This window comes from Musa acuminata, chromosome BXJ1-8, assembly GCF_036884655.1.
Source record: "Musa acuminata AAA Group cultivar baxijiao chromosome BXJ1-8, Cavendish_Baxijiao_AAA, whole genome shotgun sequence".
In the NCBI taxonomy this organism is placed as follows: Eukaryota; Viridiplantae; Streptophyta; class Magnoliopsida; order Zingiberales; family Musaceae; genus Musa; species Musa acuminata.
In genome coordinates this window covers 21658536-21730624 of record NC_088334.1, presented here as the reverse complement: position 1 = coordinate 21730624, position 72089 = coordinate 21658536, and the positions used below count along the sequence as shown (strand labels likewise).

At 39.6% G+C, this 72089-nt stretch overlaps 1 protein-coding gene across 1 annotated transcript; it reads right to left on the bottom strand.

The window, feature by feature from the left end:
* Positions 1-35930: 35930 nt before the first annotated feature.
* On the bottom strand, positions 35931-38357 carry LOC103974643 (cysteine-rich receptor-like protein kinase 44). Its single transcript, XM_009389511.3, has 7 exons — positions 37892-38357; positions 37625-37741; positions 37387-37532; positions 37052-37262; positions 36723-36960; positions 36491-36641; positions 35931-36398 (listed from the first exon to the last, which is right to left on the bottom strand). The coding sequence occupies exons 1-7, from the start codon at positions 37965-37967 to the stop codon at positions 36081-36083; spliced, it is 1257 nt and encodes a 418-aa protein (XP_009387786.2). The 5' UTR covers positions 37968-38357; the 3' UTR covers positions 35931-36080.
* Between the last annotated feature and the right edge of the window lie 33732 nt (positions 38358-72089).

Here is a 72089-nt window from a genome sequence, read left to right as displayed (position 1 = left end):
GAATAATATTTCATTGATTGATTCCCTCATTAAAGAAAGGGTTACATCGCTATTTATAGAGTTCCACCCAGAGTCCATTAGGACTTGAACTCTAATAATAAATAAATATTAAATAAACCTCTACTTGACTCTAACTGAACCAAACCGACTCAATAAATAAGTAAACTAAATAGACTCAATAAACATTATTCAAAAGCTTAGAAAAGGGTCCTAACAATTCCTCCCTCTTCAAATCAGCCTTGTCCTCAAGGTTGAGCAACATCAATCTCGGGAAGCTTCTCTTTCAGCACTTCAGTCATAGGCTATCTACAACGCATCACAACCCATTGATCAAGTAAGTATGGTCTCCACTTTTTAAAAGTGTAAGCAATAGGCCAGTCTTTCAGTGTAGTAATCATTGTAAGAAACTCTTGGCCTTTGCTATCACAAGTTAAAATCCGTCCGTCAATGATATTTGCTTCGAATATGTCACAGCCTTCAATGTGGTGGGCTAGTTGGGCTGTAACTTTCCTATTCATAAAATTATTAGTACTACCTATATCAATCAAAATAGTGATAGGCTGATGCTTCAAAGTTCCTCCAATTTTCATAATTTGTGAGTTAGTGTAGCCAACCAATCTATGCATTGTATGTGTGATGGATTCAATATCTTCATAAGTTTTCACACCTTCATGATCGGAGTCCAACTCTTTTGCTTCTGGTTCCTCTCCAATTGGCTCAATCATCAGAAGTTGCCCTTGTTTACATCGGTACTCCATACTTCACTTTTCATCATAGTACAAACCCTTTGTTGAATTTTTCTTGAGTTCTTCTTGGGTTAGTCCTCGGGTGTCAAGGCTTTGGTTGGGAATAGATGGGGTGGGTGACTTATTGATCATCTGGTTGTTGTCACCTTCATGTGTGATTTCAAGAGTGTGCCATATGTCAAAAGTCGTTTTGCACAAAGAAACCCGATCGAACTCATTTTTGTCTAAAACGCAAAATAAGACATTCATAGCCTTTTCGTTTAAAGAAAAATACTTCTTCTCCAAATCTGACCATTCGTTTATCAGTTTAGAGGGAAGTTGAAAATCGTTTTCAACAATATTCTATAAAGCCAAATTCATAGAAATCAAGAAAACTCTCATTCGGGTTTTCCAATAAGTGTAGTCCAATCCGTTAAACAACGATGGACGAACAACCGAAAAACCCTCTTTAAAGCCATGAAGAGCCATTTCTTTCAGGTGTAAATCCGAAATGAGAAATACTGAGCTCTAATACCAATTGTTAGGATCAAGAGCACTAAGAGGGGTGGGGGGGGATTTTGAATTAGTGCAGCGGAAAACTTTCGACGATTAAAATTGCGTTCGTACGTTGAAATCTGATTCCGACGTAAAAGTCATTTCGTGCAGATAATAACTTTGACAGCTTATGGAAATATATTTGAAGTAAAGTAAGGAAGGCAGCTGGCAATTAAGATAGAAATCAGAATGTAAGCGCAAACTGAAATATGATGTTCGTACGATAAAACCGATTTTCGTCTTAACGCTGATTCGGAAAATACTTAACTAAGAAACACATTTGTAAATGAGCAGAAGGCAATATGCTACTGAGGAGGTTTGCAGTAAAGATAAGATGCTCAAATTAAATGCAAACTAGTGAAGATGAGAGTTTATAGTGGTTCGGTCAATCGTGACCTACATCCACTCCTCCGATTCCTCTTCCGTCGAGGCAACCGGCATTCACTAACGATCTTCCTTTACTAAGCGAAGATCAATCTCCTTCTTACACCCCTCTTCTCCTTTTACCAGGTTTAGGAGACAACCCTTATAAGCACTCACTCTCCTCTCTTAAACAGAATTCTAACACTTCAGCTAGAGGAGGGAAATTCTAGAGATTGTAGCAGCGTTTTCTCTCTTTTAATCTCTCTGTGCTTGTGTATTTTACCCAGGGATGGGAGGGGTATTTATAGGCTCCAAACCAGTTTGAATTCCGAGTTCAAAACTGTCATCTCCCGGAATTCCGGGGTCTGGCGGTTGCACCGCTTGATTGGGGCAGTTGCACCGCCTGGCAGAGCTCGGAGACTAAGCCTCTAGGCGGTGCCACCGCTTGTCAGGGGCGGTTGCACTGCCCAGTCTCGCTCGGAGACTGAGCCCTGGCTGTGCCACCGCTTGTCAAGGGCGGTTGCACCGCCTAGTCTCGCTCGGAGACTGAGCCTAGGGCGGTTGCACCGCCTGCCTAGGGCGGTTGCACCGCCCAGCTTTCCAGGGAGACCCTCTCCTAGGCGGTGCCACCGCCGACCCAAGCGGTTGCACTGCCTAGTAGGAATTCTGGTCCGAATGGGTTGATCCATTCGGCCCAATTTGGGTCTGTCAAGGGCCCAATTACCCCCAGATTAAGTTAATGGGATCACCTCCCATTCCTAACTTAATCTACATGCTAACTATGATAATTCTTAAGACATTTACTACAGCTTGCTCTGGTGCGTCAATCGCTTCTTCCAGCAAACATCCAACGAACCTCCGGCGATGCTTTGACGGACTTCCGGTAAACTCCTAGACTTGCGACGATCCATTTGGCGAGTTCCGACGAGCTTCTTTTGGCAAGCTCCTGGACTTCTCGGATTTGTTCCCGCAGAACCTCCGACGACCGTCCGGACTTCCGTCGAGCTCTCGAACTCCCAACGTGATCATAGTCTTGACTTCGGCGCAACTCCTGCTGCATGTCTTTCGTTCATCGTAGTTAATCCTATACACTTAAAAAAAAATTTTGATTGAGACAATTAATGCTAAGCAATTAACTAATTTTTTCGGCATGTCATTGGTCCCTCGACGCTTCGTCCGATTCTCCGGCGCATCGTCCTCTCCTACGGCCTATTGCCCAATCGGCCAGTTGACTCCGCAACTCCGATATCCTTATCGTAATACTCGCTCTTCTTGGCCCGATGCCCAAGTCCACGGCCCGAAGCCTTCTATTGATATGTCAACCGATCCATCTGCTCGACGTCCAATCTTCTGACATGTTCCTCCGGCACAACATAATTTTTCTTGCTTTAATTATCTCTTCCTGATCGAAGCATCCTATGTCACTCAAAACGTAGATTAAAACATAAACACATATCAAGTGGTTTCATCATCAAAATAAGAGATTCAACAGCTAGTTGAGGGCTGGGAGGCTGCATGCAGGTTGAAGGCTAGGTGGCTACGGTAGTGTTTGACAAGGTCGAGAGGCAGCGGAGGGTCCGACGGCTGCAGCAGCAGAGGATGCTCTGTTGTTGATGCCGGTGGAGTAGAGGAATTGGCGCCTACAACTGCGACCCAAGGGGAGGCAGCTAGGGTTGCGGTTGGGGGGCGGGCGGCAATGATCGAGCGGCGGCAAGGCGGTTGGGAAAAGTGGTGGTGACACGGCTAGGAACAAGGGCAAACCATAAGTTGCCCTATTTCGGTCGCCACGAGGAGGGTGACAGCTGGCGGCTACGGCTACGACCCAAGGGGAAGCGGGCGGTGGTGGAGAGGCAACGGTGGTGGCGCGGCTAGGAGTAGCGTCACCAACTATCGCGAGGAGGAGAGGTTGAGCTGCTGCGCTGCGACGCAAGCGGAGGCAGGCGACGGTGAAGAAGGAGGCAGCGGTGGTGGCTCATGTGGGAGGCGACGGGCGGCGTTGGCCTTTGGCCAGGAAGTGGGGCGATGGTGGTCGCTAGCCGGATAGCAACATCGGTGGGTGGGCTGGTCGAAAGCAGGGGAAGGCTACGGCTTGGGAAGCAGGGGAGTGGCTACGGGCGTTCCCTTTTTTTTTTTTTTTTAAGATAGCTACGGCAATACTACAGTGAGAATGCCAAGGATCATCGCTCTAATACCAAATGATAAGGCCCTAAAGTCTTATCGTTGCTCTGATACCAAATGATAAGACCCTAAAGGTCTTATCGTCGCTCTGATACTAAATGATAAGACCCTAAAGTCTTATCGTGGAAGAAAGGGGAGAAATAGGAATGATAATGATCACTTCGAGGGGATCGGCCTCCTTGATCGCTTCAAGGGGATCGACCCTCCTTGATCACTTCGAGGGGATTGGCCCTCCTTGATCACTTCAAGGGGATTGGCCTCCTAGGGTTTGTCCACAGAGTGGAATAACATTTCATTAATTGATTCCTCCATTAAAGAAAGGGTTACATCACTATTTATAGAGTTCCACCCAGTGTCCATCAGGACTTAAACTTTAATAATAAATAAATATTAAATAAACCTCTACTTGACTCTAATTGAACCAAACCGACTAAATAAACAACTGAACTAAACAGACTCGATAAACATTATTCAACAGACTCGATAAACATTATTGTTAGGACCTTTTTCTAAGCTTTTGAATAATATTTATCGAGTCTATTTAGTTCAGTTGTTTATTGAGTTGGTTTGGTTCAGTTAGAGTCAAATAGAGGTTTATTTAATATTTATTTATTATTAGAGTTCAAGTCCTGATGGACTCTGGGTGGAACTCTATAAATAGTGATATAACCCTTTCTTTAATGAGGGAATCAATCAATGAAATGTTATTCCACCCTGTGGATAAACCCTAGAGGTTGATCCCCTCGAAGTGATCAAGGAGGGTCGATCCCCTCGAAGTGATCAAGGAGGATCGATCCCCTCGAAGCGATCAAGGAGGTCGATCCCCTCGAAGCGATCATTATCATTCCCATTTCTCCCCTTTCTTCTACGAAAAGACTCTAGGGTCTTATCATTTGGTATCAGAGCGACGATAAGACCTTTAGGGTCTTATCATTTGGTATCAGAGTGATGATAAGACTTTAGGGTCTTATCAATTAGTATCAGAGCGACGATAAGACTTTATGGTCTTATCAGGCTTTTCGTGTTTTTAACAAAAAAACCTTTGTTATAGAAGTGTCTATTCATGTAGTTTTTAATAAAATTTTTGAGTTAAAGAAAAATAATTTTGATGATGATCTTGGTTTTGATAATTTGAATTTAAATGAACCCCCTCCTCAAAATAACAACTTGGATGCATCTTCTTCCGAAATTTCCTTACCCAAGGAATGGAAGTATGTAGATGCTCATCTAAAGGATCTAATTATAGGAGATACATCAAAAGGGGTTCAAACTTGTTCTTCCTTCAAGAATTTTTGTGCTAACGCCGCCTTCCTTTCTCAAATTGAACCTAAATACATTGACAAAGCCTTGAAAGATGATTCATGGGTTATTGCAATGCAAGAGGAATTAAACCAATTTGAGAGAAATGAAGTATGGAAGCTTATTCTTAGACCTAATGACCATTTAGTCATTGGTACTAAATGGATCTTTAGAAACAAGCAAAATAAATGTGGAATTATGGTTAGAAACAAGGCTAGACTAATGGCCAAAGGTTTCAACCAAGAAGAATGTATCGACTACGAAGAGATCTTCGCTCCTATGGCAAGATTAGAAGCCATTAGGATGCTCCTTGCCTATATTAATAGTAATGATTTTAAACTATTTCAAATGGATGTCAAAAGTACTTTCTTGAATGGTTTTATTTCCGAAGAAGTGTTTGTTGAAAAACCTCCTAGATTTAAAAATTCTCTTCTTCCTAATCTTGTATTTAAATTGACTAAGGCTCTCTATGGCTTAAAACAAGCTCCTAGAGCTTGGTATGAAAGGCTTAGCTCCTTTGTTATTTTAAATAATTTTACAAAAGGCAAGGTTGATACTATATTGTTTATCAAATATTTTGAAAATAATTTTCTTATTGTTCAAATTTATGTTGACGATATTATTTTTGGTTCTTCGGATGAATCACCATATGAATCATTTGCCAAGTGTATGAGTCATGAATTTGAAATGAGCCTAATGGGAGAATTAACTTTCTTTTTAGGATTGCAAATTAAATAACTTAGTAATGGTATATTTCTTAATTAATCTAAATATATATTAGAATTGTTAAAATGATTTAGCATGGATGTTTCAAAAGTTATAAACACTCCTATGAGTACTTCCACTAAGTTAGACATGGATGAAAGTGGTGAAAGCTCTGATCAAAAAACATATAGGGGAATGATTGGTAGTTTATTTTACCTCACCGCAACTAGACCGGATATCAAGTTTAGTGTAGGACTTTGTGCTAGGTTTCTAGCTAATCCTAAATTATCTCATCTTAAAAGTATTAAAAGAATCCGTAGATATCTTAAAGGAACTCCTAGTTTAGGATTATGGTATCCAAAATCCGATAATTTTGATTTAATAGCTTATGCAGATGCCGATTTTGGCGGATGTAGGATAGATAGAAAAAGCACATCCGGAACATGTCAATTTTTAGGACATGCACTTGTTTCTTGGACTTCCAAGAAACAAAATTCGGTTGCACTATCTACGGCGGAAGCCATTCCATCGTATATATAGCTGCAAGTGCATGCTGTGCACAAGTTGTTTGGATGAAAAATACATTGGAAGACTATGAAATCTACTTAAAGAACATTCCCATAAAATGTGATAATACAAGTGCTATTTGTCTAACCAAAAATCCAATTCAACACTCTAGAACTAAGCATATTGACATTAGGCATCACTTTATATGAGATTATGTCAATAATAACAATGTCATTCTAGAATTTATTGATACAAAGCATCAATTAGCAGATATTTTCACAAAAGCCTTAAATGAAGATCAATTTGACTTTATTAGAAAGGAATTAGGCATGTCGAATTATCCTTGTGAATGAGCTTGATTGTATATATTTTTTGAAAATTTTTCATCCTCTTTTCGATTTTCGTGGATTTGACTTCTTTCTTTTTTATTTGGAATGACATCTTAAAGAGTGATCCAAGACACTATCCTATCTTAAATCAAACACATCAAAACTTCTAAAAATAAAAATAAAAAAAAAAAATCATTTTTTAGCTTGCGAGCGGTGGCACCGCTCGGTTAGCGGTGGCACACCCCGAGAACCCCCTTATAAAGAGGGGGGGGTTAGGGTCGGTGGTGGAACCACCCCCAACCCGAGAGTAGCCTCCCTAGCACAATCACAAAGCCCTCTAAACCTCTCTCAACCTCATTCTAAGCCTCTAGAAGCCTAAGAGAGGGGTTTTTCTTGGATCAAGCTCTCTACCTCCCAAGGAAACTTATATAAGGTAAGATCTGAAATTTTTTTTTCTTCTTCCTCTCATTATTTAGCCTATTCTTTAAAGTTCTCTCTTAATCTATCATCATGATTAGATATGGCTCCTAAGAGATCATCAAGAACCAAAGGAAAAATGGTGGAAGGAGATTCCTATGACCAAATCCTCTTTAGATCCAATGAAATAGCCCTTAGATATCCTAATTTCGAAACAAGAACAATACATAAGGGCAAACATGTTGATCTAGATGAACTTGGAAACCTAGACCCCATTTGATGGTTTACAAATTTAGATGTCTTATCTATCCTACAAATCAATGAACTGATTTATCCTAGGTTGGTTAGGTTATTTTACACAAACTTAAGTGTGAATAATGATAGCTTAACTACCTACCTCTTAGGAACACAAATTCGAATCTTTAATAGCACTATATGTGAGTTAATTGGAATTGCTTAAAAGGATAGGGGTTGTTATTTTAGAAGTAAATGGGATATCAATGCAATCGGAGCAACTTACTCTAAAGCCTTAGAAACTGTTTTTGCAAATCCGAACCTAGGCATAATTCCCAAAAGTTGCTAGCACTTGTTGCCCTTTAACTCTAAATTTCTTCATCACATCATGATAAGCATCCTACTTCCTAAACAATTTCATCATGATGAGATTAGTTAAATAGAGTTAAGTACTATGTATTGGATTATGACCGGCCAAAATAATTATTTTGGATACTTAATCCGACAACATATGTAGGACATAATAGCTAAAGACTCAATGTTACCATATGGGGGGTTAGTTACTCGATTAATGCTTGCCTATAATATTTATGTCGCACCCGATGAAGAAATAATCCAAGTCGATCGATTTAACACTATCAACAGAAACCTACTCAAGAGACTTAGGCGCACTTTTGGCAATGGTATATAGATTAGGCAACCTAGAAGGACTGATCCAGTTCCACACTCATTTTTAGGGGAAATGAATCTCCTCCTCCTAGTCCCTTTGGTGCAGCACCTTTAGAACCAGCTCCTGCTTCATCTTCTAAAGATCCCATCATGGCAGAAATAAATCAAATCAAATCACAACAAGAGCAACTCAAATCATAGTAAGAGGAAGTCTAATTACAGCAAGTTGAAATTTTGAGGAAACTACGACAGATGAACCAGAAGATAGATATCATGTATAGGAACTCTAGAATTCCTCCTAAGGAATAATCGTTGTGTTAAACCTTTCTTATTATTGTCAACCTCTATACTACCTTGACATGTGTTTGACATTATCCTAGTATATGATGTTGGATGTTTCTTTTCAAAATTTTGTCAACATTTTGATGGCACCTTCATGTTATTTTGGATGATTTGATGTCTGTTAGGACTCTAGTTAGGAGAGTCCTAATTGAGAGGGATATTCATGTAAAACCTACCTAAGCCGATCCCTATTAAAGAGGTGAAGAGGCCGGCTAGGGTTAGGAGGTTGTTTCTTAGAGAAGAATTAGGAGTTATAAAGGAATATGAGTCTTGAGTAGAAGTCCTATTAGGAGTTGGTTAGAAGTAGGAGTCTTGAGTAGGAGTCCTATTAGGAGTTAGGGTTTAGAAGCCCTATAAATAGCCATATATTCCTCCTCTTTTTATAAGCAATAAATGAATCTTTTCTGCAGCCTTTGAGCAGCAACTTGGAGGGAGGAACCCTTATAGAGTTCCAAGGAGGCCGATCCCCTAACGAGATCAATCCCAAGTTTAGAATCTGCAAGGGTTTTCTAACACCTAGTATTAGAGCAGCATTCTTGGCGTCTTGCTGCCCTTCCACAGCCATCCATCAACCCTCCACAGCCACCCAAAGCAATTCCCACAATTGCTTAAAAGATCGTCGTCAAATTCCGTCGTCATCTCCACCACCACAGATCATCCTTTGATCTCCCCGTGAATTGCAATAGATTTGGCGGCATATACTATGGCATCTGAGGAGGTAATCAATGCTAAATTTAAATCCTTCGAGGCGCGAATGGAGGATAAGATTTGGACGCTCTTTACTGAACTCATATTGGGTCGACCACTAAGCCCGAAGAAATCACATCAAGGAGAGAGCTTTGCCCAATCGCACCAAGCCCGAAGATATGACTTCCAAGAGAGGGGAAGCTCTATAACTGACCCCAACTATTCATGCATAAGGGTAAATTTCCCTAGATGGGAAGGAGACCCGATTGGTTGGATCTCGTGCACGGAGCAATATTTTCGGTACCACAAAACCGCGGATGCATCTATAGTTAAAATTACAGCTATACATCTTGAAGGGGATGTCATACAGTGGTTTGACTGGTTTGAACACACTTATAGAGTCCTTTCGTGGCAACAATTCAAAGAAGGACTGCTGATCCGCTTCAGATCAATTGATTACGAGAATATTGACGGACAACTAGCAAAGATCCGACAAACCTCCACCATTCAGGAGTACCAAACTAGGTTTGAAAGGTTATCTAATAAAACTCATGATTGGTCTCAAAAACAGCTATTGAGGACTTTCATTGAGAGCTTGAAGTTGGAGATCCGAGGAGAAGTTAAAGCGCGACAACCGTACATGCTTATGGTAGCCATCTCTTTCGCACGACATCAAGAGGAGCAATTGAACCATGAAGCTCGGAGGACTAAGGTCGCTCCTCAACCAGCAATATTGAAGCCCTCAGCCCCCCTACTGTCAACCGAGTCCCTAGACCAAAGAGGTTAACAAGAGAAGAGCTTTGGGAGCGATATGCGAAGGGGTTATGTTGGCATTGCGACGAGCCGTGGAGCCGTGAGCATTGCTATAGTAAAGAGAGACTTCTTATGATTGAACCAATAGAAGAAGAGGTCATTGAACATCCAAAAGAGAGCCTTGAATATGAAGAAAAAGATACAGAAGAAGAGCCACAACCGACTAAAGTTACGGTACATGCACTAGTCGGCTACTCAAACTCGCAAACGATGAAAGTTGGAGGCCTTCTCAAACAACTATCGATCACTGTTCTCATCGACATGGGTAGTACTAATAACTTTCTAAATAGTAAGGTTGCTGTCCAAATGGCCTTACCTATCAAGAATTGCAGCAGGTTTGATGTTAAGATCATCGATGGATGGATTTTGAAGTATGATCGTAGGCGCCCGCAAGTGAAACTATTGGTGATCATGAGGCCTTACCAAGAGATAATTGCATATTTCTTCCTTCTCCCTCTTGATGATCTTGAGGCCATGCTCAGAATTAAATGGTTGACGATATTAGGTGATATTTCTTAGAATTTTATGCAACTAATTATGAAATTTTACAATAAGGGGAAACAGGTGATACTGAATGGGAAACGTGGGGGCGACATAACAACGATTTGTACACAACAAATGGAGAAGGTTTTGCATAAAGCATGCAGTGGCTTTTTAGTACAACTTGAGCAGCAAACTAAGGGAGAGCCAATAGAATTTGAAGATACAAACCTACTTCCTTTGTTTGCTGAATTTTCAGATATATTTGATGAACCGCATAACCTACCTCTTACCCGTCGGTATGATCATTATATAACGATTCTTTCAGGCAAACCTCCAACAAATATTCAGTCATATCAGTATCTACATCTCTAGAAGGATGAAATAGAAAGAATTATAAAAGAGATGCTCGAAATAGGAGTTATTCAGCCATGTTACAGTCTCTACTCTTTACCGGTGCTACTTGTACATAAGAAGGATGAAACATGGCGAATATACATGGATTACCGAGGTCTCAATGGCATAACCATCAAGGATAAATACCCTATTCCAGTAGTAGATTAATTGCTAGATGAAAGGGAGCACAAATCTTCAGAAAGCTGGACCTTCGATCCGGGTATCATCAAATACGAGTGTATGAAAAAGGCATACCGAAAACCGCCTTTCGAACACACAACGACCACAATGAATTTTTGCTTTCTACAACAAAAAATGGAATATCATGGCCATATCATATCAGAGGAAGGTGTGATGGTGGACCCCTCCAAAGTAGAAGCAATGCAGAACTGGCCGACCTCAAGGAACATAAAATTGCTACATGGATTTCTGGGTTTAATAGGCTACTACCGTAAGTTTGTGAAAAACTATGGAAAGATCAGTTCACCACTTACTTCTTTACTGAAAAAAGATGTCTTCCAATGGTGGGACAAAGCCTTCGCTGCCTTCGACAAACTTAAGGCAGCCATGATGACGACGCTGGTGCTAGCACTACCAGATTTCAGCCGACCCTTCATTATTGAGGCAAACGTATCTGGAGTCGGAATTGGAGCCATTCTCATACAAGATGGTCGACCACTCGCATACACTAGCAAGGCATTGTCTCCCTCCCATCAAAATATGTCAACATATGATAAGGAGATGCTCGCCATTATGCACATAGCAATGAGGTGGAGACCCTACTTGATCGGTCGGCGATTTCAAATTAAAACCGACCATAGAAGCCTCAAGTACTTTTTGGAGCAAATGATATCATCCACTGAGCAACAAAAACAGGTAACAAAACTTCTTGGATTTGATTATGAAATAACTTACAAAAAGGGGAAAGAGAACGTTGTTGCATATGCGCTTTCACGGCTACCTGAGCAAGCTGAAATTTCGACCGTTTCACTTTCGACCAGTGACTTCCTTGAGGATATTAAGATGGAATGGTAGGAAGATTCAGAGACTAATAAGATCATAAAAAAATTGGAGGAAGCACCAAGCCCCTTGGCTCATTAAAATTAGGACTCAAAAGAATTACACTATAAGGGACGCATTGTGCTTATGATAAATTCTACTTGCATCTTCACGAGCAGATTTTAGACAAAGTTATTCCATATGCAGGGTACTAAATTGAAAAGGAGTACGGCATATTACCCACAAACCGACAGCCAGACGGAAGTTGTAAATAGGTGCTTGGAGACAGCCCAAAGCCACCCACCAAATATGACTACCCAAGGAGAACTTCAGACCCAACCAAGTGCCATTATTGATTGACGAATCGTGACTCGATGATAACGATCCACTACTAAATTGCTAATACAATGGGCGAACCTACTAATATAAGATGCCACTTGGAAGAACTATGATGACTTGAAGATCAAATTCCCAAAATTCATGAATCGTCAGCCTCGAGGACAAGGCTGATTTGAAGAGGGCGGGTCTGTTAGGACTCTAGCTAAGAGAGTCCTAATTGAGAGGGACATTCATGTAAAACCTACCTAAGCCGATCCCTATTAAAGAGGTGAAGAGGGCAGCTAGGGTTAGGAGGTTGTTTCTTAGAGAAGAATTAGGAGTTATAAAGGAATAGGAGTCTTGAGTAGAAGTCCTATTAGGAGTTGGTTAGAAGTCGGAGCCTTGAGTAGGAGTCCTATTAGGAGTTAGGGTTTAGAAGCCCTATAAATAGCCATATATTTCTCCTCTTTTCATAAGTAATAAATGAATCTTTTCTGCAGCCTTTGAGAAGCAACTTGGAGGGAGGAACCCCTATAGAGTTCCAAGGAGGCCGATCCCCTAAAGAGATCAATCCCAAGTTTATAATCTGCAAGGGTTCTAACAATGTCTTCCTTGAATGATCGATCTTAATGCCAAGTTGAAGCTTTGTCAATTTTGACATCTCCTTTTCAAGATTTTTTTTATATGTGTTATATTCCTTAAAAGCATCACAAAACTTTTTGAGCATATCGCATATGAAAGTTTTTAGATTGGTTATCGTATCATGTTTATCATTTTTTTTATATATGATAAGCAATCATCTCATGATATATGAAATCATGCCTTGCATTTATATCATGAGATCCATGTTGAAATTTTAAATTATTATTATTTGTTGTCGAAATGATAATTGTCTTTTATCATTCGGCTTGAAAATTATTTTCATACCTTGAAATTATGAAAAATACGAAGTTTCATATTTGCTCATGCTTATTAAGAATAACAATAAGTTCAACGGATAGAACTTGTCGGTTTAGGCTTGAATTCAAAGAGATTGAATTCAAGTGTTTTTATCTTCTCATAATATAGCATATAGATAGGGGGAGTTATGATTAACTCCGTCATCAATTGATTGTCATCATCAAAAGAGGGAGATTATTGAATCTCGGATGTTGATAATTAAGTCAATTGACAGGTTAATTAATCTAATCTATATTATTGAGTTAAGTTTGTAGGATTAACTACGATGGCTTGAAGACATAAAGCAAGTTTACTGGAGTCAAGTTCGATAGGTGTTTGAGAGTTTGCCGAAAGTCCGAAGAATCGTCGGAAGTGCTGTTAGAACCAACCGAGAAAGAATCGGGAGTTTTTAGAAGTCTGCCGAAAAGATCGTCGGAGGTTCACAGAGATCACCGAGAGGGTTCGGATACTTGCCAAAGGCTCGTTGAACTCGCCACAAGACCGAGAGCCTACTGGGAGTCCATCGGAAGAAATCCAAGGGTGCATCGGAAGTCCGCCAAAAGTTCGTCGGAAAGCTCACCGGAAGGAAACTCGACATTGTCGGTTAAAAATTTACTTAAGGCTATGTCTTAATTTCATAGTTTGCATATAATTTGGGTTAGGATTAAGGGTTAATCCTATAACCCGGTTAGGATTAAGGGTTAATCCTATAACCCGGTTAGGGGCCAGTTGGGCCCGAGTTTGGATTGGTTTGGGTCAAGTTTGGAGCCCAACCAACGAGCTGGAATAGTCCAAGCGGTGGCACCGCCGGACTGGGCAATGGCATTGCCCAGAACCCGAGAGGTCCGGTGGTGGCACCGCCAGTACATTGTCAGTGTCAGACATTGACAAGTGGTGGCATTGCCAGCACTGGGAAACCCAAAAGGAATTCAAATTTGGAGCCCAAATTTGAATCCTCTTGGGGCTTATAAATACTCCTCAATTCTCAGTAGAGAATACACCTTTTTGAGAAATTAGAAAGTGAGAAAACACTCTAACAAAGTCTTATTTTCAATAGCTTAAGTGTTCACCTCCCTCTTTCTCTTTGGAAAAATCTGTAAGAGTGTGAACCACTTGTAAGAAGGTTGTAAGAGGGGTATTTGGTCCTTCCCCTTCAAAGTTATTTGCTAGTGGAAGTTGGAAGCCTCATCGAAGAAGGCTTCGAAAGTGGATGTAGGTCATTTGACCGAACCACTATACATCATGGTGTTCCTTGAATGTGTGAGTATTTAATTTTCTGAACCATTTCTCTACTTAGCTGCAAATCGTTCGGTTTTTATCTCCCTACTCTTGACTACCTTTACTCGAGCTATTTTAGCTAAGTCATCCTTCATCAAATCAAAATCTCTACGCATTTATGAAATCGATTTCAAACTTAAGTTTTAATCCGGTGCACTAATTCACCCCCCCCTCTTAGTACCGCTCTGATCCTAACAAACATAGCCCAAACATGGGCCCAATTGGCCCCTAATTGAGTTGGCCTAATTATATTCTAAACCGACTCAATTAGACTCTAAACTAACTTGATCTAGACATAATCGATTATAAGTGAATCCTATGTTGTCCAACATGTCATTGGTTCTTCGGTGCTTCGTCCGATCTTTCAGCGCATCGTCCTCTCCTTCGGCATATTGCTCAATCGATATGTTGTCTTCTCACAACATCCGATCTCCTTGGCGCAATGTCCGATCTTCTTGGCCTAATGCCTAAATTCACGGACCGAAGCCTTATATTGACATGTCGACCGATCCTTTGGCCCGACGTCTAATCTTCTAACATGTTTGTTCCGACCCAATGTTTGATTCCTCTTGCTTTAATCAATTTGCCTTTTCTGATCGAAGCTAATCCTACGTCACTTAAATGCACATTAGATGACAAACTCATCAATTGATTTCATTATCAAAATCCAAGATTCAACAGCTATTACCTTCTTGGTGTTATATGTGGATGACATCCTGATCACTAGGAATGATGTAGGAATGTTATCCATAGTAAATGTTTGGTTATCTAGATACTTCTCCATGAAGGACTTAGGGGAAGCATCATATATATTGGAGATTCAGATCTATAGAGATAGATTCAAGATGATACTTGGCTTGTCCTAGTCCAGGTATTTAGACACCATTGTTAAATTATTTGGCATGACAAATTCCAAGAGAGGTCTCATATCGATGAGACTAGGGATATCACTTTCTAGGAGTATGTCCCCAAAGACTCCTAAAGAAATAGTGAACATGGATATGATACCCTATGCCTCAACGATAGGGTCTATCATATATATCATGATATGTACCAAGCTTGATATATGCATGCTTTGAGTGTCACAAGTATTTATCAGGTAGATCTAGGCTTGGAGTACTAGAAAGCAGTAAGATGTATCCTTAAGTACTTGCGAAGGACTAAGGATCTTTTACTAATATATGGAGGTAGTAACCTGATAAGACCCTAAAGTCGTATCGTAAAAAAGAAGAAGAGAAATGGGAGAAATGAGGATGATAATGATCGCTTCAAGGGGATCGGCCTCCTAGGGTTATCCAAAGACATAATAGTATTTTTCAGCGATGGTGATGTGGTTGGGGGAAGTGCCGGCAAGGACTCATCGCTGCGGTGGCTGCGATGGAGGAAGAGTTGCTGCCTTGTGTTTTTGTCACTGTGTGAGATGAGAGCACCGAGGCTGAAAGGCGACGATTGTGACCGCTGTGACCCAAGGAAGCAATCGCCAAGCAACCGGGTTGAGGCTGCGGTGATGCCAGCCAACAACTACAGCAGCGAAGGCAGAACAAGAGGGAGGTGGCGTCGAAGCGACCGGGGTTGAGGCTGTAGTGGTGGCAATCGGCGGCTGCGGCAAAGATGTAGAGCAAGGGGGCTGCAGCAACTGCACTGATCGAGGGGGTTGAGGTGAAGGCTGCGGTGGCTAGCAGCAACAGTCATGGCAGGTTGAGCGGCGAGCGGCGTCGTCGCTGGCTGGGCAGCAGTGGCGACGGTGGAGAAGGAGGAGTCGGCGGTGTCGCGTTTGGGAACAAGGGCAACCGATGAGTTGCCCTATTTCTGTCACTATGGATGCAGAGCAAGGAGGATCGGCGGCTAGGATGCGTGCGGCGGTCGTCGCACGGTGGCTGGCAGCGGTGGTGGCTCAGCAACGAAGGAAAGGGGTGGAGTTGAAGTGGCCGAGAAGCAGCGGTAGTGGTAGAGGCAACCGGCGCCTGCGGCAGTAGAGGGACCGGCGGCTGCTCTGTTTTTATCGCACCACAGAAACAGCGATGCCGACAGATCGCTCGGCCGAAGCTGCAACCGAGGTAAGGCAGCGATGGCGGTGCGGCTAGGGCAGCATCGCCGATGGTAGAAGCGGCGATGGGTGGTCCGCTGGCTGGGAAATGGCAGCCGCGACCCTTCTCGCTCGAGTGAGATGCAGGCAGTGAGGTCGCTGGCCGGGGGGGGGGGGGGGGGGGGGGAAGGGCAGTGGCGACGGTGGTGGCTGTCGGCTGGGCAGCAGCGACGGTGGGTGGGCTGGCCGGAAACAGGGGTCCGGTAGGGGAAGCAGGGGTGGCAGCGGCTTCTTCTTCTTTCTCTTGCTTTTTTTTTTTTCCAAAGATGAAGATAACTGTAGCAAAGGGCAGCGGCAACACAGAGGTTCCTTCTGGTTGAGAAGGATCAGTGTTCGGGACTATCGGCTTCACCCTTTCTCACACAATTTTTTTTTTTTTTATTGCCACGGCAACACTGCAGCGAGAACGCCAAGGATCACCGCTCTGATACCAAATGATAAGACCCTAAAGGTCTTATCGTCGCTCTTATACCAAATGATAGGACCCTAAAATCTTATCGTGGAAGAAAGGGGAGAAATGGGGATGCTCTGATACCAAATGATAAGACCCTAAAGTCGTATCGTAAAAAAGAAGAGAAAGGGGAGAAATGAGGATGATAATGATCGCTTCGAGGGGATCGACCTCCTAGATCCTTGATCGCTTCAAGGGATCGGCCTCCTAGGGTTGTCAAAAGACATAATAGTACTTTTCATATATTACCGAAAAGAAACAGTTACATCCCTATTTATAGAGTTCCACCCAGAGTCAATCAGGACTTGAACTCTAATAATAAATAAATATTAAATAAACCTCTACTTGACTCTAACTGAACCAAACCGACTCAATAAACAACTCGACTAAACAAACTCAATAAATATTATTCAAAAGCTCAGAAAAAGGGTCCTAACATAACCTTAAGATTGAAGGCTACACAGACTCGAGTTTCCTACCCGATATCGATAATAGCAAGTCGAATTTGGGATATATGTACACCCTGAATGGAGGAGCAGTGTACTGGAAGATTTCTAAGTAAGATATTATTGCTGACACAACCACAAAGGCGGAGTATATTACTACAGAAAAGACAGCGAAGAGGGGAGTCTAGATGAAGAAGTTCATCATAGATATGAGAGTCGTGTCGGGCAGCGTGGAGCCGATTCCCTTATATTACGACAACAATAGGGCGATTGCTCAAATGAGGGAACTTAGGTCTCATCAGAAGTGTTATGAGGAGGTTCCACCTGATCAGAGAGATCATGACTCGAGAAGATATAGTAGTGGAAAGAGTTTCATCCGAAGATAATATCGTAGATCCACTAACAAAGCCGTTGTCTCAGATTGTCTTTGAGCAACATAGGGGTCTGATGGGGAACAGACATATAGGTGATTGACTTTAGGTCAAGTGGGAGATTGCTAGTTATAAGTGCCTTGCAAGCCAATCACGTGAATGATGACACATGTGACTTGACACACAGTCTTTTTGCTTATTATTATTATTTGACTATCACTTTATATTGCCTATTGTTTAAATATATTATGATGTCCATGGATTTGTGTAATGGGAATCAGATCGTGATGAGATCACGATAATGAGACTGATTCACTTATAAATATAGAACTTAAATAATCTTGGTCATAGGTTACTTGAGAGGGACATCGAGATAATTGGACAAACTAGCGTGTTATATACCTATCCATATGATGGATGCAGTTGGTCTTATAGTTGCTCGTGTGGGGACACTAGGGATACAGTACAAGTGCTCATTGGAGAATGAGTTCACTGATTAATCCGCTTATGGAATGCTGGATGGTTGATGATGCCTTATTGTCACACAGTGATTTTGTAGTCCTAGTGGTGTATTTGGTCCTTAGACTTAAGACACCAAGGATGTCCTATATAAGTACTTCATTCTTTGATACTAGATTTATAGGTTTGGAGGTTCCAGATATAGCATAGTCGGTCATCGGGAAAGGTAGCTAACTTTATGAGGACTATTGAGTGTCGATAGAGGATCATCCACTCTCAAGTGTCATGAGAGGAATATCTCATGCGTTCTTGCTCAAACAAATCCCTAGTTAGGGTCATTCGGATTGAGAGAGAAAGAGTTATTTGGGAGAATCCGATTAGAACGAGACTCGAGTAGAAACTGTACGGGTCTTATAGCGTCAAGCCTAGTATATGATCTTCGAGATATTAGATGGATGAAGAACTATAGGTACACAATAACTGAGGATAGACAAGTCCAATAGATTGGATTCACCTATATCATCTAGGGACTGCGACGTAGTAGCTTATTGCATTCGCAGTCGATGAGTCGAGTGAATTTTTATGGAGATAATAATTCACTGAGCTAGAAGGAGTTGTGATAGGGATGACTCATGGTCAGCTCGATATTGGGTCTAGAGGGTCACACATATATAGTAGGCATTGTGATGAGTAGAGGTTCAAATATGAGATATCCGTCGGAGCCCCTATCTTATTGGATATCCAATAAGCTCCCAAATTATTGGATCCAATGGATGAGATCCAATAAGAGTCAATAAGAGATTATTGGATAGAGATCCACTAATCTAAGAGACTTGGGTAGTTGGATGGAGATTCAATACCCAATAGGGTAGTATCCATTAGGGTTAAGTTGATAGAGGACCTCTATAAATTGGAGGGAACTAATGGTTCAAAGGCTAGAGCCTCTTTGGGTTACCATCTCCTATTCTTCTCCCCCTCTCCTCCTTAGATAGCAAGCCTGAAGACTTGAGGAGCATCATCGCAGCCCTATTGTGTGGATCATTGCTAGAGAGGAGGACACTTGATCTCCTTCACCCTCTCCTAGAGATCTGCAAGAATTTAGGAATATACGATCTCCTTAGGTAATACAATATTTAATATACACAGATTTTAAATTTTCACATGACGACTAACACACAGATGGAAAATTTAGGGATTTTGTTTTCTGTTCTTTCGCTACAGATATGATGTCGCCCCTAGATTTCCCTACAGAAACTTCATGATTTTTATTATAATAAATCTTTAGATTGAAAATGGTTTATGGTTACACAAACAATAATCTATTGATCTTGATGATTTTCATATTATTTTTTGATTTTAAATAATAATGCAATACTTTTGTATGGAAGACTAGGGCATGCTAGTATAAAGTCAATCATACAAATTGAAACTAAAGAATTTTAGCCATTTTTAATCTCAAAGGAATCAATGTACATTGTTTTCAATGAATTTTTCAAATGTAAGAAAAGTGATTTTGATGATGAGTTTGTAGTTGACAAATTGAATTTGAATAAATTTTTTTCATCCGAATCATGAACCTTGTTTTTATTTCTCTAGTTGAGGTATCTTTTATGAGAATTAAAATCTTTTCTATCTTTGGTAATTTCTTTTTACTATTTTCTAAATAAGAGATGTATTTAAATTAACCATGATATGTCACTTGACTTCTTGATGTTATGAGTTGAATTTTATGATGTACAATTGACTTATATTTATGATTTGTATATCTCATGATATGATTGAATCATTAATGTAAAAAAAAAAAATTGCACTATTGTATTCTTCACTTCTCTTTAACAATAATAAAGGGGGAGAAAGTCTTGCTAGCTTGCATATCGTAAAAGGAAATAAAAATTGCTAGCTTATAAAAGGAAGCAAAAATTGCTAGCTTGCACATTGCAAAAGAAAGCAAAATTACTTGGTTGCACATTTCAAAGAAGTAGCAACTTGCTATCTTGCACATCTCAAGAGAAAAGTACTAATTTTTCAAGAGAAGCAAAACTTGCTAGCTTCATACTTTAAAGAGAAGTAACACTTGCCGACTTGTTAGCTTGCATATTCTAAAGTGATGTAAAATTCATTAAATTTCTAACTTGCAAGTCTAAAAAATTACTAATTGCACTTCTCTTTTTTTGTTGATGACAAAAGAGGAGAAGATATGATGAAGTTTTAAAATTTTGAATAATGTATGCAATGATGAATATAATGACTTGCTACACATGATTATTTTGATATAATATGTTGAGGTTATATCAATATGGCATATTGATAGAAGGAGTTTAGTTAAACTTTGTCATCAATTGGTTACTATCATTAAAAAAGGGGAGATTATTGAATTTTAGATTTTGTTGATTAAATCAATTAATGAGTTTGTGATCTAATTTGCGTTTTGAGTGATGTAGTACTAACTTCGATCAAAGAGAGACAAATTGATTAAAGCGAGAGGAATTAGACGTTAGGCCGGAGTTAAACATGTCAAGAGATTGGACGTCAGGCTAGAGGATTGGTCGACGTGCCGGTAGAAGGACTTCGTACCATGAGTTCGGGTATCGGGCCGAAGGATTGAACATTGCACTAAGGAGATTAGAAGTTGTGGGAGTTAATATACCAATTAGGCAATACACCGAAGGAGAGGACGATGCGTCGAAGGATCGGACGAAGCATCGGAAGAACCAATGACATATCAGACAACATATAATTTATGCTAATTTATCTAGATCAAGTTAATTTAGGTCAAATTGAGTCGGTATTGGAATGAAATAATGTCAACTCAATTAGGAGCCTATTGGGCCTGAGTTGAGGCTGTTTTGGGCCAAGTGAGGCCCATGCAGCAACCCTCAACAAGCCCAAGCGGTGGCACCGCTTGGGACTCGGCCTCCTAGGTTGTCTAGGCGGTGGTACCACCCAAACATTATCTTCAAGACTATGTTAGGTGGTAGTACTACTAGATTGGGCGACGGTATCACCTAATGTCGATGTCAGACTAAGCGATGGTACCACCTAGTGACAGATTGACAAGTGATGGTACTTGTAGTTGTTAGTCTATGAGGCGGTGGTACCGTCAATACCCTGAAAACCCAGGATGAGATCATTTTGGCTCTAAATTTAAATCCATTCAGGGTCTATAAAAACTTCACTCATCCCTGCTTAGTAAACACAAAAAAATTGAAATAAAAATTGGGAAAAAAATAGTTATAATTTTATGAGAATTCCTCTCTTCTAGATCTAAGTGTTGATTTCAATTTAAGAGAGAGGTGAGTGGGTTGTAAAGGTTATCTCCTAAATCTATGAAAAGGAGAAAAGAGTTGTAAGAGGGTAATTGGTCTTTTCACCTATTGAAAGAAGACCGATAGTGAACGTCGATGGCCTCAACAGAGGAGGAATCGAGAGTAGACATAGGTCATGATGATCGAACTACTATAAAATTAGCAAGCACTTTCTTGTTGCTCTTTATTACCGTTGTTTTCTGTCTTCTTTGCTTATCACTCTTATGTTGAATCTCGTATTTTGATGATGAAACTACTTGATATATGTTTATGATTTAATATATGTTTTGAGTGATGCAAGATGCTTCGATCAGGATGAGACAATTAAAGCAGGAAAATCATGTTGTGCCGGAGGAACATGTCAGAAGATTGGACGTCGGGCCGGTGGATCGGTCGACGTATCGACAGAAGGCTTCGGGCCGTGGACTCGGGCATCGGGCCAAGAAGAGTGGGTATTGTGCCAAGGATATCAGAGTTGCAGAGTCAACTGGCCGATTGGGCAATAGATTGCAGGAGAGGACGATGCGCCGAAGAATCGAACGAAGCGTCGAGGGACCAATGACATGCCAGACAACTTGGTTAATTACTTAGGATTAATTGTCTCAATTGAAGTTTTATTTTAAGTGTGCAGGATTAACTATGATGGAAAAAAGACATGCAGCAGGAGCTACGCCGGAATCAAGACAATGATCCCGTTGGGAGTTCGAGAGTTCGACGGAAGTTCGGACAGTCGTCGGAGGTTCTGCGGGAACAAATCCGAGAAGTCCATGAGCTTGCCAAAGAAGCTCGTCAGAACTCGCCAAGTGGATCGTCACAAGTCCAGGAGTTTGCCGAAAGTCCGCAGGAGCATCACCGAGGGTTCATCGGATGATCGACGAAAGTTCGCCGGAAGCTCGCCAGAAGAAGCGATTGACGCACCGGAGCAAGTTGCAGTAAATGTCTTAAGAAATATCGTAGCTAGCACAATGATTAAGTTGGAAATGGGAGGTGATCCCATTAACTTAATCTTGGGGCAATTGGGCCCTTGAAAAACCCAAATTGGACCGAATGGATCAACCCATTCGGACCCTGATTTCTGCCAGGCGATTGAACTGCCCAAGCCAAGCGCTGGCACCGCTTGGGCTCAGTCTCCTAGCGAGACTGGGCGGTGCAACCACCCCTAACAGGAGGTGGCACCGCTTGGGCTCTGTCTCCGAGCTTTGGCTGAGCGGTGCAACCGCCTCAGTCAGGCGGTGGCACCGCCTGAGCTCAGTCTTCGAGCTCTGCTAGGCGGTGCAACCGTCTCAGTCATGCGGTGCAACCGCCAGATCCGGGAAATCCGGGAATTGACAGTTTTGAGCTCCAAATTCAAACTGGGTTGGGGCCTATAAATACCCCACCCTTTCAGCACTGAAAGGGCACCTAGAAACCACTGAAATTCTGATTTTATTTTATGATTTTTAGAGTTTAAAAGTGTTGTATGAGTTGAAAGTTCTTCTTCCTCTTTTCTTCCAAGTTCTAATCTGTTAGGAGAGGAAAGGAAATTCTATAAGGGTTGTCTCCTAAGCCCGTCAAAAGGAGTGAAACTGTAAATGGGTGGTTGGCCTTCGCCTATTGAAGGAAGGCCTCTAGTTGACGTCGGTGACCTCGTTGGTGGAGGAAGCCAAAAGTGGAGTAGGTCAAGATTGATCGAACCACTCTAAATCTTGGTTTGCATTTACTTTGAGCATATTATCTTTACTGCAAACCTCCTCAAAAGCTTACTGCTTTCTGCACATATACGATTGGGTTTCAAGCTTTGCACTTTTCGAATCGACGTTTAGACGTAAATCAATTTTATCGTACGATCATCATATTTCAGTTTACGCTTACGTTTTGATTTCTATCATAATTGCAAACTGCCTTTATATCCTTGCTTTAACTGCATCTCACTTAATCAAGTGATTTATGAATCAGCATTTAGACGTAAATCAATTTTTTCGTACGAATATCATATTTCAGTTTGCGCCTACTATCTGATTTAAACCATAACTGCAAACTGCATTTATATCTTTGCTGCATCTCGCTTAATCAAAAATTAAAGTGATTTACGAATCGGCTTTCTTACTGAAATCACTTTTATCGAACGAACATTTTTTTTTAATCGTAGAAGGTTTTCCGCTGCACTAATTCACCCCCCCCCCCCCCCCCTCTTAGTGCTCTTGATCCTAACAATTAGTATCAGAGCTCAGTATTTCTCATTTATGATGTACACCCGAGAGAAATGGCTCTTCATGGCTTTCAAGAGGGCTTATCGGTTGTTCGTCCACCGTTGTTTAACGGATTGGACTACACTTATTGGAAAACTCGAATGAGAGTTTTCTCGATTTCTATGAATTTGGATTTATAGAATATCGTTGAAAATGGTTTTCAACTTCCCTCCAAACCGATGAACAAATGGTCGGATTTGGAGAAGAAGTATTTTTCTTTAAACGCAAAGGCTATGAATGCCTTATTTTACGCTTTGGACAAAAATGAGTTCAATTGAATTTCTACGTGTGAAACGACTTTTGACATTTGGCGAACACTTGAAATCACGCACGAGGGAACTAGTAGAGTCAAAGACTCGAAAGTGAACATTTTATTGCATGATTTTGAGCTTTTTCGAATGCAACCAAGCGAGACTATAGGCGACATGTACACCCGTTTCACGGATGTCGTCAATAGTTTAAGAGCTCTTGGAAAATATTTTTCGGATTTTGAACTCGTAAACAAGATTTTGCATTCTCTTTCTAAGAAGTGGGCTTCAAAAGTAACTACAATACAAGAAGCTAAAAACCTAAACAACTTACCACTTGAAGAACTAATTGGTTCGTTGATGACATATGAAATGGTGCACAATGCACATAATGAACATGATGAACAAAATCACCTTCCAAAGAACAGGAAGGATTTGGAACTCCGAACAAATGAATACCACTTGAGCGATGACTCAAGTGATGAGGACAATGATGAACTTGAACTTCGAACACTAAATCTTAATAAGTTTATTAAACAAAAATCTAAAATAAACAATAAACTTGAACGAAGGAAGAGGCCAAAGAAGAAGAATACAAAGTGGGATGAATCGAGCTCTTCCGAAGACGAGGAGAAAATCAAGAAAGGCGAGGTGGCAAACTACGCCTTAACCGCTTTCAATGATAAGGTAATCGAAATCCCCCTAATTTATTTTGAAATTACTTGATGCTTTCATGATGTATTTTCTTTTTTAGTTTAGAATTAATTTTCTTAAAAATTACATGTTTAAAAAAAAAAAATTATGATCATGCTAAGTAATTTCAAAAATGATAATATTGTATATTTTATGATAAACAAATAAAATGATCTTGATTGAAAATATGAAATCATGGTTAAGAAGTAATAATGTGTATTACATTGATTTCCATTGTTATTTCTCGATTTTGATTAAAAAAACTCATGTTTGATTTGAAAAAATGCATAATGATGAAATTAAATATTTTGATTAACAATTTTATGCATGAGATTTTAAGCTATACATGATGATAAGCATGTGTTATTTTCATGAGTGTATTTGAAAAACTATGGCAAAAATGTGCTCGAATGCATGAACTTGTTAAGATGGTTTTTCGGACTTTCTTGATTCAATGTTCAAATCACTTAATTGCCATGATGATTTTACACTATTACATGCCTTAATAACATGTTGGAAATTATATGTTTTGGATACAAAAATTTTTATGATCATGAGCATGTTTTATCTTCATGATTGAACTTGAAAATCTATAGCAAAACCTTGTCCGAATGCATGAAAGTGTTAAATTTCATTTTCGGATTTTCTTGATCATAATAATTCATTTTTGAGAATCTATTGATCTTGATGGTTTTATGATGAAATTCAATCCTAAACGTTGATGCATGTTTAACATAAATGAAAAAGCATGCTAACATGAAATCAATCACTTAAAATGAAATACTTAAAAAGGGGGAAAATATATTATCAATGAAATAATGAATCTACTTATGTTACGAATTTTGTGAACCATAAAAATGATTTTTGGTGATTTGAATTTGAATGAGTTTTATCCAAAATCATGATCTTGGTTCCGTGATATTTATAAATTAAGATTTATTATGAATCAAGATTTTTTCATTAATCGTTCTCCTAAGATTTTCTTTTGATTAATTATGGAGTAGGTTTTTCAAAAAGAAATCATGTCTTTTGGTATTCACATTCTAATCTTTCATGATACGATTTTTATGCAATTCTTTGTATTCATGAAATGTTTATCTCATCACCTAATAATTCTTCTTGATATTCCTTATGTGATGATAAGAATACATGAAATATTCATTAATTTGTTTTGATGTATACAAATAAGAAGTTTCGATCATGTATGGTAGAATGTAATTTGACAAATTTGGTACCATCATGTTGCAAAATAAATGATGATTAGGAATCATGCATTAATGATGATTGTATATTTTATGATTTGGCATAATGCATGCAATGATGAAATATTCATGAATTTGAAATGATGCATGCAATACTTATGACAATGATGTACATGATGTATTGCATATGATATGTATCATGAATACTTTAAATGATGAATGTTTGGTATCATGATCAACATGTTGATAAATGCTTAAAAATTTTAATGTTTGAGTATCATTTATGATATACCCATTAATGATGATTGATTTATTTTTCGGTATCATGCATGAAAAATAAGGTTTTTAAAATTGTGTATGTTTTAATTTGAATATATAATGATGCACAAATAAAATTGATACTTACCTTTGTCATAATCTGAAAATTGAAAAAAGGGTCTTCCCTTCTTTTTGACAATGACAAAGGGGGAGCAAAAATTTCTAGCGTGGACATCATGAATAGAGGCAAACTAGCTAGCTTATACAATTCAAGATGAAAGCAAAAATTACACTCCTCTAAAGAGAAGATGCAAATATAACACTTGCCAAATTGTTTGCTTGCCTCATGTAAAACATTATCTCTTGTTAGTTTGGCATTTTGCTAGCTTGCACTTTGCAAAGAAAGCAAAAATGACACTTCTCAAAAGAGAAGAAAGAGCTTGTTATCTTGAACATCACAAGCTTGCCAAACAAAAATTGCAAAAGTGCTATCTTGCCTATCTCAAGAAGCAAAACTTGCAACTTGCACATTGCAATAGGAAGCAAGAATCATAAGCTTACACAAGAAAGCTATCTTGCATTTGCATATCATCAAAATTGCTAGCTTGTAGTATAAAGAGAAGCAAATAGTTACTATCTCAAGAAAATTAAACATGCTAAACTTATACCTTGCAATGGAAGCAAAATTGCGAGCTCAAACATTGCAAAGGAAGCAAAAATTTGCTAGCTTACAACTTGCATATTTCAAGAAGCAAGAGTTGCCTTCTTGAACATATCTAAATTGCTAGCTTGCAAGTTCTAAAATGTTGTAGCATTGCTAGCTTGCATGTCCTAAAAGTGCTATCTTATATGTTGTAAAACTTGCATATCTAAAACTTGATAGCTTGAATGTTTTAAGCATGATGTAACATTTGCTAAATTTTTTGGCTTCAAAACTGCATGATGATAAAACTTGATATTATGTTTTTCATGCAATAAGTCAAACTAATATTCCAAACACAAGAATAGTTGGACTTCTCCTTTTTGTTGATGACAAAGGGGGAGAAGTATGATGTTATGCATAAGTTTATGCATAAGTTCATGATGACATGTTGCAAGTATTCATGATGAATATTGCAATGACTTGAATTCAGTTTGAATTCAAGGTTCTATCAATATGGCATATTAATAGGGAGAGTTTGTTTAAACTCCGGGAGTTAAGTTTAACTCCGTCATCAAGTGGTTGTCATCATAAAAAAGGGGGAGATTGTTGAATCTCGTATTTTGATGATGAAACTACTTGATATATGTTTATGATTTAATCTGTGTTTTGAGTGACGCAGGATGCTTCGATCAGGATGAGACAATTAAAGCAGGAAAATCATGTTGTGCCGGAGGAACATGTCAGAAGATTGGACGTCGGGCCGGTGGATCGGTCGACGTATCGACAAAAGGCTTCGGGCCGTGGACTCGGGCATCGGGCCAAGAAGAGCGGGTATTGTGCCAAGGATATCGGAGTTGCGGAGTCAACTGGCCGATTGGGCAATAGGCTGCAGGAGAGGACGATGCACCGAAGAATCGGACGAAGCGTCGAGGGACCAATGACATGCCGGACAACTTGGTTAATTTCTTAGGATTAATTGTCTCGATCAAAGTTTTGTTTTAAGTGTGCAGGATTAACTACGATGAAAGAAAGACATGCAGCAGGAGTTGCGCCAGAATCAAGACAATGATCACGTTGGGAGTTCGAGAGTTCGACGGAAGTTCGGACAATCGTCGGAGGTTCTGCGGGAACAAATCCGAGAAGTCCATGAGCTTGCCAAAGAAGCTCGTCGGAACTCGCCAAGTGGATTGTCGCAAGTTCAGGAGTTTGCCGGAAGTCCGCAGGAGCATCACCGAGGGTTCATTAGATGATCGACGGAAGTTCGCCGGAAGCTCACCGGAAAAAGCGATTGACGCACCGGAGCAAGTTGCAGTAAATGTCTTAGGAAATATCGTAGTTAGCACAATGATTAAGTTGGAAATGGGAGGTGATCCTATTTACTTAATCTTGGGGCAATTGGGCCCCTGAAAAACCCAAATTGGGCCGAATGGATCAACCCATTCGGACCCTGATTTCTGCCAGGCGGTTGAACCGCCCAAGCCAGGCACTGGCACCACCTGGGCTCAGTCTCCGAGCGAGACTAGGCAGTGCAACCGCCCCTGACAGGAGTTGGCACCGCTTGGGCTCGGTCTCCGAGCTTTAGTTGAGCGGTGCAACCGCCTTAGTCAGGCGGTGGCACCACCTGAGCTCGGTCTTCGAGCTCTGGCAAGAGGTGCAACCGCCCCTGACAGGAGGTGGCACCGCCCAGAGGCTCAGTCTTCGAGCTCTGCCAGGTGGTGAAACCGCCTCAGTAAGGCGGTGAAACCGCCAGATCCTGAAATTTTGGGAATTGACAGTTTTGAGCTCCAAATTCAAACTGGGTTGGGGCCTATAAATACCCCACCCTTTCAGCACTGAAAGGGCACCCAGAATCCACCGAAATTCTGATTTTACTTTGTAATTTTTAGAGCTCAAAAGTGTTGTATGAGTTGAAAGTTCTTCTTCCTCTTTTCTTCCAAGTTCTAATCTGTTAAGAGAGGAAAGGAAATTCTGTAAAGGTTGTCTCCTAAGCCCGTCAAAAGGAGTGAAACTATAAAAGGATGGTTGGCCTTCGCCTATTGAAGGAAGGCCTCTAGTTGACGTTGGTGACCTCGTCAATGGAGGAAGCCAAAAGTGGAGTAGGTCAAGATTGACCGAAGCACTCTAAATCTCGGTTTGCATTTACTTTGAGCATGTTATCTTTACTGCAAACCTCCTCAAAAGCTTACTACTTTCTGCACATATACGATTGGGTTTCAAGCTTTAAACTTTCTGAATCGACGTTTAGATGTAAATCAGTTTTATCGTATGATCATCATATTTCAGTTTGCGCTTATGTTTTGATTTCTATCATAACTGCAAACTCCCTTTATATCCTTGCTTTAACTGCATCTCGCTTAATCAAGTGATTTACGAATCAGCATTTAGACGTAAATCAGTTTTTTCGTACGAATATCATATTTCAGTTTGCGCCTACTATCTGATTTGAACCATAACTACATTTATATCTTTGCTGCATCTCGCTTAATCAAAAGTTAAAGTGATTTACGAATCGGCTTTCTTACTGAAATCAGTTTTATCGAACGAACGTTTTTTTTTAATCGTAGAAGGTTTTCCGCTGCATTAATTCACCCCCCCCCCCCTCTTAGTGCTCTTGATCCTAACATTTTATTCTAATTCAAGCACACTTTTAATATCTTTTCCGGTATGTTTTTATAAAGTCGAAAGTTTCAAATCGATTTAATTTTTATGATATCACTAATTCACCCCCCCTCTTAGTATCATTCATGATCCTAACAAAATTGCTTAAAACACTTAGGCAAAGCTTTTCTATTGGTGTATCTCAATCTGGCTCTTGGTTTAGTTCTTCTATAAGAAGAGATTATACCCCGATTTATAGGAATAAAAGTTTTATGTTCAATAGTTTATGACTTTTAATCTTGGGAGGCTTCTAACACAAATTCTCAACCGGTTCTCACCCTGGTACTCGTATTATTATCTAGACTAGACTCAGTTTATATAAACTTATGATAGTATTATTTTTAACAGGTCTCCCAGTATGCTAATATTTCTTGTTCCAAGTGTTTTTTTGTCAAAATAAAAGTCATGCTTTGGATATTTATGATCTATTGAGTTCTTGAGATTGATAATTGCGATATTGTTAAGGAATTGTCTTCATATGAAATTATTGTCAAAGTGTTGATTGGACCTGCCAATACCTCTTATCCAAAAATCTTAATTCATCATCATTAATCTCTTTGATTTAGATTGTATTGTTCTTCTTTCTCAAAATTAAAATTTTTTTTCTATTTGAAAAAACTTGCGAGTTATAAAGAAAATTCGTACTTTTCCTGTCGGGAGTCTTTTCAATCCTCATATGAAGTAGAACTATTATTTCAAGTGCTTATAAATTTTATCCAAGTGCTGATTAATAATAGTGTTAGAGCTAGTCCCAGGAAATTTACCACAAAGTAATTTTGGCAACCCAACAAGACAATAAAGCGGAAAGAATAAAAGTGAGACAAGAACACCAGAACACCAGATATACGTGGTTCGGTCAATTGACTTTGACCTATATCCACGGACGAAAGAGGAGCAAATTACTACTGTAAAAGAGGGACAATTACAAATGCCTTAGGAAGATGTTCCTAGGCCATAAAACACCCGAAAATACTAAACAAGAAAAACCAAACTATAAGTCCAAACTATTTAAATGAGTATGGACTTAAACCAAAGCAAACACTTAGGTTTTTCTTGTGGTGCATATGGTGCACCTGACTTCAAAGCCCAGGCCCTTATTTATAGTTCCAAGACGAGACAACAAGTCTGATTTTCCCGATGTGGGACTATGGGACTTGCCAAACTAACAAATCTCCACCTTGGCATGTCCCAACAAAACTTGCTCCACCTTCTTCATAAAAGCCCTAACGGGCAATCACCAACAATGAATACCAACCAAGTCCAAGCACTGCTTGAACTTATAAACCGGAAGAGGCTTTGTAAGCATATCAACTGAATTGTCCTTCGTATGAATTTTCTTAACAAGGACATTTCCCTCAACAATGATATCCCATTTGTATTCAACAATTTTCTTACTCGAAGGCGGCTTCACAAAATCCCAAATTCTATTCCGATGGAAAGATTCAATTTCTTCATTCATCGTAATTAACCACTTAACGGAATTATCACAAGAAACTGCATCTGAGTACGAAGTAGGCTCACCAACTTCACTTGTCTCTTCTGCAACAAACAAATCATATGCAACCAAATTTGCATATCTTTGTGGTGGTCGAATTTCTCTCCGTGGTCTATCCTTGGCTATGGAATATTGCTCTTCCTCTGGATCATCTGAATCAGTAGACACGGGACCACCTACTGGCATCCTTTGAGTAGAAGAGTTCGACTTGAAAGAATCTGAACTACCAATCTCAAGCTCCACCTGCTTCTGCGCACTATCATTTGTACAACTAGTAGAATCCTCTTTGGAAGATAATATAAACAATTCATCAAAAGTAACATCTCTACTGATTATAAATTTTGGGGATTTGGGATCAGAACACCATAATCTGTATCCTTTCACCTCAGAAGCATACTCAAGGAAAATGCACTTTTTAGCCCGAGGCTCTAATTTTCCTTCATTTACATGTATGTATGCTGGACACCCAAAAATTTTTAAATCAGAATAATCAGCAGGAGTACCTGACCAAACTTCCTCCGGAGTTTTAAAGTTAAGTGCTGTAGAAGGAGCGCGGTTGACAACGTAATAGGCCATATTAATCGCCTCTGCCCAAAAGTCCTTTGTCAACCCTGCATTTGAGATCATACACCTCGCTCTCTCCAAGAGTGTTCTGTTCATACGTTCGGCCACACCATTTTGCTGAGGCATCATCCTAACAGTGCGATGCCGAACGATTCCTTCATTTTTGCAGAATTCTTCAAAATCACCTTCACAAAATTCCATGCCATTATCTGTTCGAAGCTGCTTAATCTGTTTACCTGTTTGTTTCTCAATCAAAGCCTTCCATTGTTTAAATGTTAGAAAAACATCATTTTTATGCTTCAGAAAATAAACCCAAACTTTTCTGGAATAATCGTCAATGAAAGTCAACATGTACCTAGCACCACCCTTAGATTGAACATGAGCTAGACCCCAAAGGTCTGAATGAATATAGTCAAGAGTACCTTTCGTTTTGTGAACTGCCGGAGAAGTGAAGTTGACTCTTTTCTGCTTTCCAAAAATCAAGTGGCCCAGTACTCTGTCCGCAAAGTAGACCCCTTTTGCTCAATATGCTCAAACCTTTTTCGCTCATATGACCCAAACGCATATGCCATAATTTGGTGATGTCAGAATCAGACAATGATGATGACGAAACTGCAACCGAACCTATGACAGTAGTTCCCTGCAGAATATATAAGCTACCAGACCTACAAGCTTTCATAACAATAAGGACACTTTTAGAAACTTTCATAACTCCACCTTCAGCTGTGTATTTACACCCAAGGGCCTCTAGGGTGCCTAAAGAGATGAGATTCTTTTTTAAATCAGGAACATGTCTAACATTAGTGAGCGTCCTCACAATACCATCATGCATTTTAATTCGGATTGTACCTCTACCAATAACATCACATGCGGCATTATTTCCCATCAAAACAATTCCACCATTACAAGATTCATATGTGGAAAACAAATCCCTATTGGGACACATGTGATAAGAACAACCCGAATCTAAAATCCATTCATTTTTAGACCTCGTCTTGTCATCAATAGCAAAAAAAATATTTCCAACAATCTCATCAGTTTCTACACTAACTTCAGCGGATTCAGTAGTTTTTTCAACAAAATTTTCCTTTTGCTTTAATTTATTTTTCAATTTAAAACAATCAGATTTAATGTGCCCCATTTTATGACAATATCTGCATTCCAAATTTCTATGTCTGGATTTAGATCTAGATTTAGATCTACTACTATCAAATTCTCTTTTATCCATTCTCCCCCTAACAACCAGACCCTCAACCTGATTCTCTCTACTTTCCCCAGTGATATTCCTGTCTATCTGCTCCTTAGATTTCAGTGCAGATTTAATTTCTTGATAAGAAATTGTTTCTTTTCCATAAATCAAAGTATCACAGAAATGCTTAAAAGATTGGGGAAGAGAACACAAGAGTAACAAAGCCTTATCCTCATCATCAATTTTTGCATCTATATTCTCCAAATCCATAACCAAAGAATCAAACTTATCAAGATGCGAGAGTATAGATGTACCTTCAATCATCCGAAGCATATACAGACTCTGCTTCAAGTAGAGACGATTCTCCACTGTCCTCTTCATGTACAAGGCTTTAAGCTTGTCCCACATGCTCTTAGCCGTAGTCTCCGTAGCTATCTCCCGTAAAACCTCGTCAGAGAGATTTAGAATGATGCTTGATCGGGTCTTCTTATCCATACCCGCAAACTCTTCTTTTGACATATCATCTGGAATGCTCTCGGCTCCCTGTAGTACCAAATCAACTCCGTCTTGAACCAGAATAGCCTCCATCTTGAGTTACCATAAGCCGAAGTTGACATTTCTGTCGAATTTCTCGACAATAATCTTTGTTATTGTCATCGTTGCCAAAAGATCCCAGAACCAGGCTCTGATACTAATTTGTTAGAGCTAGCCCTAGGAAATTTACCACAAGGTAATTTTGGCAACCCAACAAGACAATAAAGCGAAAAGAATAAAAGCGAGACAAGAACACCAAAACACCAGATATACGTGGTTCGGTCAATTGACTTTGACCTACATCCACGAACGAAAGATGAGCAAATTACTACTGTAAAAGAGGGACAATTACAAATGCCTTAGGAAGATGTTCTTAGGCCATAAAACACCCGAAAATACTAAATAAAAAAAACCAAACTATAAGTCCAAACTATTTAAATGAGTATGGACTTAAACCAAAACAAACACTTAGATTTTTCTTGTGGTGCATCTGACTTCAAAGCCCAGGCCCTTATTTATAATTCCAAGACGAGATAACAAGTCTGATTTTCCCGATGTGAGACTATGGGACTTGCCAAACTAACAAATAGTCTCGTCATGGAATGCCACATTGTCACCTTCTTCATCAACACAAGTAAAATTAATATCAATTTCCTGATCGAACCAAAAAAAGGTCAATGATCTTCTTCTTCAACTAGTCATATTCTGATCTACTGCATTTCCATGGACATGAACTATTTAAATGCATCATCATACTTTACACTAATTGGAAAATCTCACTTATTACATATACCATTAGTAGATTGACAACTAAAAAATTAGATTTTCTATCTCCTCCCATAAAATTGACTAGTTAATCATAATTTTTACAATAAAATATTAAATTTTCTATTATAATAAAATTAACTGTAACCCTTGGCGTTTCTTTGATTCTAATCATCAAATTTTTAATATTTCTGGTCGTCTGGTCAACCTCTTACACCATGATCTCATCCTTGGGCCCAAAATTCTATCTTATGGATTTTGTGCATTATTGTTTTCTTTTTTTCTTTCTCTTTGAAAATATTAAATTTACTTAGAAGACATGTTCAAATATTAATAGTTCGATAATTATTCAATGTATTCTCATATGTCTGCAAATAATCAAGCAATTCAGTAACTGATAATTTAGATAGATCACTCTTCGAAACAACAACAATACAATCATATTTATCTATAAACTTCTTAATTTTTTCTATATTTTTTGGATCAAAATTTTACTCCCCTTGTCTTCTTCCCCAATTACTATTAAAAAAAAAACTTTAAGTCATTTTATTTTTAATTCAGAAATAAATTTTTAAAATTTCTTGGAAGAGTTTATATTCTAACGTTAATACCTTTGTATGGTCATAGTACTCTTGAAAATATGTGGGAGCATCATTTCATCAACTACCTGTAGTCTTTAGGGCATGCTGATTCTTTTCTCCCCGATGTTCCTTTGTAATTTTGACTGTATCATAGTCTTATTCAACGTTCTTCCATAATAACACTCGCTGAGAACCACGATCAAAAAAGTAAGAAAGAATAAAAAATTCAAACAACAATGATATAAAGGAACTATAGCAATTCAAAAACAGACTGTGTTAATAAAGAAACCTAAAGACCCTGTAGCCTTTGTACTTGTGCTTTTTCCTATCATAGGGCTAAGCCTCTGACTCTTGAATAGTTAAGAACTCGTAAAATGTTTGGGACTCAAATAAGTAATCGGTTTAGGATTCACCCTCATACTCCTATGTATCTTAGGACATTAGCTTATATAGACTAGGTGCATTGGCGTTATTTTTACATGTATAAGATGGAGCTTAAAGATGTCACTGTTTTTATGTTCGATAAGGTAAAGATGATATGTGTATTTAAAATCTTGTGCATTAATTTGAACCTGAGCTGACCCACACCTTAGTTAGTTCTGCTTGCCAACTGGCTTTTATATCCCTTTTGTTTCCCTAAAATTTTCTGGCAATAATTTATTGGCTTTTAAAAGAGCTAACTTTTCAAATAATTTTTTATATTTTATATTCAGAAAAATTAAACTAATTTCTTTTTAAATATTTCCAATAGCATTTTCATTTAGAATATCATTTCGATTAGTACTACTCCCAAAGCGATCAATTGACTTTCAAGTCTCATCTTTGATTATTATGGAGATGATGTTCAACTATTGGTTGAGAGATCATTTTCTTCGTTACCGGAAGAAGCTATATTAAAACGTTGATAGTTTATTAGTACTACCGGAAGAAGATCATTAGCCTATTTCCAAGTTCATATCATTTCAAAAAAGAAAAATTGTACCATAGGATATGAGGGATATAACAAAGTATTATACTTAGTGTTAAATCCAAAATGATAGTTCTTTTTTTTTAGTCTATATGGCACTAAACAGTGGATACTAATATGATGATCAGCTTAAGTTTTATTTTTTTCTGTCTTACGTAAAAATTTGAAAATATAAGCCTTACTTGATGAAAGAATAATTATAGATTTGACACATTGAAATAATTATTTGACTTAATTAGATAATTGATTTATTAATTTGATGAGTATATGCAGCTAGTCTAAACTATTTAAACTCAAGTTAGTGACAGTATGCCTATCATATTCAAATAAATCAATTCAAGTGAACATTATTTGAGGTTAAAGGGGGTATTATAATCTCCTCCACTTAATAACATGGCTTAATAACATCCTTTCTTACTTAGCCCTCACCCTGCACATAACTACATTTGCTTCATGACAACGGTTTACTTATCGATGTAGTAAGACTATCCCCAACGAGGGGGAGAGTGTAATGTCTGATGACGGAACTAAATCCATACACATGAGAGAATTACTCGGATCCAATGACAAGTGCATTATATGTATAATACATATTGCTGCTTTCTCCTGAAATATGTAGAAAGGTCATTTGCAACAAAACATTAATTTTTGCCTCAGAAATTGTTCAGCACCATAAACTTCCTGCCAGAGTGAATCTGCAGGCACTACCGTGGATCGATCACCGTGATAGTAACCTCGTTCACAGAATGCGTTCGCGTTGAATCAGACTTGGTAGCCGATGACTTGAGTCCGTCCGTCCTCAACCTTGCGAACGACGGGGGTTCATTTGGCAGCGGGAGAGGCATCTGCTCACTCTTCAACATCAGCAGCACCGACGACATGGTGGGTCTGTCGTCTGGGCTCTCCTGCACGCACAGCAACCCAACCTGGAAACACCGGCGTGCTTCGTTCGTAGGGTAACAGTCTCCGAGAGACGGATCCACGAACTCGGAGGCTCTGTCCTTCTCCCACAGCTCCCATGCCTGCCACCCACACATTGAATTTTCAAGCGTCTGTGAAAAGTACCAAGTGATGGAAGAGAAAGAAGCAATGGTGAAGCAGAGATCACGCATACATGTCTGAGAAGGGTTTGGCCGCGTTGCAGAACGTGCGATGCCCCGTTTCTTTGCCCATTCAGGATCTCCAGCAGGAGAACACCATAGCTGAAGACGTCAGACTTGAACGAGAAGGTGCCTTCCATTGCGTACTCCGGAGCCATGTAACCACTGTTAATTCCAAAGCTAAGAACGTTAGCAGACTGAGGTCGCAGCTGGTCTGTGGAGCAAGACAAGTCTCGATTCACTCACTAGGTTCCCACGACTCTGCCAGTGTTGACTTCGTAGTCTTCCTCCTCGAAGATCTTCGCCATGCCGAAGTCTGAGATCTTGGGATTCATTTTGTTGTCCAACAAAACGTTGCTGGCTTTCAGGTCCCTGTGGATGACCTTGAGTAAGGAGTCCTCGTGCAGGTAGAGCAGGCCCCTCGCCACTCCTACGATGATGAGAAATCGCCTTCGCCAATCCAACTGAGGCCGCCGGTTTTGATCTAGAGAAGCCAAAAGCTCCATAGGTTAAGACCATGTGGTTTTTTGTTCCGAAATCCATGGCTGATTTGAAGAACTAATTATTTCACTAACCAAATAGAAAGGCATCAAGACTTCTATTAGGAAGGTATTCATAGATGAGTAGCTTCTCATCCCTCGACACACAGCACCCCAACAATCTCACAAGATTCCTGTGCTGAAGCTTAGCAATTAGCTCCACCTCATTCTTGAACTCTGCATTGCCTTGCCTGGATTTCGTCGACAGCCTCTTAACAGCGACTTCCTGTCCACCGAAAAGCACTCCCTGGAAGACAGATTGTTGAGGGCGCAAACAGTGATAGATTGTTGAGGGCGCAAACAGTCATCAAGACACTCGTCTGTTCGCATCGATTAACAGATACACTGAAAGAAGATGTTCAGGTACGTACTCTGTAAACCGGGCCAAATCCGCCTTCTCCCAGTTTATTGTCCTTGGAGAAGTTATTTGTTGCTGCTTGTATTGTGGATAGATCCATGACAGACAAGTCGGAGCTCGATATGTGCCGTAGATTCTCCACCTGAGCTCGTCTCACAGCTGATATGCATTCAAACGGAGCATTAGCCAACAGCCAACATGACGAATTCCATACGTCTGTAACATTAAGATTACTGAATGGTGTCGACTACCGTTGCGTCTCCTCCACCTCCAGCAGTATATGCAGTATAATAAAGTGCCAAATATAACGACTACGAGAATTGACACCATAATCTGCATCGCAGACGAACCCGATTTCTTTTGCCCCTCTGCCGTTCCAAGTCATATCAAATTCGTATCAGATCTAGCCATAAATCTTCTCAAAGGAAATCAAAAATGAAGAAGAAAACAAACTGTTGATGCCCAAATCTTGGAAGTGGAGAATCAAAAGAAGTGCCTGTGTGATCGAGCAAACAAACCTCCATCGGTGGCGCTTGCTTGTTGAGGGGAATCCATCAAGCGACGATTGGCAACTTCAACAACTCTCGCCACCATCTCAGCTTCTGCATCGAGGTTGGCCAAGTCGAACCAATGATATCAGAAACATAGAACGAGTTCCGGTAGGAGTAGCATAATCATCAGTGGTTCGTCCAGCTAACAACACCATGGTTTCGAGGTGGAGCCGTTCTAAAGTATGAACACGGGAGGTGTCACAGTCTTCCTACCGCCATCATCGTGACACGGGAGGGACCAGATCTGAGAGGCTGGGGCCGCATACTTTTATCAAAAGCCTCACATTTAAGATAAGGAAAGAGCCCGAAGACTAGTCTGAAAGGAGGAAATCAAGGCCCGAGAGTCCTCGTGAGAGCAAATTATGAGCGTCATACCGTTCTTTACAAGCACCCTATTGTTTGATCCATTTCTCCAGTGCCGTGGAAACATCCGATAGAAGAGGGTGGCTGCTATGACAATTCTTCTCACCTTTTGTTAGTGGAAGTACGTACGAGCCCGGCCAGTGGCACAAAGTGGTGACGGTGGGTGACTCCTTTGACAAAGAGGTTGATGTGTTGCTACCAATTGAGCGATGGAGGACAACTTCTCTCGGCCCAAGTGGAATGAGTGCATTTGATGGCCTGCCAGAATTGATGCCTCGAGGCTCGTCTTTGCTGCCGAAGCAACATGGATCTGCAAAGCAAGCCACGACTTCAAAGAGGGTGGATTAACTAAAAAGTCCAATGGTTGTTGGCCCACAACCTTGACTTTGCGCAAAGGACAATCTGAAGAAGGTGTAATCCCAACATCTCCTTTGTCACGCGTAGATTACGGGAGCAAAAACAATTGCAGGTAGATAGACAGCACGTACTTTTAAATCACCAATCGTTCACCTAATGATTCTAAGTCAATATAAACGTGAAGAGATTTGTATAGATCGACAACAACAGATGATATATATATATATATATATATATATATATATATATATATATATGTGTGTGTGTGTGTGTGTGCGCGCGCGCGCGCGCGCGTGCACATGTGAGGTGATAGATTTAAGGATTATTGAGATATTTGATATGTTTGACGTATAAAATATAATGAGGTCTAGTAAACTATAGTGATAAATGAAAAATTACTTTGATGTTTTTAGGAATCTAGAGGACATTTGGTCATCTTGCTTTATATCTTTTGAGTAATTGAATGAGATAAAAGTATTAATCGGGGACATTAAATTAGAATGAATTAGGAATGAGATAATTTAAGGAGCTAGTCCTCTCAGTTTTAGTGGTGAGTTCAATGGTAACAAAATGATGGATGCTATGGATAGAGAAAATATTTAAAATTTTAAATTATTTTGATCATCAAAATGTTTCTCTTACTGCCTTTATATTGGAAAGAGAGGCTGAGCATTGGTGGATAATGATAAAAAGGATTTTTGAAGTCAAACACGAGCCAATCACATGGAAGATATTTATGAAAAAGTTCAATGATAAATATTTCTCATATTGCATTAGAGAGCCAAAAAAATTTGGAGTCTTGAATCTTATCCAGGTACAATCTTGATCTTATCTTTTCGTCGAATGAGGTATGACAAATTTAGAGGACTAAAATTTTCTTTTAAGGAGGGAAGAGTGCAACATCCCTCATTTTTTTAAATTTTGTAAGGGCTTGTTTGTAATATAGGGATCTAAATATAAATCTTAGTAATTGGATATGATTTGCAAAAGATTCATATTAAGTTAAAAAAAAATGGAGGATATGTGTCACTATCTAACCTAAGGATGATGCCACCACCTATATTTATTCTATCGATGATATATAAGTTTATTTCATGCATGCTTGCCACATAGTAATCCTTATGTTAGCCAAATCTAAGAAATTAAAGGAGAAACTAAAGGAAAACTTAATAAAGGAGTCATAACTAGTATAAGTTTGAGAAGATAAGGGAAGAAGAATTGAACTAGAGGAAGAAGAAGCTTTTCTTTGGCTTAAAATTTTACATCAATTCCACACATTTGGGACTCAAAATTTTTCTATGGCAAGTATTATAATCCATTTCTACATAAATCTTAATATTTGATTTCATCTTGATATCTGATATTTTTGTCGTTTGAGAATAAAACAGTAAATTTAAAATTTTTTAAGATTTAATATTTCTGCATTGTTCTAGACATAACTTTCTGCGTCGATTTTTGATTTAAGAGAAACTAAATTTATCCAAAAATAGATTCATAGTCTTTCTTTTGATACAAAGATTGATAAATTTGGAGTCTAAATACTTACCCAAACTGTTATTTCAATTGACCATATAAAATCTATAAAATAGAGACTGTTGGTTCTAACATTTTAGTACTCTTTTACTTATAACCCTTTGTTGAAAATTCTTATTTATGCAAATTATGATTTTTCAAAAACTAAACTCATAAATATTTCTGTAAATATCTGATTTGAATAATTTAGAGTATAAGTGCCTATTGAAGCATTTGTTATAATCAACTCTATAAATTATGTAAAATAGGGATAATGTTCTCTAACTTTTGGTTACTAAACTATTGATAACTCAATGTTGGAAACTTCAATTCATATAAAAATTAATTTATCTAAAACTAAATTGATATATCTTTCGAATGGTATCATATTGTATAAATTAGAGTATAATTGATAATTCATAGTTCATCAAATGTGCTTATTAAATTCTGTCAAAATCGAGCTTTCGTCGATTTCACCTATTCTTATTTCATATATTTGAAAATTAATTTCAGCTAAAATTCTTACTTGAGTTGAGCTTTACATTATTGAGCGTTACATTATTGCTTTGAATTTTTGTATACTCTTGTCCTACAAATATTTGTATACCTGAATCTGTTATGCAAACTTTATATTTGTATCAAAATATTTCGTATATACGATAACACAACAACGCGTGTCGAGTCTCTATCCATCTACTATCGATCTTTGCAAAGATTCAAATGGCAATACACCGATGTCAAGGACTATGACTATCCAGTATTGGCCATCTACATCCACTAGAAGAACATGTAATTTCACATGAAGATGATGGATGACAGAGTTAAAAGGCCTAATTTCTCATCCACTAGATGATGGTTTTGGCAGCTCGTACTTTAAGAATCTGATGATTCTTGGAGAACGAAGTATTTATGAATTCTCTTTCCTATTAGTAGGTTCGTATATCACTCAATCATTATAGAATCGTACCGAATCGGTAATGATCCCCTCCTACTCTCTTTTTAGGCACTCTCATTCTCACTCCCACTAAATGTGTTTAATATTCCTAATCAATAATTTGGTGGAGGTAAATTTAGATAAAACGAGAAATTCACAGTCAAGTAGAATTTATCCTTAATTGAAGGGATTTTACCTTTTTCCTATGTTTTCTTAATTTCATGTAATTAGCATAAAGAATATTGATAAATCTTGATTGATTATGAAATAATGATTAATTAAGTTTTAATTGGTGATATTTAAGAAAAATTAGCTTAGAATGATTATGTATTGACTTGTAGCATGATTTACAAGTTTATTATACCCTGTATAATGAGTAGTTAGAGGCGTATTAACATATGCTGAGGTGGATTAAGTGTAATTAAGGCCTAGGAATTGAAGCACATTGTGCCATATTAAAATTTCATACATGATTTTATAAGTCAATGTATGACCACACGATTAAGACAAATAATCATAATTAAGATAAAATTAGCATCATTCTATTACATTTAGACCTAATAAGTGTTAGGAAAAACTTGTTAAAGTGGAATAAATTTTTTCCCTCTTTGTATATCAAAATGGGTTCTTCATCAAAATACCAGCTTGATATCAAAATGCTCATATCAACCAGAATAACATAAATAGTAGAACAATAAATCAATCACATAGTGAGACCAAATTTTTAACGTGGAAAACCCAATGCGGGAAAAACCATGAGATCATAGTCCACCTTAAACTTTCACTATCAATAGTAATGATAATAGGTTTATAATAAGTCTTCTCTAAAATAATAAGAGGATCACAATAATATCAAGATCATATATCTTAGCTCAAGAATAACATATCTTCATTAGATAGATAGATCTAATCATAAGAGAATTTTAAATCTCATAAAGTGGATATCATAGGAAAGTAACTAAGAGAGGGTAAACTGTAGATCAACACTATTAGGATTGTAGAACTTGCTACAAGAATTCTTTATATAAAATTTGGGCCAAAACTGACAAAGTTTAACCCTTAATCGTCAAGCAAAAACCTTAAAAATCTTATTTTCTCTCTCCTTTTTCTTGTTATTTCTTTTCTCTCTCTACAAGCCGTTGTTCTCCCGCTGCATGAACGCACGCTGCACAAAACCCTGTTCTTTTTTCTGTCCTAAACTACACACTTCTTTTTCCTTTTGATTGATTTGGGCTCAAAAAGCTCAATTGTCCAGTCCAATCCCACATATGGGCTGGACCCAATAATTCTCTCTCTCCAACTCATATGGTGGGTTATACTAAGCTCGCTCTTCACTTATATACTTCAAGTTTCTCCTTAGACAAATAATTTATCAACATATTTGATCCATTCTCATTGGTATACACATTTTCCAACTATAATTCTTTTATCTCAAGTACATCACGAATCCAATGATATCTCACATCAATATGCTTGGATCTAGAATGGTATGTTGAATTTTTGGAGAGTTGAATGGTGCTCTGACTGCTATAGTAAACAGTATATGCTTCCTGTTTCAAGTTCAATTCCTATAGAAAAATTTTCATCCATAAAGTTTCTTTACAAGCTTTAGTAATTACTATATATTTTGCTTATGTGATTGATAGAGCAACACAATTATGTAACTTTGATTGCCAAGAGACTAATCCCCTTGCAAATGTCATCAAGAATCCCGAAGTGGACTTCATGGAATCAGTATCATCTATCATATTTGCATTTGTGTACCCTTCTAGCATAGGTTCATCACTGCTAAAATAAAAACACAACTTGGAAGTATTTCTTAGATATCTTAATATCCATTTCACTGTTGCCCAATATTCCTTTCCTGGATTAGAGAGAAATCGGTTGATAACTCCAACTGCATGAGTTATATCTGGCTTAGTACAAACTATAGCATATATCAAACTACCTACTGCATATGAGTGAGGCACTTTAGACATTTCTTCTTTTTCTTTCTCACTTGTAGGACATTATTTCGAACTAAGCTTGAAAGTGAAGAACAAACTACTTTGGCTTTACTCATGTTGAATTTTTCAAGAACCTTTTTAATGTAAGTTTCCTAAGATAGCCAAATCTTCCTTCTCTTCCTATCCCGAAGAAACTTTATGCCAAGTATTAGTTTCACCGATTCCAAGTCTTTTATGGCAAAAGGCTTACTTAGCTCTCTTTTAAGCTTTTCAATTTTACCAGCATCATGACCAACACTCAGTATATCATCAACATATAGCTGGAGAATAATAAAATCATCATCTGAAAATTTCTTCATAAATACACAATGATCAGATGTGGTTCTATTATACCCTTGACTCATCATAAATGAATCAAACTTCTTTTACTACTATCTAGGTGCTTGTTTGAGTCCATATAAGTTTTTCCTAGGCTTACATACCTCTTTTCCCTTGACTTTGAAACCTTCTGGTTGCTCCATATAAATTTTTTCTTCTAAGTCACCATGAAGAAATATTGTTTTCACATCAAGTTGCTCAACTTCTAAATTTAAGCGGACAGTCAAACCAAAAACAACTCAGATAGAGGATATTTTCACCATAAGAGAAAATATTTCTTCAAAGTCAATACCTTTCTTTTGACTAAATCATTTCACAACTAGTCATGCCTTATATCTTTGTTGTGAGCTATTATTTTCAGTCTTCAATTTGTAAACCCATTTATTCTTGAGAGCTTTCTTCTCTTTAGGCAATTTTACCAAGTCATAAGTGTGGTTCTCAAGCAAGGATCTCATCTCTTCTTGCATGACTTTAACCCACTCATTATTATGCTCATATAGAATAGTTTCAGTGTACTAGGCTCTTGGAGCTTGATGAAGTCCATAAATAGCTTTTTGTAGTTTACAAACATGCCTTGGATATTGAGGGTAGATGAAACTAGAAGGTTACTAAATAAAGACATCTTCAGTTAGAGTCCCATGTAAAAGACATTATTAACATCGAGTTATCGTAAATGCCAGCCTTTTGGGATAGCCAAACTCAGAATAAGTTGGATTGTTGTGGGTTTAACAACGGGACTAAATGTCTCTGTGAAGTCAACACCAGGACGTTGATGAAACTCTTTGGCCACTAGGCACGCTTTATATCTGGCAACGGATCCATCTGGGTTCTACTTAATTCTAAAGACCTACTTATACCCGATGATATTTTGTGAGGGATGAGAGGGTATAAGGGTCCATATAGAATTATGGAGGAGGGCATCATATTCTTCACACATAGCTTTATATCAGTATGGAGATTTTTGGGCTTAAGTAATTATAGTAGGTTCATTGGTCTTTGACGAGAATTTTATGATATCATGTAGGTCAAGGACTTGTCGTGGTTTAACGATACCACTTTTGCAGCATATTGTCATTGGATGTATAGGTTGCATTATAGGTATGGGCGGTTGAGATGTACTCACACATGTTGGAGGTACTTCAGTGTCACTAGTCCCAGAAGAGGATAAAGGTAGTGGTTGTATTTTCGAGAGCATTACTTCAATAGTAGGAGAACCTTGTGAAGGGAGATGAGCAATGGAGGGTGTGAGGACTTGCTGAATCGAGAGAAGAAGAGTGTGGATCCTAAGGAGAAGGACTAGATGGTGTTGTGGGAGATTCATGTGTCGAGATCGGCGATGTACTCCAATGACATATATTTATTAGAGTAGGACGCACAGTAGGAGACTCTGGGTTTTAAAACAGAAAGGTAGACTCCACAAAAACAACATGACGTGATATAAACTTTTTGAGTTTGAAGTTCGTAGCATCGAAAAGCAATATGTTCAAGAGAGTATCTGATAAAAATGTAAAGTTTAGATCTTGATGTTATCTTATGCGAGGCATAGGGACATAGCCATGGATAACATAAACAATCAAATACTTTGAGTTTTTAAAGGTTTGTGATTTATAAAATAGTTTTTCAAATGATGACTGGCAATGAAGGACTAGAGTGAGCATACAATTGATGAAGTAGATGACAGTTTAAAAGACTACATACTAAAAGGTTGTTGGCATGAAGGCTTGATGGAGGAGTGTGAGACCAGTTTCAATTATATGTCGATGTTTGTATTTAGCAGAACCAACTAGTTGTGGAGTATATGAGGGTGACTTAAGATGCTATATACCATAAGTTGAGAGACATGATGTGAGGGCTTGATATTCACCATCGCCATCAGAGTAAACTATTTTGATTGTAGACTAAAAGAAGTTCTCGATCAACCTTCTAAAGTTGGAAAATATTGTTGAAACTTTATATTTATGGTGGAGAGGGTATAACCATGCATACTTGGTAAAATAGTCTACAAAAATGACATAAAATCTCTTACTCTATTTATTGGTCTAATGCATTTCTTCAACTTGTTGGACTTCTCCAGGATATTGAATAGTTATTTATGAACATCTTCTAGAATAACACAGATGGTAAAGCGATGGATATGGTAAATTGGGGCAATATTTGTAAACCGAAAGATGAAAGGGGGCTGAACCTGAGAAATATTAGAGATTAAAATAAAACATGTTTGGTACAAAAATTGTGGGGTCTTCTGCAAACAATTATTCCTTATGGTCACAATGGGATTTTGCTAGGTATCTATCCAAGGAATCAATTTGGGAAGTTTCAATAAAACCATAACATTATGCAGCTTGGAAAGGAATATTGAAGGCAAGGAATTAACTAATCAAACACATTTCCTATCCAATTTCTTCTGGGACAAACATTAATACGTGATATGATCCTTGGGTGAATGAGAATAGTATCTTTCAATTATATGGTGGTAGAGTACGTAGAGATCTTGGGGCTCCCAAAGATTGTAAGATTTTTGAGTTCATTGCTAACGACGCCTAGTGTCTCCCTAACCCCATTTCTCCTAAAATGTTATCACTCTAGCCGATTGTTACAGCTATTCCAATCAGAAACAACTCTTCAGATATGCTTATTTGGCCTCATGATAATAGTAAATTTAGTACTACATTAGTATGGAATCAAATCAGGCAAAGAAATAACAAATGGATCCCAAACAGTTGGATATAGGACCGATCGAGCTCACAGAGACATTCCTTATGCATATGGCAGGCCCTCTTTGTATACAATAGGAAGAAAGGGTTGACCACCTCTATTTTGCTTGTGACTATACTAATTGAATATGGAAAGAGATTCTGTAGAGATTTGAACTCAATAGGTTATCATAGCAAAACTTACATCAAGAATTAGACAAACTCATGCAAAGCTTCTCAAGAAAAAAACCTCTAACACAATTGGCAAAGGTTACTTTCAGATGCGCTATTTGGTGGATTTGGAAGGAGAGATATTGCAGAATATTTAAGTGTTGAAACACAAACAATGCTCAACTTTTGATAGAGATTCTTAGAGACTAAAGATCATGTATGGAGTAAGATTTAAAAATGGAGCACTTCACACGAAGAGAAAGATATTTTTATCCGATTTAATTTTGCTATCAGTTAATGATCTCAGGAATGATGTTGATGAATTGTATGTATCTTGTTGTTATCTACTTTAATAATGTGAAGTGCTCACAGCTAGTCTAAGCATGTTTGGACAATACATTTGATTTGTTGACTATAGTAAGAAGTCATAGTCTATGACATATGTAGTCATGACTACCTTTTTGTTTGACTACTCTTGGAGATAAGTTTGATGGAGTGAGACTATTTCACTTTTTTGAGGTGGGTGCACTCTCCTAAATTACTCTAAAGAGATATCAGGCTTTTGTCTATGGCTTGTGTAGATAAAACTATTTTCTAGAAACTTCATACTTAATCCATTTACTTTTACTTACAAAAAAAATTCGAGGGGCGACATCACATGCGTAGTGGAAGAACAGAAAACAAAAATCCTAAATTTCCTAAAATGTGTTCATCGTCATGCGAAGAATAGTCCGCAAAACCTACGACACAGAAAATCACGTGTGAGATAGTTATGTTACCTAGAGAGATCATATATCTTTAAATCCCTATAGATCTATTGGAGAGGATAAATGAGGTCAAGCATCCTCCTCTCTAGCAATGATCCACATAGTAGGGCTGCGACGACGCTCCTCAAATCTCCACGCTTGTTATTTGAGGAGGAGAAGGGGAGAGGAGAAGGGGAGAGGAGAATATGAGGTAACCTGTCACGCCTCCCGAATCGATAATATTAAAGATTTTCATCACCAAACCATTTCTAGGATCCAAACTAACATTTGAGGACACTAAGAAATATGCAGTCAAATTCACATCTATAAAACCTGTGCAGTTTATAATCATATACCATATCACTCGATGATTCTCATTTATGAAAACCCAAACCAACTTAATAAAACATTAACCACACTCACAAATCCACAAGCTAAGTAATTTATATATTCAAGACTCCAACCATTTTATCATAAATTTGTATTATTATAAACTAAACATAACATTTCAAAATTCCAAACAAGAGAGATCTTTTCACACTTTTACATGATATATCAATTAAAACCTATCGACAACATTTTCATTACATACAAAATGCACTAATACAAGAATAATATAACAACCAACAAGACTTGCCCATGATTCTGAATAGCTCTTCGTTGCCTCAGCCCAATACAAATATCTCAAAAAGTGACAAGTTGACCTGAAAGATTTATATAACTGCGGAGTGAGCTAAAAAGCTCAGCAAGTGACAAAACATATCTAAAATGAAAAGGGATAGTTTCAAACAAACAAGGTATCATAATGCAAGGTAGAATACAAGAAATCCCAGGGTACCATCTTATTAGATATAAAATCGCAAATGTCATTTCATTTAAAAATATTTGGTTCATAACAAATGAAGCACATGATAATTGGAGCATATCAATAGCACATGAAATGTTCCAGAGCATATCAACGACATATGGAACATTTTGGAGCTTAACAATGACAGATGAAACATTTCAAAGCATATCAATGACGTCTGAAATGTTTCAGAGTATATCAATGATAAATGAAATATTTCGAAACATATCAATGGTATGTGAAATATTTCAAAGCATATCAATCGCGTATGAACATTTTAGAAGTATAGGAAGCATTTCGCCACATATCAATAGCATATGAAATATTTCAGAGCATATCAACGACATCTGAGCTATTTCAAAGTATATCAAAGAACAAATACGAAACAAAAGCTCAACCATCGTATTTGATATTGCAATCATATCATTCTTATCTAATGCACACATAGAAGCATATAATCAAAGCTCTTGATATCATATCAAACACATAGATGGTGAAGTGAGATCATAATAAAATATAATATATTAATTTCTAAATAACCACCAAACATAAGTCTCCCATATCTATGAGCTCCATCCACCCACGTCTGAGTGAAGTCATAGGGGGCCGGTAGAGCATCGTGGGCTCTAAACATAACTTGCTTTATAATTTCTGGCAAATATTCACAATATCCCACAAACACCAGAGTACAAAAGGACAGTATGAATAATAAAATTAGCACATACCGGAAGCACATGCGGAATAACAAAATATACATATGCTTTTATGACTCAATACGATACAAACATAATATTTTACAAATGCATTCAAATTTGAAAGGAAATAAAGGCAAAAATATACAAGTATTTTTGACATATATAAGAAGTACATGCGAAACAATGGAATATACATGTGCCCATACGAAACAATGTGATATAGCATAAACTTTACACAATAGGTTTCAAGAATGTAAATAATTTAAGGACAAGAGTATATAAGAATTTAAAGTAGTAATATAAAGCTCAATTGAAGAAAGAATACTAGATGAAATCAATTTCCAAAAGGAATGAAACAAAAATATGCAAAATCGACCAAAGCTCGATTTTTGATCGAATTTGAGAGTCATATTGAATAAATAATTCAAATAATCAATTATACTCCAATTCACTCAAGAAAGGTATCATTGGAAAGATATTTCAATCTACTTTCATGTAAAATAAGTTTTTTACTAATTAAAGTTTCCAACAAAGAGTTACATATAATTTGGTAACCAAAGATCCGAGAACAAAATCTCTATTTTGCAGAATTTATAGGATCGACTTCAATAGATAACGGGCAGGTGTTTGGACTCTAAATATTTGAATATAGTTATGAAAAGAAAGATCTATGAGTCTATTTTCTAACAAAATAAGATTTGCACAAATCTAAATTCCCAACAGGGACTTATAAGCAATTCAGTATCAAAAGGTCAAAAGTTATGGTCCCTATTTCACAAAATCCTTAGGGTCAATTAAAATAGAAATTTGTACAGGCAAACTTACTCCAAATTCTTCAAATAGACTTTTAAAAGAAAGGTTTATGAGTCTACATTCAAATTAAATATTTGTCTAAATTAAAAATCTATACAGGAATTTATAACTAAAACAAGGTGGAAAGGTCAGAATCTCAGAAGTTTTCCAAATTCAAATCGTTACGTCTAAACAAGAGATGTACTAAATGCAAGGCTAAAATAATTCAAAGTTTTCATATTTAAGGCAAAAAATAGAGATATAATTGCAATAGGAAAGATCGAAAGACTTTCCTGTTGAAGATTTTGATCTGAAGATCCGAAAAAGGTGTAAGCCCAAATCTTCTTCTACTTTTCCTTTATCTCCTCTCCATGTTTCGTTTTCTACACCTATCTTCTTTTTCCCAACCGCAACTGTCACTACCACAATCACAGCCATAGCCGCAACCACGGCCACAGCCGCAGCCACCACCGCATCCCCTTTCACTATGCTACTTCCTTTCTTTCTTCTCTTGTTTCTTCTTTTTCTTTCCCAAATATAGTTACCACAGCCACTGCCGCTGTCGTAGCCATGGTTGCAGCTACCTTCGCCTCTTCCTCTTCTTCTTTCTTTTCTTCTTTTTTTCCTCTCTTTCTTCTCAACTGCAGCCGCTGTAGTCGCATTCCCAGCCCCTTCTTCTTTCCTTTCTCTTCTTCTCCTCTTCTTCTCTTCTTCTCCTCTTCTTCCCTTCTCCTCCCTGATGCATAGTGCCTCCTCTCGTCTGTTTCTTCCTGCGGGAAACAGAGGTGCCGCAGCCACCTCCTCCCTATTCTTCTCCTCCTCCTCTTCTTCTTCTTCTTCTTCTTCTTCTTCTTCTTCTTCTTCTTCTCCTCTCCTTCCCTTCTCCTCCCTGGCGCTACACACATCCTCTCCTCTGTTTCCTCGTGTGGGAAACATAGGTGTTGCAGCCCTAGCTGCTGCCACCTCTCTCTCCTCTCCCTCTTCCCTCTCTTCTCCTTCTTCTTCTTTTCTTCTCTTCTTCCTCTTCTTCTTCTTCTTCTCTTCTTCTCCTCTTCTTCCCTTCTCCTCCCCAATGACCCACACCTCCTCACTATAGCCCTTGTCGCAGCCACCCTCTCTTTTCTTCTTCTTCTTCTCCTCCCCGACGCCCCCACACATCCTCTCCTCTGTTTCCTCCTGCGGGAAACAAAGGTGCTGCAACCCTAGCTGCTACCACCTCTCTCTCCTCTCCCTCTTCCCTCTCTTCTCCTTCTTCTTCTTCTTTTCTTCTCTTCTCCCTCTTCTTCTTCTTCTTCTTCTTCTCTTCTTCTCCTCCCCGGCACCCCACACGTCTTCCTCTGTTTCCTCGTGATGCTCATGAGGAAATAGTGAGGCGATGGGATAAAAATCATAATTTTTATTTTATTTTATTTACAACTTAACAGTTTAATTAATAATTTTTTTATATTTAATATTGATCCTCTGATTTATAAATAGATCATTATAAATAAATTTCAGAAGTGATGGATATTACACTCTCCCCTCTTAAAAGAAAATTTAGTCCTCTAAATTGGTTATACCTAAATCTATGAAAAAATGATGATATGTTTTATTCATTTCCTTCTTCAGCTCCTAAATAGTTTTATCAATATAATTACACAATGAGTGACTGAAATATTCTCCTCCTTGATCTTCAACAAATGGTAACCCAACCTTCGATCAATCTTGAAAAATACTTTTGCACCCTACAATTGATCAAACAAGTCATCACTTCTGGGTAGAGGATAGTTATTTTTTATGGTCACCAGATTCAATTGTTTACAATTAATGTAAAGCCTCAATGTTCCATCCGTCTTCTTAACTAACACCGGAGCACCCCATGATGAAATACTAGGCCAAATAAAATCGTCATCTAATAGTCCTTGTAGTTGCTTTTTCAATTCTACTTACTCAAATGGTATCATTCTGTAGAGAGGCTTAGATATTGGGATTGTCCCAAGGACCAAATCAAAAGCAAATTCACCCTCTCTATTTGGAAGTAATTCGGACAAGTCATCATAGGATACATCAGGCAAGGAGGTAAATCATACCCAATACTCTCAAAATAAAAGATGAGACGATCTAGTATGCAAAAAGTGATCATTGTTGTATAACAATATATACTAGTATGTTATGAAGATGGCCAAACCATAAAGTATAATATCAAAACTCCAAATATCTAGGAGAATCAAATCAGCAAGAAGTTCGTGTTCTCCAATAGAAACAAGATGATCAGATAAAGTTCGTTATTAAAGAATCCATAATAGTCGTATTTACATATAGCATAAGATCCAGTGGTCTAGGTTGAATGCCCAAGAGATAAACAAAATATTATGAAAGAAATCATTGATGGGACCCATGGTCAAATAAATTTTTGCATTCTTTCAGAAATATAAATAAAACCTTCGACCACTAATTCAGAAGTTTTAGAATCATATTCAATGAAAATATATACTCTGACATGGGTTGATGATTTAGGAGGCAGTGACTCTTTCTTCTTGTTCAAAGGGTAATCTTTAAATTTATGATCCAACTTTTCACAAGCTAAATAGACTCCAGTCACCCAAAAATATAGTATTGTTTTATAATTTAATCTGCATCTTACATATTATTAAGCTTTTTGTGATGACTTCCTATTTTAAATCTAGATGTCTTGACCTTCTAGTTATCACTTTCTAATTCATTTTCCAATCGTATTTTTGTTGGTAAACTTGTCCTTTCTATTCTAGCCATTGTTCTCCAGAAATTCTTTTTATTGTTTTCACTAATGCTCAGTCTCTCCTTCCAAAATAAAGGTGGCTAAAGAAATCTTATGATCATCAAATATCTTCTTTATTCACATTATCTATTATTCTGCGACTATTTTACCACAAATGTATTAGGTTCACCGCGCTTTCGTCGTGCCACTCTGATTTGATATCCTCGATCAACCCTTTTATCCTCATATATTAATTAGAAGCACATGAAGTAGAAGGACCAAATGTCCTCGTCCTCCTAGATTCCTAAAAGTCATTAAATAAAACTTTTACCGGTTACTATAGTTTACTAGACCTCAATATATTTTACACATCAAACATATCAAATATCTTAGTGATCCTCAAATCATGCTTTGATACCACCTTTGTCATGCCCCTTGAATCGATAATATTAAAGATCTTCATCATCAAACCATTTTCAGAATCTAAACTAATATTTGAGGACCCTAAGAAACATTCAGTCAAATTCATATCCATAAAACCTGTATAGTATATATACCACATCACTCGATGATTCTCATTTATGAAATCCCAAGCCAACTTAACAAAACATTAACCACACTTACAAATCCACAAGCTAAGCAATTTATATAATCAAGACTCCAAGCATTTTTTTTATAAATTTGTATCATCGTAAACTAAACATAACATTTCAAAATTCCAAACGAGAGAAATCTTTTCACACTTTTACACAATATATTTATTGAATCTCGGATTTTGATGATGAAATCAATTGATAAATTATTTAATCTAATTCATATGTTGAGAAAAGTGTGTAGGATTAACTACGATAGCAGTAAGGTATAAAGTAGATGTTGGGCTGGAGTAAAAATTGAGGTTTCGTTGGGAGTTCGAGAGTTCGTCGGAAGTCCGGACGTTTATCAGAAGTTCTGTCGGAATTGATCGAGAAGTCCAGAAGCTTGCCAAAGAAGCTCATCGGAATATGCCAAGAATATCGTCATAAAGTCTAGGAGCTTGCTAGGAGTTTGCTAGAACATTGCTAAGAGATTGTCAAAAGTTCGCCGGAAGAACAATTGACATATTGGACCAAGACTACATAGTTAATGTCTTAAATTATCGTAGTTAGACCTTAAGTTGAGTTAGGATTGGGAGGTAATCCCACTAACTCATTTAGGGGCCAATTGGGCCCTTGACAGGGCTGAATTGGGCTGATTGAATAGCCCATTCAGCACCCGAAGTCATGGCCAACGATGGCACCATCTGAGAATTAGTCTCCCAAGTGCTTTTGGTGGTGGTACTGTCAGCAGTTAATGCTACCAGGTGGTGGTACCGCTAGAGCTCGATCTTCGAGCTTTGTCAAGTGGTGGTACCACATAGACTAGGTAGTGATACCACCCAGTGTCAATCTGTAGGTAGTAGTACCACCCAATAATGGTGGTGGTACTGCCAATACCCTGAAATCCAGGGATGTGATACTTTTTGGTTCCAATTCTGAAGCCATCGGGGCCTATAAATACCCCACCCTTTTCTACATTAAAGGGCACGAAAGTCTGAACAATATCTTTAAGTCTTAGGGTGTTAAAAGTGTTGTAAAAGTGCTAAAAGCCCTCCTCCTCCCTTTCTAGTGTTGTGATCATTCAAGAGAAGTGTAAACCTTGTAAGGGTTATCTCCTAAACCCGTGAAAAGGAGAAAGTGCTGTAAAGAGGGTGGTAGGTCTTCACCCATTGAAGAAAGTCCATTAGTGGACGTTGGTGACCTCGACGAAAGAGGAATCAGAAGTGGATGCAGGTCACAATGCCCGAACCACTATAAATTCTAGTATGCTCATTTCCATTCTGTTTTCTTTACTGTCATTACTTTCTAAGTTAATTGCTAGTTCATTTACTCTAAAGTCAAGCACTTTCCAAGATTGGTTTTTAACGAACAAATATTTTACAAAATTGATAATTTTTTTATTGCACTAATTCACCCCCCGCCCCTCTTAGTGCCGCTCTTGATCCTAACAATTGGTATCAAAGCAAGGTCACTCTCGTTTGGTTTGAAAACCAAGAGAGATGACATTTGCCGGCAACTAAAAGGGTCATTCATTTACACATCCACCCATATTCAATGAGACGAATTACACATATTAGAAGACTAGAATGAGGATTTTTCTAATCTCTATGGATTTTGAGTTATAGAACATTATAGAAAATGACTTTCAAATGTCTTCTCTTCCAATGAATGATTGGAATGAGTTGGAGAAGAAGACTTTTGCTTTAAATGCCAAGGATATAAATGCCTTGTTTTATGCCTTAGATAAAAACGAGTTCAATCGAATGTCTATTTATGAAACAACTTTTGATATTTGGCACATACTCGAAATAACTCACGAAGGCACTAGTAGAGTAAAAAAGTCAAAGATAAATCTCTTAGTTCATACTTATAAATTGTTTTGGATGAAGCCAAGCGAAACTATTGTTGACATGTACATCCGTTTTATGGATGTCGTTAATAGTTTAAAAGCTCTTGGCAAATATTTTTTGAACTTTGAACTTGTTAATAAAATCTTGAGATCCCTTTCATAGAGTTGGGGCACTAAAATAGCGGCCATTCAAGAGGCCAAGGACTTGAATAACTTCCCTCTCAAAGAACTTATCGGGTAAATATTGACATATAAGATGACTTTTAATGCTCATAAAGAGCTTAAGAACAACCTTCCAAAGCACAGGAAGGATATGACACTAAGTGTTAGGAATGAGTTGGCATTAAAAGGGGGGGTGAATTAGTGCAGCGGATAAAATCACCGGTTCGAAAAATCTTTCATTCGATTAAAACGATTTCGACGAAAACCATTTTAGAGATATGTTAACTTTGAAATCATATTCGTAAGTGTAATAGAAGTAAAGCAAGTAAGTAGTTTGTAGTGAAGGTAAATAGCAAGAATAGAAATGGAAACCAAGTTTTTATAGTGGTTCGGTCGCCGTGACCTACATCCACTCCGCTACTCCCCTTCCGTCGAGGCAACCGACATCTACTAACGATCTTCCTTTAATAAGCGAAGATCAACCTCCTTCTTACAACTCTATTCTTCTTTTGCAGGCTCAAGAGAGAACCATTACACTCCCTTTTTATAAAGCTTTCCTCACACTCTCTCTTAGAATTGTCTCTAAACTTTAGGAGGAGGGACTCTATATTTTACAAGGGTTTTCAACTCTAGAAACATAGAGTTTTTATTCACTTTTCTTTCTTCTCCATGCAGGAATAGCTAGGGTATTTATAGACCCCAAATGACTTTAAAAATAGAGCCAAAATTTAAATCCATCAAAATTTTAGGGTATGAGCGGTACCATCGCTTGCAGTCTGACACTAGGTGGTACCATTGCCCAGTCTGGCAGTACCACCACCTAGAAGACTGTGTCTAGGCAGTACCATCGCTTGACATAGTCTTGGAGACTGTGCCATGACGATTTCACTTGTTTGGTCATTGTTTGGGCCTTTCTCTTAGCCCAATATAGCCCAAACTTGGGCCCAACTATCCCCTAATTGGGTTGGCCCTATTCTAATCCTAATTATGTGCTAACTATAAATTTTAAGATAATTGCTAAGATAAACAAAGTCCGTAAGTCTAGGTTTCTTCCGGCGAGCTTCCGGTGATCTTCTAGTGAACTTTTGACGATCTCTCGGCAATGTTCCAATGGACTCCCGGCAAGCTCTTAGACTTCACGATGATCTTAGAGAGTTCCGATAAGCTTCTTTGGCAAGCTCCTGGACTTCTCGATTAATTTCAGTAGAACTTTCGACGAACGTTCGGACTTCCGACGAACTCTCGAATTCCCAACGAAATTATGTTGTTGACTCCGGGACTTCATTTTGCTTTATGCCTTGCTATCATAGTTAATCTTGCACACATAAAAACCTACTTCAATCTAGACAATTATTAAAAAGCTTGAATCATGTTGTCTGGCATATCATTGGTTCCTCGACACTTCATCCGATTCTTCAACGCATCATCCTCTCTTGCAGCCTATTGCCCAATCAGCCAGTTGACCTCCGCAACTTTGATTTCCCTGGTGTAATTTTCACTCTTCTTGGCTCGATGCTTAAACTCAAGGCCCGAAGCCTTCTGTCGATATGTCGACTGATCCTTCGGCTCGACGTCCAATCTTCTAACATGTTTTTGTTGGGAAATCTTGGGGGCGACATCATATGCGCAGCGGAAGAACAAAAAAACCAAATCCTCGATTCCCAAAGAGATGTTCGTTGTCATGCGAAGATTGGTGCGAAAAATCCATGAAACTTTAAAACTGCGTATTGAGTAGATTGTGTTACCTAGGGAGATCGTATATCCCTGTTTCCTTGCAGATCCTTAGGAGAGGGTGAAGGAGGTCAAGCGTCCTCCTCTCTAGCGGTGATCCACATAGCAGGGTTGCGACGACGCTCCTCAAAACTCCAGGCCTGCTCTGAGGTGGAGAGGGAGAGAAGAATAAGAAAGGCAAGCAAAGGCTCTAGCCTATGAGGCTCTGAATCCCTCCTATTTATAGAGGTCCCCTATCAAACCCTAATGGGTCCTCCCCTAGTGGGTATTGGATCTGCATCCAATAAGACAAGGGCTCCATCGGATATCTCATATCCGAACCTCTACTCATCGCAATGCCTACTATATGTATGTGACCCTCTAGGCCCAATATCGAGTTGGTCGTGAGTCATACCTGTCAGAACTCCTTCTAACTCAATGAATTATTATCTCTGTAATAATTCACTTGACTCATCGACTACGGACGTACTAGGCCACTACGCCGTAGTCCCCAGACGATACAGGGGAATCCAATCCATTGGACCTGTCTATCCTCAATTACCGTGTACCTATAGTCCCTCATTCATCTAATATCCCAGAGACCGTATATCGAGAATGGTGCTGTCAGACCCATACGGTTTCTACTCGAGTCTCGCTCTAATCGGATTCTCCCGGAGAACTCTTTCTCTCTCAACCTGAATGACCCTGGCCAGGGATTTGTCTGAGTAAGAACATATAAGATATTCCTCTCATGACGCCGAGAGTGGATGATCCTCTATCGACACTCAATAGCCCTCGTAAGGTCGACTATCACTCCCAATGACCAACTGTACTAGATCTGGGACAACCAAACCTATAAGTTTGGTATCAAAGAGTGGAGCACTCATACAGGACATCCTTGGTGTCTCAAGTCTAAGGACCAGATACACCACTAGGACTACGGAATCGCTGTCTAACAATAAGGCATCATCAACCATCCAGCATTTCGTAAGCGGATCAATCAGTGAACTCATTCTCCAATGAGCACCTGTACTGTATCCCTAGTGTCCCTACACGAGTAGCTATGAGACCAGCTGCATCCATCATATGGACGGGTATACAGCACACCAGTCTGTCCAGTTATCACGATGTCCCTCTCGAGTAACCTATGACCGGAATTATTTAGGATATGTGTTTAAAGGTGAATTGATTTTATTATCGTGATCTCATCATGATCCGATTCCCATTGCACAAATCCAAGGACATCACAATATATATATGCATTTATGCAATAGTTATAAAGTGATATATGCCAAAATATAATAAGCAAAAGGATTCTGTATCAAGTCACACGTGCCATCACTCACGTGATTGGCTTGCTGGGCACCTATGACTAGCAATCTCCCACTTGACCTAAAGCCAATCACCTATGTGGCTGATCCCCATCAGACCCCTATGGCGCTCAAAGACAAAATGAGACAACGGCTTTGTCAGTGGATCTGCAATATTATCTTCGGATGTAACTCTTTCCACTGCTACATCTCCTTGGGTTACGATCTCTCTGATAAGCTGGAACCTCCTCAGAACACTTCTGATGAGACCCGGGTTCCCTTATTTGAGTAATCACCCCATAGTTGTCGCAATATAAGGAAGTCGACTTCTCGCTATCTGGAACAACTCCCAAATCTGTGATGAACATCTTCAACCAGACTCCCTCCTTTGCTGCATCTGATGCAACAATGTACTCCGCCTCTATGGTCGAGTCAGCAGTAGTATCTTGCTTGGAACTTTTCCAGCACACTGCTCCTCCATTCAAGGTGTACACATACCCTGAATTTGACTTGCTATTATCGACATCAGACTGAAAACTTGAGTCAGTGTAGCCTTCAACCTTAAGGTTATTACCTCCATACACTAGTAAAAGATCCTTAGTCCTTCTCAAGTACTTAAGGATACACTTTACTGCTTTCCAGTGCTCCAAGCTTGGATCCGCCTGATACCTGCTCGTGACACTCAGAGCATGCGCTATATCAGGCCTAGTACATAGCATGGCATATATGATAGACTCTATTGCTGAGGCATAAAGTATCATATCTATGTTTGCCCTTTCTTTTGGAGTCTTTGGGGACATACTCGTAAAAAACGATATCCCATGTCTCATCGGTATGAGACCTCTCTTGGAATTTTCTATGCCAAACCATTTAACAATAGTTTCTATGTACCTAAACTGGGATAAGCCAAGTATCCTCTTGGATCTATCTCTATAGATTCTAATCCCCAAGGTATAGGATGTTTCCCCTAAGTCCTTCATGGAGAAGTGTTTAGATAACCAAGCCTTTACTATGGATAGCATTCCTACGTCATTCCTAGTGATGAGGATGTCATCTACATATAACACCAAAAAGGTGATAACGCTCCCACTTACCTTCCTGTACACACAAGGCTCATCTTCGTTCTTAACGAAGTCATAAGATCTGATTGCCTCATCAAATCTTATGTTCCAACTTCGGGAAACTTGCTTTAGTCCATAAATGGATCTAAGCAATCTACACACCTTATCTAGGCAGTTCTTGGACACGAATCCCTCAGGTTGCATCATATACACCTCCTCCTCGAGGTTCCCATTGAGGAATGCGGTTTTCACATGCATTTGCCAGATCTCATAATCATAGTGTGCTACAATAGCCAATAGAATTCTGATGGATTTTAGCATTGCTACGGGTGAGAAGCTTTCGTCGTAGTCAACACCTTGCCTTTGACGATACCCCTTAGCCACTAGCCTTGCTTTATAAGTCTCTTTCTTTCCATCTACTCTGATCTTTTTCTTAAAGATCCACTTGCAACCGATGGGTACAATACCTTCGGGCGCATCAACTAGGTTCTAAACCTTATTGGAGTATATAGAATCCATCTCAGAATTCATGGCTTCTTGCCACTTCCTGGAGTCTATACTCATAATAGCCTCCTCGTAAGTCTAATGATCAATATCTTCAACATCCTCTCCTCTAATATGTGCCACATATCTCTCAAGAGGATAGGATACTCTATCAGACCTACGTAAAGTTGAAACTTGTGTATTAGGTACCTGAACAGACTCGGGCTGTAGAGTGGTGCTTAAGTTTGGTTCTCCAACCTCACTCAACTCTATCATGCTCCCACTATCTCCGCCAAGAATGTGTTCCTTCTCAAGGAACACTGCTCTCTTAACTACAAAGACCTTTTGGTCCTCGAGATGATAGAAATAATACCCACAAGTTTCCTTGGGGTATCCCACAAATTTGCATCGCTCTGTCCTTGATTCTAACTTATCGGGGTTATGTCTTTTAACGTGGGCAGGGCAGCCCCAAATCTTAACAACCTTAAGATCAGGCTTCTTCCCTTTCCATATCTCATATAGTTTAGACACTACCGACTTAGTTGGAACTCTGTTCAGAAGGTAAGCTGCGGTCTCTAGGGCATATCCCTAGAATAAAATAGGTAGGTCAGCGAAACTCATCATGGACCGTACCATGTCTAATAGCGTACGATTCCTCCTTCTAGAGACACCATTGAGCTGAGGTGTATAAGGAGGTGTCCATTGGGATAATATCCCATGGTCCTTGAGGAACTAAGTAAACTATGTACTTAAGTACTCACCTCCTCGATCTGATCGAAGAGTTTTGATACTCTTTCCAGTCTGGTTCTCCACCTCATTCTTATACTCTTTGAATTTCTCAAAGGCCTCGGACTTGTACTTCATTAAGTACACATATCCATACCTTGAGAAATCATCAGTAAAGGTAATGAAGTAGGAGTAACCACCAATGACATGAGTTGACATGGGTCCACATACATCACTATACATGAGTTCCAATAGCTCAGTGGCTCTCTCTCCAGTTCCACTAAATAGAGAGTTAGTCAGTTTTCCACGAAGACAAGGCTCGCAAGTTGCATATGACACATAGTCGAATGGATCTAGATATCTATCATTTAGCAACTTTTGAATCATTCCCTCATGGATATAACCTAGCCTACAATGCCACAGGTATGCACTGTTCATCTCATCTCGTTTCCTTTTGGACACTTACATTCATGATATGTGGAGTAGTGTCTTGCATAAACAAACCTTTATGCAATATTCCTCTCGTCAATCTCCCATCGACTTTGCTAGAATTTACAATAAATTGTAGATGTGATAAGCAATACTGGTATCCAATACCAATGCACTATCATAAAAATCTGACAATTGGAGATTGATCATAAATGTACCTGAAGCTTCTCCAAGCTTTTATTTCGCCCTTTCTACAAGGTACTCTTTGTAGTTCCTCTTCCAGTGCCCAACTTTACCATAGTGGAAGCACTGACCTTTGTCCTTTGCTAGGTCTTTCTTAGCAACCTTTGCTTTACTTGGTTTGCCCTTGCCCTTTCCCTTCTTAAGGGACCTTTCTGCTTTCCTTTTCTTTCTGGTCTCACCAGTGTAGAGAACTGGCTTCTCTTTCTTAATAGTACTCTCTACCTCCCTCAACATATTGAGGAGCTCTGGGAGAGTCACCTCAAGCTTGTTCATATTAAAATTCATTATGAACTGTGAAAAGGAATCTGGTAGGGACTGAAGCACAATGTCCACACACAAGTTATCCTCTAGGACCATTCCTAGACCTATGAGTTTCTCTATCCACTCAATCATCTTTAGGACATAGTTCTGAACCGGTGTCCCCTCAGTCATCCTAGTGCGGAAGAGGCTCTTGGATATCTCATATCGCTGAGTCCTTTCCTGTTCCTCAAACAATTTGTGGACATGTAGGAGAATGGATCTGGCATCCATCTTTTCATGTTGTCTCTGTAACTCAGGAGTCATAGAGCCCAACATATGACACTGAGCAAGAGTGGAGTCATCAATGTACTTCACGTAGCGAGTGATCTCATCCTCGCTTACCCCTTCTTCGGGCGTAGGTATCACTGTATCAAGGACGTAAACGTTTTTCTTCGCTGTGAGAACAATTCTCAAGTTACGGAGCGAATCCGTATAATTTGGACCAGTGAGGCGGTTGACATCAAGTATGCCACGTAAGGGATTTGAAAGCGACATTTTCTAAAAATAAAGATGCACTAGAAATGAATAACATGTAGATTTTGTAAGAAATAAACTATCAAGATATGGACTTCTATCTTAATATGCTCCCACTATTTTACTAACGAGTCATGCGACACCCTCAGCACATGAAACGAAAGTCTCCGGCAGACTTCTAGTGGGGATCAGGATCCAATTAGCGTCTTAGTGTAACCTCGAGGGACTCAACCAATCACACTAAGCCTAAAAGGTAGGCAACTCTTTGTTGAATCTCAGATTTTGATGATAAAATCAATTGATGGGTTAATTGATCTAATCCATATTATTGAGTTAAGTGTGCAGAATTAACTACGATAACCAAAAAACACAAAGCAAGAATACCGGAGTCAAGTTCGATGGACGTTTAAGAGTCCGAAGAATCGTCGGAGATGTTGCCGGAACCAACCGAGAAGAAATCGGGAACCTGTCGGAATTTTCGGAAGTTCGCCGAAGAGATCGTCGGAGGTTCACGGAGATCACCGAGAAGGATCGGCTACTCGTTAAAGTCATCACAAGTTCGGGAGCTTGCTGGGAGTCCGTCGGAAGAAGTTCGTCGGAAAGCTTGCTGGAACAAGACTCGACGTTCGCAGTTGAAAACTTGCTTAGGATGTTTTTAGTTATGTAGTTCACTTGTAATTAGAATTAGGATTAAGAGATAATCCTATATCCTGGTTAGGGGCCAACTGGGCCAAAATTAGATGCGGTTTGGGCTAAATTTTAAGCCCAACCAGTGAACCGAAGGGTCTAGCGGTGGCATCGCCCAGCACCCGAGAGCTAGGCGGTGGCACCGCCCAGCACCCGAGAGCTGGGCGGTGGCACCGCCCAGCACTGTCAGTGTCAGACACTGACAGGCGGTGGCACCGCCAGCATCGGGAACCCAAAGAGAATTCAAATTTTGGAGCCCAAATTTGAATCCTCTTGAGGCCTATAAATACCCCTCAAATCTCAACTGAGATTACAACTTTTTGAGAAGCAATTGTTTGAGAGAAAGGCCTTAGAAAAGTCTTAGCTAGTCTTGTTTTCAATTTGCTAGTGTTCACCTCCTTCTTTCTTGCTAAAAATCTGTAAGAGAGTGAACCGCTTGTAAAAAGTTGTAAGAGGGGTATTTACCCTTCCCCTTCAAGAGATTTGCTAGTGGAAGGTGGGAGCCTCGTCGAAGCGGGGCCTCGCAAGTGGATGTAGGTCATTTGACCGAACCACTGTAAAATCAGCGTGATCTCTGGTTTGCATTTACTTATTGTCATTTATATTACTGCAAACCATTTGCACTTTAATGCTCTACTTCTTTGTCTCCGTCTTACTTATCCCTTCAAGTTAAAACGCAATCGAAACGGTTTCAAACGAAACGTTGCTTTTATCATACGAAGTTTCCGAAAGTGTTTAAATCATCAAAAGTTTATTACACTTTACCGCTACACTAATTCACCCCCCCCCCTCTTAGTGCCACTCCGATCCTAACAATTAGTATCAGAGCTAGGCTCACTCTCATATTTGGTTTGATACCCAAGAGAGATGGCTTACTCCGACATACATGAGGGTCACTCTATCACACGTCCACCCTTGTTTAATGGGTCGAATTATACTTATTGGAAGACTCGTATGAGGATCTTCCTCATTTCCATGGATTTCGAGCTTTGGACTATTGTTGAAAACGGATTTCAAAAATCTTCTCTTCCGATGAGCGAATGGAATGAATCGGAGAAGAAGGTTTTTGCTTTAAACGCAAAGGCTATGAATGTCTTGTTTTGTGCACTAAACAAAAATGAATTTAATCGTGTTTCAATTTGTGATTCGGCTTTTGATATTTAGAGAACTCTTGAGGTCACTCATGAAGGCACTAGCCGAGTGAAAGAGTCCAAAATCAACATCCTTGTGCACTCTTACGAACTTTTCCGAATGAAACCAAGTGAGTCCATCGGAGACATGTACACCCAGTTTATGGATGTCATCAATAGACTCAAAGCTTTTAGTGAAGATTTTACTAACTTTGAACTAGTAACTAAAATCTTAAGATCCCTCCCTAAAAGTTGGGATCCAAAAGTTACGGTAATTCAAGAGGCTAAAGACCTTAAAACATTCCCTCTTGAAGAACTTATTAGGTTTCTAATGACCTACGAAATGACATGTCAAGCTCATGACAAGCTCGAGAACCCCCTTCCAAAGAACAGGAAGGATATGGTGCTAGTCATAGGTGCCCAACAAGCCAATCACGTGAGTGATGGCACGTGTGACTTGATACATAATCTTTTTGCTTATTATATTTTGGCGTATATCACTTTATAACAATTGCATATGTGCATATATATATTGTGATGTCCTTGGATTTGTGCAATGGGAATCGGATCGTGATGAGATCACGATAATGAGATCGATTCACCTTTAAACACATATCCTAAATAATCCCGATCATAGGTTACTCGAGAGGGACATCGTGATAACCGGATAGACTGGTGTGCTGTATACCCGTCCATATGATGGATGCAGCTGGTCTCATAGCTGCTCATGTAGGGACACTAGGGATACAGTACAGGTGCTCATTGGAGAATGAGTTCACTGATTGATCCGCTTACGGAATGCTGGATGGTTGATGATGCCTTATTGTCAGACAACAATTCCGTAGTCCTAGTGGTGTATCTGGTTCTTAGACTTGAGACACCAAGGATGTCCTGTATGAGTGCTCCACTCTTTGATACCAGACTTATAGGTTTGGCTATTCCCAGATCTAGTACAGCTGGTCATTGGGAGTGGTAGTCGACCTTACGAGGGCTATTGAGTGTCGATAGAGGATCATCCACTCTTGGTATCATGAGAGGAATATCCCATGTGTTCTTGCTCAGACAAATCCTTGGCCAGGGTCATTCGGGTTGAGAGAGAAAGAGTTCTCCGGGAGAATCCGATTAGAGCGAGACTCGAGTAGAAACCGTATGGGTCTGACAGCACCATGCTCGATATACAGTCTCTTGGATATTAGATGGATGAGGGACTATAGGTACATGGTAACTGAGGACAGACAGGTCCAATGGATTGGATTCCCCTGTATCGTCTGGGGACTACGGCGTAGTGGCCTAGTACTTCCGTAGTCGATGAGTCGAGTGAATTATTACAGAGATAATAATTCACTGAGTTAGAAGGAGTTCTGACAGGTATGACTCACGGCCAGCTCGATATTGGGCCTAGAGAGTCACACACATATGGTAGGCATTGCGATGAGTAGAGGTTCGGATATGAGATATCCGACGGAGCCCTTGTCTTATTGGATGCAGATCCAATACCCACTAGGGAAAGGACCCATTAGGGTTTTGACACGGGATCTCTATAAATAGGAGGGATTCACAGCCTCATAGGCTAGAGTCTTTGCTTGCCCTTCCTATTCTCCTCTCCCTCTCCACCTCAGAGTAGGCCTGGAGTTTTGAGGAGCGTCGTCGCAACCCTGCTGTGTGGATCACCGCTAGAGAGGAGGACGCTTGACCTCCTTCACCCTCTCCTAAGGATCTGCAAGGAAACAGGGATATACGATCTCCCTAGGTAACACAATCTCTATACGCAGTTTTGTGTTTTTGCGGATTTTGCGCACCAATCTTCGCACGACGATGAACATCTTTTTGGGAATCGGGGATTTTTGTTTTCTTGTTCTTCCGCTGCGCATATGATGTCGCCCCCCTATGATTTCCCAACAGTGGTATCAGAGCCAGGTTGTTCGTGCGAATGATTGGTTTTGAACTGCGTGTATTGTGTTTAGGAAGAATTTTGACGTCAAAATCGTTGACGCAAAAGCAAGGAAGGGCAACAACAGTTGCTGCCCTCGATCTGCATGCCTGCAGCCACCTGCAGCGGCAGCCGCAGCCGCAGCCACCTGCAGCGGCAGCCGCAGCCACCTGCAGCGGCAGCCGCAGCCGCAGCCAGGCAGCACAGCGCCGGCGCATGCGCAAGCGCTGTGCCTGCAGCAGCCGGCCGGCGGCCTGCTTGCAGCAGGCTTGCTGCCGGTGGGGCTGGCAACCCACGGGCAGAGGCGCCGCAGGGCAGCGGCGCCTACCGCCGAAAGGAAGCGGCGCCTGCCGCCGCAGGGCAGCGACGCGCGACGCCTGCCGCCGCAGGGCAGCGACGCGCGACGCCTGCCGCCGCTGCTCCCGCGGGCGAAACCCCCGCCACAGGGGCGGCCGCCCGGCGGGACAGCACCGCCTGCGGAGGCAGCGGCGCCCGAAGAGGGCGCCCACCCGCAGCGGCATCGCCGCCAGCGGGCGTGCCGCCTGTAGGCGAGGGCAGTGCCCTCGCCCCGCCGCACAGGCCGCCGCCGGCAGGGTGGCGGCGGCGGCAGCAGCGAAAAGGGGAAAGGGTATTAGGGTTTTCTGTGCAAAAGATAGTTTTACCCCTCGGAATTTGAGAAATTCCAGTTTGTGTCTTTTGTCCAAATTACGAAAATACCCTTAGGAATTGAGAAATTCCCTATATATCCCTGATTTCAGAAAATATTAATTAATTAAAAGGTTTAGTTGATTATTATTTTTATTATTATCTAGTAGTCCTATATGATGATGATTATTTATACATGTGATGTATGATGAGTGGACGGATGATAATGGACCGTGTGATGTGTGTACTTGTGATTATTATTATTGAGGTCTGCGAACCTCCATTATATTTCTCGTTTATTGTCGGGCCTGCGTGCCTATGATTAAGTTGTAATCACATGAGGAGGCGCAGCGGGAGCGTGGAAGCCATAGCGGGACCCACGAGACGGACGATCGTGATGCATGGAGATGCATCAAGATGTCGACGGAACCGACGAGGACGAGATGGACGATCACAAGGCATGGAGATGCACCGTTGCACACATAGATCTTGATGTGAGTGATTAGGCCTACTGGCTCAGGCCTAATCATATTAGGTTGTGGTCCATGATCATTTGGTGTGATTGCTTATACACATACTAGATATGTATATATATTTGCATGCGATGTAGATATATATTAAATATGTATATGTGTGACATGTCATATTAGGAGACCAAATCATAGAAACATCTCTCGATAATATTAAGTCGGTAAACGTGAGGCAATTAGATTGACCCACGTGGCCTTCCATCGTTATGAGTAGGAACCGAATCCCGGTGTAGGTTGAGTTGGTCGAGTCCCTCGAGACTCACCTATATCGCGATTCGCTATCTTGCTTACGACATAGAGATGTCACCAGTGACCTGAGGGCATGATATGCTTGGTCGAGTCCCTCGAGGGTATATCATCAAATCAGACTCATCTTGTAACGAAGGTGTTGACTTAACCGAGCATCATGGTTGGTCGAGTCCCTCGAGGCCATGGTGATTCGGAGGCCGAACAGGACGGGAATCACAAGGAGTTGTGATCGGCAAGAGTTGTCTACTTTTTAGGCTTAGTGTGATTGGTCGAGTCCCTCGAGGTTACACTAAGACGCTGATTGGATCCTGATCCCCACTAGAAGTTTGCCGGAGACTTCCGTTTCACGTGCTGAGGGTGTCGCGTGACTCGTTAGTAAAATAGTGGGAGCATATTAAGATAGAAGTCCATATCTTGATAGTTTATTTCTTGCAAAATCTGCATGTTATTCATTTTTGCTACATCTTTATTTTCAGAAAATGTCGCTTTCAAATCCCTTACGTGGCATACTTGATGTCAACCGCCTCACTGGTCCAAATTATACGGATTGGCTCCGTAACTTGAGAATTGTTCTCACAGCGGAGAAAATCGTGTACGTCCTTGATACAGTGATGCCTACGCCCGAAGAAGGGGCAAGCGAGGATGAGATCGCTCGCTACGTGAAGTACATTGATGACTCCACTCTTGCTCAGTGCTATATGTTGGGCTCTATGACTCCAGAGTTACAGAGACAACATGAAAAGATGGATGCCAGATCCATTCTCCTACATGTCCGCAAATTGTTTGAGGAACAGGGAAGGACTCAACGATATGAGATATCCAAGAGCCTTTTCCGCGCTAGGATGACTGAGGGGACACCGGTTCAGAACCATGTCCTAAAGATGATTGAGTGGATAGAGAAACTCACAGGTCTAGGAATGGTCCTAGAGGATAACTTGTGTGTGGACATTGTGCTTCAGTCCCTACCAGATTCCTTTTCACAGTTCATAATGAACTTTAATATGAACAAGCTTGAGGTGACTCTCCCAGAGCTCCTCAATATGTTGAGGGAGGCAGAGAGTACTATTAAGAAAGAGAAGCCAGTTCTCTACATTGGTGAGACCAGAAAGAAAAGGAAAGCAGAAAGGTCCCTTAAGAAGGGAAAGGGCAAGGGCAAACAAGGTAAAGCAAAGGTTGCTAAGAAAGACCCAACAAAGGACAAAGGCCAGTGCTTCCACTGTGGTAAAGATGGGCACTGGAAGAGAAACTGCAAAGAGTACCTTGCAGAAAGGGCGAAACAAAAGCTTGATGAAGCTTCAGGTACATTCATGATCAGTCTCCATTTGTCAGACTCTTATGATAACACATGGGTATTAGATACCGGTAGTGCTTATCATATATGCAATTCGTTGCAGGTTCTGGCAAGGCCTAGGAGACTAGAGAGAGGCGAGATGGACCTCAAGATGGGTAATGGAGCAAAAGTTGCTGTATTAGCTGTTGGCGAGGTCGCCCTACATCTGCCTAGTGGAGCTTTTATTGCATTAGATGCATGTTATTTTGTTCCTTCTATTATCAAAAACATTATCTCCATTTCATGTTTAACAGTTAGTGGATATAAATTTGTTTTTGAGAACAATGGTTGTTCAATATTATTAGATGATAAGATCATCACGAAAGGAACATTGCATAATGGTTTATTTATGTTAGACACTACTCCACATATCATGAATGTAAATGTGTCTAAGAGGAAACGAGATGAGTTGAACAGTGCATACCTGTGGCATTGTAGACTAGGTCACATCCATGAAAGAAGGATTCAAAAGTTGCTAAATGATGGATATCTAGATCCATTCGACTATGTGTCATATGCAACTTGTGAGCCTTGCATTCGTGGAAAACTGACCAACTCTCCATTTAGTGGAACTGGAGAGAGAGCCACTGAGTTGTTGGAACTCATACATAGTGATGTATGTGGACCCATGTCAACTCATGCCATTGGAGGTTACTCCTACTTCATTACATTTACTGATGATTTCTCAAGGTATGGATATGTGTACTTAATGAAGTACAAGTCCGAGGCCTTTGAGAAATTCAAAGAGTATAAGAATGAGGTGGAGAACCAGACTGGAAAGAGTATCAAAACTCTTCGATCAGATCGAGGAGGTGAGTACTTAAGTATAGAGTTTACTCAGTTCCTCAAGGACCATGGGATATTATCCCAATGGACACCTCCTTATACACCTCAGCTCAATGGTGTCTCTGAAAGGAGAAATCGTACATTATTAGATATGGTACGGTCCATGATGAGTTTCGCTGACCTACCCATCTCATTCTGGGGATATGCCCTAGAAATCGCAGCTTACCTTCTGAACAGAGTTCCAACTAAGTCGGTAGTGTCTACTCCATATGAGATATGGAAAGGGAAGAAGCCTGATCTTAAGGTTGTTAAGATTTGGGGCTGCCCAGCCCACGTTAAAAGACACAACCCCGATAAGTTAGAATCAAGGACAGAGCGATGCATATTTGTGGGATACCCCAAGGAAACTTGTGGGTATTATTTCTATCATCTCGAGGACCAAAAGGTCTTTGTAGCTAAGAGAGCAGTGTTCCTTGAGAAGGAACACATTCTTGGCGGAGACAGTGGGAGAATGATAGAGTTGAGCGAAGTTAGAGAACCAAGCTCAAGCACCACTCTATAGCCCGAGTCTGTTCAAGTACCTAATACACAAGTTTCAACTTTACGTAGGTCTGATAGAGTATCTCATCCTCCTGAGAGATATGTGGGACATATTAGAGGAGAGGATGCTGAGGATATTGATCCTCAGACCTACGAGGAGGCTATTATGAGTATAGACTCCGGGAAGTGGCAAGAAGCCATGAATTCTGAGATGGATTCTATGTACTCCAATAAGGTTTGGAACCTAGTTGATGCGCCCGAAGGTATTGTACCCATCGGTTGCAAATGGATCTTTAAGAAAAAGATCGGAGTAGATGGAAAGGTAGACCTATAAAGCAAGGCTAGTGGCTAAAGGGTATCGTCAAAGACAAGGTGTTGACTATGACGAAACCTTCTCACCCGTAGCAATGCTAAAATCCATCAGAATTCTATTGGCTATTGCAGCACACTATGATTATGAGATCTGGCAGATGGATGTAAAAACCGCATTCCTCAATGGGAACCTCGAGGAGGAGGTGTATATGATGCAACCTGAGGGATTCGTGTCCAAGAACTGCCCAGATAAAGTGTGTAGGTTGCTTAAATCCATTTATGGACTAAAGCAAACTTCCCGAAGTTGGAACATAAGATTTGATGAGTCAATCAGATCTTATAACTTCGTTAAGAACGAAGATAAGCCTTGTGTGTACAGGAAGGTAAGTGGGAGCGCTATCACCTTTTTGGTGTTATATGTGGATGACATCCTCATCATTGGGAATGACGTAGGAATGCTATCCATAGTAAAGACTTGGTTATCTAGACACTTCTCCATAAAGAACTTAGGGGAAGCATCCTATATCTTGGGGATTAGAATCTATAGAGATAGATCCAAGAGGATGCTTGGCTTGTCCCAGTCCAGGTATATAGAAACCATTGTCAAAAGGTTTGGCATGGAAAATTTCAAAGGGCAAACATGAATATGATACCTTATGCAGGTATCAGGCGGATCCAGGCTTGGAGCACTGGAAAGCAGTAAAGTGTATCCTTAAGTACTTGAGAAGGACTAAGGATCTTTTACTAGTATATGGAGGTAATAGCCTTAAGGTTGAAGGCTTCACTGACTCAAGTTTTCAGTCTGATGTCGATGATAGCAAGTCGAATTCAGGGTATGTGTACACCTTGAATGGAGGAGCAGTGTGCTGGAAGAGTTCCAAGCAAGATACCACTGCTGACTCGACCACAAAGGCGGAGTACATTGCTGTATCGGATGCAGCAAAGGAGGGAGTCTGAGTGAAGAAGTTCATCACAGATTTGGGAGTCGATACAAATAGCGACAAGTCGACTTCCTTATATTGCGACAACTATGGGGTGATTACTCAAATAAGGGAACCCGGGTCTCATCAGAAGTGTTCTGAGGAGGTTCCAACTTATAAGAGAGATCGTAACCCGAGGAGATGTAGTAGTGGAAAGAGTTCCATCCGAAGATAATATTGCAGATCCACTGACAAAGTCGTTGTCTCAGATTGTCTTTGAGCGTCACAGGAGTCTGATGGGGATCAGACACATAGGTGATTGGCTTTAGGTCAAGTGGGAGATTGCTAGTCATAGGTGCCCAACAAGCCAATCACGTGAGTGATGGCACGTGTGACTTGATACATAATCTTTTTGCTTATTATATTTTGGCGTATATCACTTTATAACAATTGCATATGTGCATATATATATTGTGATGTCCTTGGATTTGTGCAATGGGAATCGGATCGTGATGAGATCACGATAATGAGATCGATTCACCTTTAAACACATATCCTAAATAATCCCGATCATAGGTTACTCGAGAGGGACATCGTGATAACCGGATAGACTGGTGTGCTGTATACCCGTCCATATGATGGATGCAGCTGGTCTCATAGCTGCTCGTGTAGGGACACTAGGGATACAGTACAGGTGCTCATTGGAGAATGAGTTCACTGATTGATCCGCTTACGGAATGCTGGATGGTTGATGATGCCTTATTGTCAGACAACAATTCCGTAGTCCTAGTGGTGTATCTGGTTCTTAGACTTGAGACACCAAGGATGTCCTGTATGAGTGCTCCACTCTTTGATACCAGACTTATAGGTTTGGCTGTTCCCAGATCTAGTACAGCTGGTCATTGGGAGTGGTAGTCAACCTTACGAGGGCTATTGAGTGTCGATAGAGGATCATCCACTCTCGGTATCATGAGAGGAATATCCCATGTGTTCTTGCTCAGACAAATCCCTGGCCAGGGTCATTCGGGTTGAGAGAGAAAGAGTTCTCCGGGAGAATCCGATTAGAGCGAGACTCGAGTAGAAACCGTATGGGTCTGACAGCACCATGCTCGATATACGGTCTCTGGGATATTAGATGGATGAGGGACTATAGGTACATGGTAACTGAGGACAGACAGGTCCAATGGATTGGATTCCCCTGTATCGTCTGGGGACTACGGCGTAGTGGCCTAGTACTTCCGTAGTCGATGAGTCGAGTGAATTATTACAGAGATAATAATTCACTGAGTTAGAAGGAGTTCTGACAGGTATGACTCACGGCCAGCTCGATATTGGGCCTAGAGGGTCACACACATATGGTAGGCATTGCGATGAGTAGAGGTTCGGATATGAGATATCCGACGGAGCCCTTGTCTTATTGGATGCAGATCCAATACCCACTAGGGAAAGGACCCATTAGGGTTTTGACACGGGATCTCTATAAATAGGAGGGATTCACAGCCTCATAGGCTAGAGTCTTTGCTTGCCCTTCCTATTCTCCTCTCCCTCTCCACCTCAGAGTAGGCCTGGAGTTTTGAGGAGCGTCGTCGCAACCCTGCTGTGTGGATCACCGCTAGAGAGGAGGACGCTTGACC

Excerpts from the sequence above, each read along its gene's own strand:
- LOC103974643 (XM_009389511.3), bottom strand. The coding sequence starts at position 37,967 with ATGGTGGCGAGAGTTGTTGAAGTTGCCAATCGTCGCTTGATGGATTCC. Across the intron at positions 37,263-37,386 it reads GATTTGGCCCGGTTTACAGA|GGAGTGCTTTTCGGTGGACA; the intron begins GTACGTACCTGA and ends TCTGTCTTCCAG. Across the intron at positions 36,961-37,051 it reads TCTTGATGCCTTTCTATTTG|ATCAAAACCGGCGGCCTCAG; the intron begins GTTAGTGAAATA and ends TGGCTTCTCTAG.